The 72,089-nt window shown below is 45.3% G+C and overlaps 1 protein-coding gene across 6 annotated transcripts; it reads right to left on the bottom strand.

Annotated features, from left to right (window-relative positions):
* Positions 1–11,194: 11,194 nt before the first annotated feature.
* On the bottom strand, positions 11,195–18,827 carry LOC109734315 (uncharacterized). Of its 6 annotated transcripts, none has more exons than XM_020293527.4 (9): positions 18,266–18,827; positions 17,551–17,923; positions 16,789–16,866; positions 16,487–16,552; positions 16,204–16,269; positions 15,627–15,680; positions 12,127–12,177; positions 11,981–12,046; positions 11,195–11,681 (listed from the first exon to the last, which is right to left on the bottom strand). In XM_020293527.4, the coding sequence occupies exons 1-9, from the start codon at positions 18,556–18,558 to the stop codon at positions 11,538–11,540; spliced, it is 1,191 nt and encodes a 396-aa protein (XP_020149116.1). In that variant the 5' UTR covers positions 18,559–18,827; the 3' UTR covers positions 11,195–11,537. The 6 variants fall into 6 exon arrangements, with proteins under 6 accessions (XP_020149116.1, XP_020149117.1, XP_020149114.1 ...); XM_020293528.4 differs by having other exon boundaries at positions 17,551–17,920; positions 18,266–18,817; XM_020293525.4 differs by having other exon boundaries at positions 15,621–15,680; positions 18,266–18,800.
* Between the last annotated feature and the right edge of the window lie 53,262 nt (positions 18,828–72,089).

Genomic DNA, 72,089 nt, shown 5'->3' on the forward strand with positions numbered 1-72,089 from the left:
GGGCAAGGGCAAAAGGGATACTTCATGAAACAGCAAGTCATTTGCTGCTCTAGTGAAGAATCCCAAGGTTGAACCCAAACCCGAGACTAAGTGCTTCTGTAATGAGGGGAACGGACACTGAAGCAGTACTAACCCTAGATACTTGGTAGATGAGAAGGCAGGCAAGGTCGACAGAAGTATATTGGATATACATTATATGAATGTGTACTTTACTAGTACTCCTAGCAGCACCAAGGTATTAGATACCGGTTCGGTTGCTAAGTGTTAGTAACTCGAAATAAAAGCTGCGGAATAAACGAAGACTAGCTAAAGGTGAGATGACGATATGTGTTGGAAGTGTTTCCAAGGTTGATGTGATCAAGCATCGCATGCTCCCTCTACCATCGAGATTTGCTGTTTGCGTTGAGCATGATTGGATTATGTTTATCGCAATATGGTTATTCATTTAAAGAGAATAATGGTTACTCTGTTTATTTGAATAATACCTTCAATGGTCTTGCACCTAAAATGAATCTCGATCGTAGTGATACACATGTTCGTGCCAAAAGATATAAAATAGTAATGATAGTTCCACATACTTGTGGCACTGCCATTTGAGTCATATTGGTATAGAACGCATGAAGAAGCTCCATGTAGATGGATCTTTGGACTCAGTCGTTTTTGAAAAGATTGAGACATGCGAACCATGTCTATTGGTATATATGCATGAAGAAACTCCATCCAGATGGATCGTTTGGACTCACTTGTTTTTGAATCACTTGAGACATGCAAATCATACCACATGGGCAAGATGACTGTAAGGCCTCGTTTTCAGTAAGATGGAACAAGAGAGCAACTTATTGGAAGTAATACATTTTGATGTATGCAGTCCAATGAGTGCTGAGGCATGCAGTGGATATCGTTATGTTCTTACTTCACAGATGGTTTGAGTAGATGCTGAGTGTATTTACTTGATGAAACACAAGTCTGAATTATTGAAAGGTTCAAGTAATTTCAGAGTGAAGTTGAAGATCGTCGTGACAAGAGGATAAAATGTCTATGATATGATCATAGAGATGAGTATCTGAGTTACGAGTTTGGCACACAATTAAGACATTGTGGAAAGTGTTTCACAATTAATACCGCCTGGAACACCATAGTGTGATGGTGTGTCCGAACATCATAACTGCACCCTATTGGATATGGTGCATACCATGATGTCTCTTATCGAATTACCACTATCGTTTATGGGTTAGGCATTAGAGACAACCGCATTCACTTTAAAAGGGGCACCACGCAATTCCGTTGAGACGACACCGTTTAGAGAAACCTAAGTTGTCGTTTCTTAAAAGTTTGGGGTTGCGATGCTTATGTGAAAAAGTTTCAGGCTGATAAGCTCGAACCTAAAGCGGATAAATGCATCTTCATAGAAAACCCAAGACAGTTGGGTATACCTCCTATTTCAGATCTGGAAGCAAAAGTAATTGCTTCTAGAGACAGGTCCTTTCTCGAGGAAAAGTTTCTCTCGAAAGAATTGAGTGGGAGGATGGTGGAGACTTGATAAGGTTATTGAACCGTCACTTCGACTAGTGTATAGCAGGGCACAAGAAGTTGTTTCCTGTGGCGCCTACACCAATTGAAGTGGAAGCTTATGATAGTGATCATGAAACTTCGGATCAAGTCACTACCAAACCTCGTAGGACGATGAGGATGCGTATTACTTCAGAGTAATGCGTAATCCTGTCTTGGAAGTCAAGTTGTTGGACAACGATGAACCTACGAGCTATGGAGAAGCGATGGTGGGCCCATATTCCGACAAATCGTTAGAAGCCATGAAATCCGAGATAAATAGATCTTTGAGAAGAAGACGGACATGGACGGTAATGTTACCGTCTATGAAGCTCGACTTGTGGCAAAGAGTATTTTCACAAGTTCAAGGAGTTGACTACGATGAGATTTTCTCATCCGTAGCGATGCTTAAGTCCGTCGGAATCATGTTAGCATTAGCTGTATTTATGAAATCTGGCAGATGGATGTCAAAACAAGTTTCCTTACCAGTTTTCGTAAGGAAAGGTTGTATGTGATACAATCAGAAAGGTTTTGTCCATCCTAAGGATGCTAAAAGGTATGCTAGCTCCAGCGATCCTTCCATGGATTAGAGCAAGCATCTCGGAGTTAGAATATACGCTTTGATGGAGTGATCAAAGTTTTTGGGTTTATACAAAGTTTGTTAGAAACTTGTATTTACAATAAAGTGAGTGGGAGCGCTACAACATTTCTGATAAGTATATGTGAATGACATATTGTTGATCCGAAATGATGTAAAATTTCTGGAAACCATAAAGGGTTGTTTGAAAGGAGTTTTTCAAAGGAAGACCTGGATAAAGCTGCTTACATATTGGACATCAAGATCTATAGAGATAGATCAAGACGCCTGATGATACTTTCAAAGAACGCACACCTTGACATGATTTTGAAAGAGTTCAAAATAGATCAGCAAAGAAGGAGTTCTTGGCTGTGTTACAAGGTGTGAGTATTGAGTAAGACTCAAGACCTGACCACAGCAGAAGAGAGAGAAAGGACGAAGGTCGTCCCCTATGCTTTAGACATAGGCTCTATAGTATGCTATGCTGTGTACCGCACATGAAGTGTGCCTTGCCATGAGTTGGTCAAGGGGTACAATAGTGATCCGGGAATGGATCACATGACAGTGGTCGAACTTATCCTTAGTATCTAGTGGACTAAGGAATTTTCTCGGTTATGGAGGTGAAAAGGAGTTCGTCGTAAAGGGTTACGTCGATGCGAACTTTGACACTAATCCGGATGACTCTGAGTAGTAGACCGGATTCGTATAGTAGAGCAGTTATTTGAAATGGCTCCAAGTAGCGCGTGGTAGCATCCACAATATGACATAGATATTCGTAAAGCACACACGGATCTGAAAGGTTCAGACCCGTTGACTAATAACCTCTCTCACAAGCATAACATGATCAAACCAGAACTCATTGAGTGTTAATCACATAGTGATGTGAACTGGATTGTTGACTCTAGTAAACTCTTGGGTGTTGGTCACATGGTGATGTGACCTGTGAGTGTTAATCACATGGTGATGTGAACTAGATTATTGACTCTAGTGCAAGTGGGAGACTGTTGGAAATATGCCCTAGAGGCAATAATAAATAGGTTATTATTATATTTCCTTGTTCATGATAATCGTTTATTATCCATGCTAGAATTGTATTGATAGGAAACTCAGATACATGTGTGGATACATAGACAACACCATGTCCCTAGTAAGCCTCTAGTTGACTAGCTCGTTGATCAATAGATGGTTACGGTTTCCTGACCATGGACATTGGATGTCGTTGATAACGGGATCACATCATTAGGAGAATGATGTGATGGACAAGACCCAATCCTAAGCCTAGCACAAGATCGTGTAGTTCGTTTGCTCAGAGCTTTTCTAATGTCAAGTATCATTTCCTTAGACCATGAGATTGTGCAACTCCCGGATACCGTAGGAATGCTTTGGGTGCACCAAACGTCACAACGTAACTGGGTGGCTATAAAGGTGCACTACAGGTATCTCCGAAAGTGTCTGTTGGGTTGGCACGAATCGAGACTGGGATTTGTCACTCCGTGTAAACGGAGAGGTATCTCTGGGCCCACTCGGTAGGACATCATCATAATGTGCACAGTGTGACCAAGGAGTTGATCACGGGATGATGTGAGTTACGGAACGAGTAAAGAGACTTGCCGGTAACGAGATTGAACAAGGTATCGGGATACCGACGATCGAATCTCGGGCAAGTAACATACCGATAGACAAAGGGAATTGTATACGAGATTGATTGAATCCTCGACATCGTGGTTCATCCGATGAGATCATCGAGGAGCATGTGGGAGCCAACATGGGTGTCCAGATCCCGCTGTTGGTTATTGACCGGAGAGTTGTCTCGGTCATGTCTGCCTGTCTCCCGAACCCGTAGGGTCTACACGCTTAAGGTTCGGTGACACTAGGGTTATAGAGATATTAGTATGCGGTAACCCAAAAGTTGTTCGGAGTCCCGGATGAGATCCTGGACGTCACGGGGAGTTCCGGAATGGTCCGGAGGTAAAGATTTATATATGGGAAGTCTTATTTTGGTCGCCGGAAAAGTTTCGCACTTTATCGGTATTGTACCGGGAGTGCCGAAAGGGGTCCGGGGGTCCACCAAGGGGGTCCACCAGCCCCGGGGGGGCCACATGGGCTGTAGGGGGTGCGCCTTGGCCTATATGGGCCAAGGGCACCAGCCCCAAGAGGCCCATGCGCCAAGAGATAAGAAAAACGGAGAGTCCTAAAGGGGGAAGGCACCTCCGAGGTGCCTTGGGGAGGAAGGACTCCTCCCTGGCCGCACCCTTCCTTGGAGGAAGGGCCAAGGCTGCGCCCCCCTCTCCCTTGGCCCTATATATAGTGGGGGGAGGGAGGGCAGCAATATCTAAGCCCTGGCGCCTCCCTCTCCCTCCCGTGACACACCTCCCTCCTCCCGCAGCGCTTGGCGAAGCCCTGTTGGAATCCCGCTACTTCCACCACCACGCCGTCGTGCTGCTGGATCTCCATCAACCTCTCCTCCCCCCTTGCTGGATCAAGAAGGAGGAGACGTCGCTGCTCCGTACGTGTGTTGAACGCGGAGGTGCCGTCCGTTCGGCACTAGGATCATCGGTGATTTGGATCACGACGAGTACGACTCCATCAACCCCGTTCTCTTGAACGCTTCCGCTCGCGATCTACAAGGGTATGTAGATGCACTCCCCTTCCCCTCGTTGCTAGATTACTCCATAGATTGATCTTGGTGATGCGTAGAAAATTTTGAATTTCTGCTACGTTCCCCAACATAGGCCTCCATCTCGCTCTCCGTCGCCATGTTCGACCAGCCCGACACAGGTGGTGTCCCGGCTGGTCGGTGACGATAGCCGATCGACGGTGATCACTGCTTCGGCCGTTGCGGTTAACGATACTGCGGTGGAGCAGTCTGGGAGGTTCATACCTCCCACTTCTTCAGACTCCTTCGGGCATATGACAGGCGGTCACAGCCCGGATGGAGTCGCTGTGGAGGACGTGATCGCTTTTGGAGGTATTCCGGATCCTATGTCCGGTGATAGACGATTCAGTCACCGGATCCAGGGCCAACATGACGCGGATGACATATAGATGGGGTGTGCTATGAGGGCCGCCAAGCTTCGTGACATCGAAGCTCATACAGGTATGTCGGTTAATACAAGTTGTTCCATTCTGCACTTTTCTGAACATGAAATTATTGATAAAGCCAGCAACTTAGGGATTTCTCTTGGTAGTAATGGCAAATAAACCGCCAAATCCATTAATGATCTGTTAGATTTAGAAACGGATAGAGCTCTGGATTTAATCCGAAATATAGCGGCGGTAAAACCCATGCATGACAATGATATTAATGATCTAGGAGTAACAGCGCTTCAGAGTCTTTGTGAGGATTTAGTTCCCACGGAGGGCTTAGAAGGCGAGGATGAGGATGTGATTGCCAAGGGGTATATGGCCCCTTTGCAACCAAAGGCCATTGTTTCTACTGACACCGACCCTCTTCACACAGAGGAGATGAAGGAGAAACCAAAAAGAACATGGAAGAGGAAGGTTTATCCCACATCGGCGGTGCGTAGGAGCGCCAGAGTTAAACAAAAGAAAAAAATTCCATGATGAAATATGAAAGGAATATTCTGGCATAGCAGAGGTCTAGCGGACTTGGCTAAAAGAAGATTCCTTAGTGATACATCGATAGAGCAAAAATTTGATTTCATGGCTTTATTAGAGACTGGTAGGGATAATTTTACTCCCTAGTTTCTCAACACCATTTCAGGGGGGTTGACTTTGATTGGCACTGTCTTCCTCCAAGGGGGCGATCTGGAGGGATCCTACTTGGGGTGAAATGCGACACTTTAGAAGTGCTAAATGTGGTTTTCGATGAATTTGCTGTCAAATTTCGAGTGAGATCGAAAATTGATGGCTTCAGGTGGGCTTTGGTGGCTGTATATGGTGCAGCGCAGCCAGAACTTAATCCTGACTTCCTTGCAAATTTAGTGAGAATTTGTGGGGATGAAAGGCTGCCCATTATGGTTGGAGGAGATTTCAACATCATTAGAAGACAAGATGAGAAAAATAATGACAATTTCGATGAAGGTGGCCATTCATGTTCAATATGATCATTGAGAGTCTCGACTTGAGGGAGATTGAACTCTCTGGTAGAAAATTCACGTGGGCTAATTTCTTACCAATTACTACGTATGAGAAACTGGACAGGGTCCTTACTAGTGTTGGGTCGGAATAGAAATTTCCACTGGTAACAGTTCTTGCTCTACAGAGGGCCATTCCGGACCATATCCCTTTGCTGGTTGATTCCGGGGAATCGACCCATGTGGGCAACAGAAATACATTCTCTTTCGAACTAGGATGGTTCGAGAGGGAGGGCTTCCTAAATCTTATTGCCATAGAGTGGGCCAGGGAGTCTGGTGGGACTTTTCATGTGGAAATATGGCAAAACAAAATTAGACATTTGCGCCAATTCTTGAGGGGATGGGCCAAAAATCAAAGTGGTATTTACAAAGTTGAAAAGGAGAGGCTAACACAAATTATTAATGAACATGATGTGAAAGCGGAATCCACCCTTCTTAATATGTCGGAGCGATATATTAAGAATGAGGCCGAGAAGAAGTTACAAGCCCTTATGAGAAAGGAGGAAATGAAATGGGCGCTTAGAGCAAAGGTGTCTAAGATCGTCCAAGGAGATGATAATACACAATTTTTTCATATGATAGCTAATGGGAAACATAGAAAGAAGAAGATAATACAGCTCGAACAACATGAGGGTACAACTGTAGGACACAAGGACCTAAAATTGTACATCTCTGAATATTATAAGAAGCTTTTTGGAGCATTGGAAGAAAGTTTCATAGCTCTAGATGAGAGTTCGATCGGGGACATACCTCAGATTAACTTAGAAGAGAATGAGTTGTTGTCTGCTCCGTTCACTGAGAAAGAGGTGTTTGATGCAATAACACAAATGAAGCATAGTAAAGCCCCTGGACCGGAAGGGTTCCCGGCAGAATTTTATCAGAAATGCTGGCAAGGGAGATCTTATGCCTATGTTCCATGATTTGTTCGATGGCCACTTAAACCTCCTTCACCTCAGTTTTGGAACAATCATGTTGTTGCCAAAGAGGGTTGAGGCTATTCGCATTGAGAAATTCAGACCGATCTATCTTCTCATGTAAGCTTTAAGATTTTTACAAAGGTTGGCATGATCAGGTTGACACAGTTAGCCCATTCGGTTGTGCAACCAACACAAACTGCTTTCATGCCAGGACGACACATCCTTGAAGGGGTTGTGGTCTTACATGAAACCCTGCATGAAATCCATACAAAGAAATTAGATGGTGTTATCTTCAAAGTGGATTTTGAAGAAGCGTATGATAAGGTCAAATGGCCCTTTTTGCAGCAAGCCTTATGTATGAAGGGGTTCAATGAGTCTTGGAGATCTCAGGTGGATTCATTCATACAGAAAGGTAGTGTCAGAATAAAAGTCAATGAAGATACAGGACATTTTTTCCAGACACGGAAGGGGTTACGACAGGGACATTCCATGTCTTCGGTGCTATTTAACATTGTAGCGGATATGTTGGCAATACTAATTGGCCGGGCCAAAGAGAGTGGCCAAGTAGGAGGACTCGTCCCACACCTAGTAGAGGGGGGAATCTCCGTCTTACAATACGTGGATGACACAATTATATTCATGGAACATGATCTTGCAAAAGCTAGGAATATGAAGCTTGTATTGTGTCTTTTTGAGCAACTGTTTGGGGTCAAAATCAACTTCAATAAAAGTGAATTGTTTTGTATTGGGAGAGCCAAAGAGGAACAAGATGACTATAGAAATTTGTTCGGTTGTGAAATGGGATCCTTACCTTTTAGTTATCTAGGGATCCCAATTCATCATCACTAGTAGAAAACGGAGCTTTATTACCGGTTCGTCAGGGCCTTTAGTGCCGGTTCTGCAACCGGCACTAAAGGGTGGCGGAGACTAAAGGCCCCCCCTTTAGTACCGGTTCGGCACGAACCGCCACTAAAGGCCCACCACGTGGCGTGAGCTCGCGCCGTGGTATGGGGGACCTTTAGTACCGGTTGGTAACACCAACCGGTACTAAAGGTTTTTTTTATTTTTATTTTTGAAAATTTTGGGAAAAAAGGGAAAAAATGGATTTTTTTTATTTTCAATTATCTGAATTATTTGATGATTTAGTCTCTAATCACCCCTCTTAACTGCTCAAGTGTGGATCACCCATTCCAAATCGTCTAACTTCCCGGCAGGTCACCCATCCTCTCACTACCCCAGCCTGAGCATGCTTAACTTCAGAGTTCTATTCCCCCTACTTTCCAAGTCTGCACTTGTTGTTTTCCTGACAAATGTAAGCCGTCAATCCTATTAACCCTCAGGAGTTTAGCTTGAGCATTAGGTCACACGTTTCACCGTTTGAGTTTGAAACTATTATTATGAAAACCATTAATTATTTAGTATGACTAATATTTCTTGAATAAGTAGTTTGACCATAGTTTGACCATAGTTTGACCAGATTTGACCAAAATTCAAAAAACTGAAATAATTATTTAGTAACACTAATATTCTTGAATAATTATTTACTAACACTAATATTTCTTGAATAAGTAGTTTGACCATAGTTTGACCAAAATTCAAAAAAACTGAAATTTGAGCATATCTTTTTTTTCTTTTAGAATTTGAGGATTCTAAAAATTTGCAAACAGGCCTATGGCCGTCAAAATCGGATGCGGATTTTCATGCTGAACATTTTGATATATTATACGTTTTTTTTCGATATCGTATGCAAAAGATATAGTCATTTTACTTTTTCATCACACTTTTTTGCAAAACATGTCCAAATTTATGTTTTTAAATTTTCTTAACTTGTAGATGTAGTAACATAACTACAACTCGAAGGATTTTAATTTTTGAAGTTTTTATCATTTCTTTTGTTTTTTCAAAATTGAAATGGCGATACACGGGAGGGGGGGTAGAGTTTGAAAATTGTCCTATAGTCCCGGTTTGTGTCTCCAACCGGGACTATAGGTCAGACCCCTTTAGTCTCGGTTCGCGGCATGAACTGGTACTAAAGGTTAGCCCTTTAGTACCGGTTCGTGCCACGAACCGGGACTAAAGGGGCTCGTGGGGCCCCGGCCTGACGCCAGCCTGCCACCACCCCTTTAGTACCGGTTCGTGGCACGAACCGGTACTAAAGGTTCAACACGAACTGGCACTAATGCATAGCCGTTCGAACCGGGACTAATGGTACCATTAGTACCGGGCCAAAATCGAACAGGGACTAATGTGTCTCACATAAGGTCCTTTTTCTACTAGTGCATAAACGTTTAACGAACAAGGAATGGAAATGTATAGAAGATCGATTTGAAAAGAACCTGAGCTGCTGGAAGGGCAAGCTCATGTCATATGAAGGTCGGTTGGTTTTGATAAATTCGGTTTGACGAGCCTGCCAATGTTCCTTCTATCCTTCTTTGAGGTACCGGTAGGGGTACGGAAAAGAGTTGACTTTTATAGATCCCGATTCTTTTGGCAAAGTGATGAGGCCAAGAAGAAGTACAGGTTGGTTAGATGGGATATTATTTGCAGACCAAAAGACCAGGGTGGGTTAGGGATCCAAAATTTAGAGGTCAAAATAGACGTCTGCTTAGCAAGTGGCTATACAGAATATCGAGACCGAGAGTATGTGTATACAAATCTTGCGGAATAAATACTTACACTCTAAGACTTTGGCCCAAGTCACCATTAGGCCAACGGACTCACCCTTCTGGAAAGGATTAATGAGGACGAAATCAACTTCCTTCCAACGAGTGAAATTCCTAGTTGGTAATGGTAATACTACTAGATTTTGGGAGGATACATGGCTTGGGGAGACGCCTTTGGCTTTGCAATATCCATCCTTATATAATATTGTGGAACGTAAGGAGGATTATGTTGACACAGTATTAAACTCGATACTGCTTAATATCCAATTTAGGAGATCCCTAGTAGGGAAACATTGGAATGCTTGGTTGCACCTGGTTCGTTGGTTGATGGAAGTTCACCTATCTGATCAGGCGGATACAATTCGCTGGAAGTTAACCACAAATGGTATCTTCTCAGTGAAATCCATGTATTCAGACCTAATTGATTCCGGGCCATTGTCGAGGTCGTTGCAAATTTGGAAGATTAAAGTTCCACTTCGTATTAAATATTTATGTGGGTTTTCCATAAAGAGGTTATTCTAACCAAAGATAACTGGCAAAAAGGAATTGGGTTGGTAACTCTAGGTGCTGTTTTTGTGATCAAAATGAAACGATTAAACACCTCTTTCTCGAATGTCCTCTTGCACAATTATTATGGCGATCAATTCATATAGCCTTTAACGTTCAACCTCCAAGGAGCATACACACGTTATTTGGGACGTGGCTTAATGGAGTGGACGTACATTTAGCTAAACATATTCGGATAGGAGTATGTGCATTATTTTGGGCTATATGGAACACTAGAAATGATATGATTTTTAATGGGGCACAATTCACCAATTTTTTGTAGGTTATCTACAGAGCTACAGCTTGGATCCGTATGTGGTCCTTACTCACTCATGCGCACTTCAGGGAGCCTTTGGTTATTGGGTGCAACCGTTGGGAGACGGTACCAAGGGCTATCTTTAGCCGATTTGGGTGGCGAGCTAATAATAGACTAGATGTATAGGCATCGTAGCTTATTATTCTATCGCATCGCCGGTTGTGGCGCTTTTCAGATATATTTGCTTTCGGCTACCGCTCAGTTATGAGCTTCTTTGGACCTTATGACCTTGTTACATTTTTATTTAATAATATGGTTGCATGCATCAATTGATGCATAGGCCGGGGTATTCCTCCTTTTCGAAAAAAGGCTAAGGCCAGCGCCAAGGGTACATGTTAATTTCTGGATAATTCTGTAGCTGTGTTGGCGCTGTCTTGTGCTCATGTGACGTCTCCTTTGCCCAGCTTGTGTACGTAGGACATTGCACTTTTGTATCTCATTCTTCCTTCTATCAATGCAATGATATGCCTAGGCGTATTTGTGAAAAAAAATCAGCTAGTAAGTGCATGGCGCAGACGGACAGAAAAAAATTTAAAGTTCACTATATAACTTGCTAGATTTACATATACAACAAAGCCATAAATTTTGCAAGGACTGAAGGAGGACGACCAGCTAGAGAAGAAATAGACCGGCCATGCACAACTTCCATCATGAAAAGCCTCTTCGCAGAAACAATGCAGATACAGAAGGCTTAATCGCTTTCACCCCCATGATATGATTACACTACACTCGCATAGCATAGCATCAAGAGCAATCAGCCTTAGTAGAGTGACTGCTCATGATGGTATGTACGTACGTACGCGCGCAGTTACGTACTCCTGCACCACCCCCCATGCACAACACATATACTTGCTGCAAGACCAGTCGTCTCTTCTACCGGAGGATCATCCCGCCAAGCGGCGCCGGGGCCCAGTAGTCAGCAGCGTTGTCCCCGCCAAAGTGGGCCGTACACGAGACTGGGACGAGGCACAAGCCCCGGCTCCTCAGGTCCTTGCTCGCCTCTTCATTCACAGCACCCTGTATATACACATGGTATTGCATGCCGCAGTTAAGGTAGCAAACGTTAACTGATGCAGCAAGACTGTACGTTGCACAATGTAAATAAAAGAGAAAATTTTGTTTGTTTCGCCAACACGTACGTACTTAATTGCAACTCAAAAAAACACGTACGCACTTGATGCTACACGCCACAGAAATAAACTAACATCGAGTGCTAGCTAGGAATGATCTTATTTTTTTTGCCAAAATGCATATGTAGATATACATGATTGAAAATGACTTTGAAGGTAAGCAAAGTGTGTTCATGATATACATACCTGCTGCTCTGGTTGGCCTAGAGCCTGCTGCTGTACTCCTCCAGTGTTGTTATTATGGTTTAGCAACTGCCCAAAATTGAAAAGTAGCTTAGGCAGAGCTGTAAAGGCAGAGAGATTCTCATGTGGATGTAAAGATCTCTACTTACCTGTCCGGGGTACTCCGGGAAGAGGCCAGGGTTGCTTTCTCCAGTTGGTCCCTGTTAATGAAAAGAAGAAAGTACTTTGTCACATGTCAACGTTGCACGTACAAGCGTGCGAAAAGGGCAGGGAGGAATAATTCCTCAGACTAGGTAAATATGATTGAACCCATGATCAGTTGCACCCACCGGCCCAATGTGTCGCAGATCATGGCCACGATTAACTAAACAATAACTGTCATATAATTTTTTATGTGTCTCCACAAGTGTAAGTACTTTGTGTCGACTTTCAGTGTTGCCTCATTTGTTCAGTCATGTAACTATGTGGTAACCCCCTGCTGTCCGCGCTATGTTAAAAGTTCCCCTTAGTTATTTTACTGAGTAATATGTACATCTTAATTTCTGAGTGCATACGTACTGTCCCAGTGAACTCATAACTTCATCCTATGGGGTAAATTAAAATTGTATTTCAGAAGAAAAAAAACTCAGCAAAGAAATTTGTTTTTCATGAATTATCAATACGAGTGTATATGATAATTATATGGAACAAACATTCTCAACTTTTATAACAAAAATTAGCAATGATGGCTATTGTGCTTGTTGAAAGAAAGATATATCGGGCCACAAGTGTACTTTCCTCCCATTGTTATAATTTTTTCTTTCATGCTTACATATTAAGAAAATAATTCAAACGAGGAGACTCCTGGTGGACATGTTAACGGTGGGTGGCGACCCGATAAAAATGAACAACCTTCATTGTTTTATGCTTCTCTTATACCAGATGCCACTGCTCGTCGCTTGTTAATTTAATGGGAATAAACATGATTATAAAAAGGCCCCAAAGTGATATGTCGATACATGTTTTCAACCGAAAGTTAATTACTATACACGTGGCAGCATTAATTTGGCATGTAAACTATAACATATGTCCTTCAATTATTGTTTAATGAGTAGCCGCACATGACATGTTTGAGAAAACAAATATACATGTTTCTTTCTGAATATATTATCATCCAGCTTAATCCACATATTTTATATCATGAGTATTTCAATTATATATCTGACTAAAGAAATAGAAGCAAATTTATGTTTATGACATCAACTTCAAATTACAACACCAAAAAGTATCACCAAGCGAACAATCATTTGATTGTATATGTATATTATATTTTAAATGTTTAATTAGTTCATCTCTTTTACCAGCCTTTCAAGAATGATGATCAAATAATTCTCTCTTTGTTCCATAATGTAGTGTACATTGCTTTCTCAAAAGTCAAGTACCAAACCCTTTGACCCAGTTGATTTAAAAAAAATATATATCTACTATACCAAGTATATAGGAAAATAGTTATGTACTCCCGCTCGTCATATACCACATAAATGAATTGGTTATACCTCTTTAGCTTTTTAACATACTTCACTAACAATTACTAAATATCCCAAAATGAGTTTCATGAAAAATTAAATTTGACTTATTTTATTTTGTTTACAAGTAAACTGCATTTTATACGTAAAAACTTTATACTGCATTAACGAGAAGGTTCAACTATTTATTTCGTGAAACATATACTAAGCTATACTAGAATAATGAATATGATATATTTAGAATGATACAAATGTATAATATATATGTTTGTTTAAGAGGTATACTTCAGAATGTAAAATGCTTATTCTACACCCCCTCGTAACACTATATATAAAAAATCTAATAAAGTAGTGTACGAAATGTAGTAATTACGAAAAAAAATTACTATCAAGTCGCCAATTAGTACATCATATAAATTACAATATTTTGTATACTACTACCTTTGTACTAATGACCTAAAACGTCTTATAAAAGTTCACAAAGAGTATGTTATAATATTTCGTGCACTTTTTACTAGGGATGTAGAACAAGCTCTTCTACACTCACGCTTACGTTTTATACTTCTTTATGTTTTATAATACGTTTCATTAACGATCAACAGATACCCCCAAAATGAGTTTCATGAAAAATAACATCTGAGACTACATATTTAATTTATTTGCAGGAAAACTATAAATTTTTGTACAAAAAAGATATACCACATAAACTACGGACGCGGACTTTATGTTTTCGTGCAACTCGCATTTAGTTATATTCACAAATTAAATAAGATATATTGAAGTAATTAATAATTAATATGCTTGTTTAAGGGGTATATTTGAATGTGGGAGTAAATACTCCCATGACTACACACACACACACACACACACACACACACACACACACACGGTGGGCCCTATTCTAAGCATGAGTGCAAAATAGTTATTCTACACCTCTAGTAACATTATATAAAAATGTAGTAAAATAATAATATGTGATAATTAATTCCGAAATAGGGTTTTTATTAGATAGCAGCTAATTTAGTACATTGTTTAAAAAATTAATATATTTTGTACCCTGTTTTAGAACAAGTTTTATTCTTTTATTTTAGGTATAATAAGTTATTGTATACATATACATATATATTAATTTATTTGGTATTCTACATATTATGAATGTAGTGGTATTTATTTTGTATAATACACCATATGACACAGTAATTTATCACAAGTTTGCTGGTATTTATTGGTTATTCTAGACGTAGATAAATTTTTCTATAACCTCGGCCACGACAAACATGAGCATCCAAATATATGAATTTATGAAGTTTCCTATATTATTAACTATGTATAGATATATTTAGTTTTATATATTGAAAACAAAATTAAGAAGGTGATGTGTGCTTGAAGCTCATTACACCATTAATGTATGAAAGAACCTTATACGAGTATGCTAAATTATTAAGATAAAGTTATGTAATTAAGGCTCCTTCCATAATAAGGTTATTCAAAAGCTTTCACCTTTCGTTACATGCGGTACCAAATTCTGATATTAATTGGACAAAAAGACATGTATCTACCATAACTGGGAGTAAAGCCTAAGGAGTCTTGAATCAGGGTGCCGCAACTATGCAATGCATGCAATTATATTTCCAAACGATAACTGTTATATATAGAGTTGTATACGCAAGCATAGGTATTTCTTTTTTCCATGGTAACTTGGTAAGCATAGGTAGTTTGGCTAGTACAATTGCAATAAACAGGTCACAAGGTTTACTATGACATCATTTTTACGGCACTCACCCTAAGTAATTTATAATTCATAAACATGTATCTTTTGCACACGCGAAAACATGCTTGAGAAACTGAATATTCTTTAATGAAAGTTGAAATTCCATTCATTTTGCTTAAAACCCTGGGGAGTGGCTCAACCCTGAAGTCTTTCGTCCATAATAGCCTATTTGGATCCTTCGTTTGAGTTTGATCTGTTTTTCATTTCGTACGTCTAAAATATATCACAAACATACATTTACATGCGTGTAATTTATTAATTGCAGTCCTGTATTGTTTCAAAGAACTTGATTCCCTTACTTTGCACCTACAAAGAGCTTAAAGTTGCTTTCCACAAAGGTTATCAAAAGGGTTGGTATCCTACTCACACTTACATTTTGAATGGATGCCCCGTTACTGCCGTGGCCCATGTATGGGTAGCTTAGAGCCTGCCAGAAGAACAATCACTGGTCATGCACGAGAGAGAGAGAGAGAGAGAGAGTGCATAAAATCCTAGTCGCCTGAAACACAAGACGCTACAAGACGCAGCACATCCATCCATCCATCGATATCTCTGTTGCTGCTGCTGGTGTGTGCTCGCGGTCCCATGCATGCACACAGCGCCCAACTTTAACAGCGTGCTCTTGCACCCAGTCCCACACCCATACCCTACCCCCCAGCCATATTCTCTTTTTGTTTCCTGCGCGCCCTCAGTGTGCTTCTACCGTCGCCTGCGTGTGGACGCATGCAGTGGTGGGCTCAACTATCCAGCCACAGCAGGCGTTGGAAAATGTTACTTGCGCTTTTTAGAGATACTGCTCATGCTATAACTGACATGTGGGCCATAGCCCATATGTCCTCTATTCACCCGTACTCTTCTGATCAAGGTACCATAAGAGAGAGAGAGAGAGAGAGAGAGAGAGAGAGAGAGAGAGAGAGAGAGAGAGAGAGAGAGAGAGAGAGAGATTAGACCTCAATTTGACCCAGGAGGAATCTGACATAGCCAATGGTCTCTTGCAGTACAGACGCCGTGTCAGTCTGTAAAAGGGAGCACGTGTGTCAGAGATAAACTTTGGTTCGACACAACCCCTCAAGTGAACTGAAACAGGCAAAACAAAGAAAACTATAGACAAATGTAACAGCACACATGAGCTAGCTTGTAGTACATCTACTGCGGGTACACATTTAGATCTAGTTCTCCACTACTGTTGCAACGCAAGAATCGTCAAATAATTAATCACGTCCCGGTTATCACCTTGCCAAATGGGGAAACTATTTGGTGAAGTGCAGTTATTCTGTCCCCTAGCCTCTCCTTCCTCACCTGGAAAATGGTCACAATGAATAAACAAATGCTTGTAAACTGGATGGTAGTGGAAATAAATGTCAATTGTGAGAGTCATTTTCGTGTGGTCTTGCCGCACGAACTTCTATATAGTCAAGTGCCCTTTATGCGCGCGCGCGCGTGTGCGAGAGAGAGAGAGAGAGAGAGAGAGAGAGAGAGAGAGAGTAATGGGCTAGAGTTATGCATGGAAAGCAGGGATTTGACGAGGAAGAAACCTTTAGAGTAGATTGTGCTGAGGACGAGGCCTGAACCCTAGCCTTCTTGAGAGCTGAACCTGTCGCGGTGCTGTTGCACTAGAGAAAGACAAACAAACCAAAGCGTGAATAATCATGACCCCATTTTTATCTTATCCCAGCAAGAACCCTCCTCTCCATTGGTAAAGTGAACGCCCAACGATTCTACCCGGCCCTCTACAGTGAGTACAGCTGAACACTTATACTATAGCACAATATAAAAGAATTCAGGGTGAGGAAATGAGCAAAACATCCAGTAGCTAGCTTTGCCAATGATTTTGCAATGTCCTACACTCTTACCAAGAGATCCTGAAACATCAAGCTATGGAGACATCAATTAACTAGTTCACCAAAGAGGGTTTCCAAAGGAATATCAGAACATGTGGAGTATCTTTTCAGAAAAGAACAATATCTAGGGGATGACTGAGTGCACCATTGTCAAGAGATTGCATCGACAGCCATAAAAACCTGAACCTAGAGGATTATTACTAATAACATGATCATACATATAGAGCTTTCCACTTTAGAAAACAACATCAGCTTTTTCATGAAGGAGATGAAACGCACTTGCAAGAACCAACTCAATACTCATAGAGGAACAAACCAAGGTATACATGAAATAAGCCGCGAAGCATGCTAAACTAAATAAAGCCAGCCATAGAAAACTGAAGAGAGCAAAAAGCCCTACTACCTTCCCGGTGACCTATATTACTGAGCAAATTAACTAGTACTATCGTTATTCACCTCGGATGAGTTGTCGGAGTGGTGGTGGCTCCTCAGCTCCGGTGGGGGCGGCGCCATGCTGTTTGAGAAGTCGAGCATGCTGCTGCCCAGGCTTGTGGTGACGCATGACCTAGGAGAGGAGGCCAGGAGCATCTGGCTCAGCTGGGACTTGGGCTGGATCACATGTCCGTCACCAGCAACATGGCTCCCATAGAAGTTGTAAGAAGAAGCGCCTCCGGCGACAGACTGAGGCATGGAGCCGTCCTCCTTGGTTCCAACCATGCATGCACTTGCAGCAGCCTGATGATCCCCCCAATTCTCTAGTCCCTTTGACAGGAGAGCCGTGGTGGTGCTGTATCCCTCTCCCTCTTGACCTCCAACCAATCCCCCACTGCTGTATATGATGCAGTTTGCACAAGGAACACACAGATATACACAAATACATCAGTCCATGGAGATAAAAACAACTGCAAGTTAGTGAAATGAACATGCAACAGTTGATTAATTAGCATATAGGAGCTGATTGTGATCTACTAAAGGACGAAGTGGATTAATCACTTTATTCCTTCCCCTAGAGCTACACATACTCACGTACGTAATTAAATTTTACAAGCATATTTTCTTCTTATCTGAATCACTAGCATGGAGAGAGAGAGAGAGAGAGACAGAGAGAGAGAGAGAGAGAGAGAGAGAGAGAGAGAGAGAGAGAGAGAGAGAGAGAGAGAGAGGTGTTTACAGTATCATCTGGCTCCATGACTCTGGCATGTGGCTCTCCTGGGTGCCGGTGCTGCCGTCATGCAAGCTTAGAAGAGAGGTGCCGCCGTTGATGTGACCCAGGCCTGATGAGCTGTGAGGAAACTGCTGGGAGAAAAGCATGGAGGGAGAAGACAAGGAGGGCAGCTTGGGAGACGCCTCTTGTTCCTCGTGGCATGGCTTCAAGCTACTGATGATACTACTGGTACCGCCATCCCCAGTGCCGCTCCAGATCATCTGTTGCACCAGGGAGCTCTGGAATTCTCCTCGATTCATCACTCGCCTCTGGTGAGAGAAAGAGGAGATAGAGCGGGGGAGATGCGTTCCCGGCTTCCCGCTGAAAGGAATGCTCTCGCCTCTCCGGCCCTTTCACCCGGTGTGCGGAAATCTCAGCTCAATCTTCAAGGGGCCAGTGGCTTATTTCTTTGAGCAATGGGGTATATGATGTTCTTGGGAGGGAGGGGGAGGGTGTGGGGGAGAGAAGAAGAGAAGAAAAAGCATAGGGCCTGTTTGGAGGGGAATCTGGGCTTTGTTTCGTTTTCCCCTTCCTTTTGCTTCACTCCTTTATCTACGAACGAACTTTCCGTTGCTTTCCTCGCCCCTTTCCCTCTCCTCTTTCATTCTTTCGTTACACAACCGAGAAAAATATATCCTTTATTTCCTTCTCCCTGCCGCTTTTGCTTTCGGAAAGGAGCGGTTTAAAGAGGAGACAGACGGTGCCTGTTAATCAATCTCTCTTAGCTTGTGCTATTACTACTACACGAGTACCTTTCAAACAACCAAATAAGTAGCGAGCTGATAATTAGTACTGTACTGGCGACGAAGACAACCAGCGCTGATGAGTTACATCTGTATAGATAGATGGATGATGATCATGTGTAGGTGCGTTGCCTGCAGAACACGCACATACACAGCAGCGGGGGCAGTACACGCGCGCATGCAGGCACGCACGCCGCACCTAAAGTGAGAGCATGCATGCAGAGGGGAGAAAGGATATCCTTCGTTGCTTAATATATTCGTCCTTTGGTGAGGAGAACAGCGAAATCACACGGTTTGCTTGCTTGGATTGTCAAGGGAAGGAAATACGAGTGCGCTACAAACAGTAGAATGCTTTAGTAGCCCTCACTAGGAATGTAGGTAGCTCATGTATTACGTGTCGGCCAAAGGAAAAACAAAAATAAACCGCCAAATATTTGATGTTCTGCTTCCTCGATTAGCCCATAACAAGTGATTAGGGGAAAGCAAGTCTTGTTTATTTTAACGGGAAGTGTGCTCCCTCAAAAGCTCAAAACTTATTAGAGGAATCGAGTATTTAAATTTCCAACCAACCACCAATCATCAAATCCAGCCTTTTTAGTCTTCAAAGTTTTCTTAATGCATGTTTATGCTTTGTAAACTTGATACCTGCAAAAGAATAAACTCATCCTACATTTGTAATTTTTTTTTCAAGAATATGCCAAAGGCGTACCATATTTTTATAGAAGAGAGCAAGACAATTTACAAGATTGAACAAGCTGCGAACAGGGCTCGATCAGACACCTACACCGACACCTGAAAATGCACTAAAGCTACTCTCTGGCTAACTGATTTAGACCTCCTGCTCCGGCAGCCCTCCAATCCTTGGTTTCGTCTATGATTTGTGCCTTCAGTTGCACGGGTTGCAATTGCTGATCGGCCCTTCCAAGGAGCCTCGCGTTCCGCTACTTCCAAATTGCCCAAGTCATCACTGTGGAAAATTGTAGGATGGATGAATATTGTGTTGTTTGATCTAACCCTCGCGGGGATTATATAGAGTACATGGTGGGGTAGAGACTTGGAGTACCAGACAAGTTACATGTGGTTTAAACTAATTCTATTTCTATCTCCTTATCTCTAACTTAAACCCAATTATATTTATAACATTTCCCCTCAGTCGTAGCGGGAGTGAAGCGGACGATTGCGACTGATTTTGAAGTCCAGCGCTTTTGTCGTCCTCTCCGTTGCACCATCATCAACTGCGTTTCTTTCTTTCTAATGTTTGATGGGTCGGCACCTAGGGCGGTGACTGCGTCCACTTCTGGTGCCTTCCTTGTCTCTCCTCTATTCCCTCCCGCAGTCACAGCGGGAGTGGCGTGGACGCTAGTGATGACGCGGACGCTGTTGACTGGAGTTGTTGCCGATGTGTTGTTGTAGACCAAGCCATTAATGTCGATGTTGGGGTAGCCGATCATGTTGATGTAGCTGTGGTCGATGTACTCGTGGTCGATGGTGTAGTTGTCGTAGATGATGAAGCCGCACAAAGCTGGAGGCGCAAAAAAAAGCGCTATGACGGAGCTGCATATGTGGACGATGCACCTTGCGGATGTCAGTGTTAGAGTTGTATTTTCTATATATACGTATACATGTTGTATACATGTTGTATTTCCTTGTTGTACAAGTTGATCAATCAATATAAAGATATGCCAGCCGGTTGGGGCTAACCACGGCAAATAATTCCTTTTAACTTGGTATACAGAGCGGGTTGATCCGACCTAGGGTTTCTCTCGCTCACGCGCTTCCGCCGCCGCCTGCGCGCCGCCGCCGCAGCTCTCCGACGCGATTGGCTCCACCACCACGTTGCAGCTTTCCATCTCCTCTTCGAGCACCTCGTCCCAGTCCTCCACACCATCCGTCCCCGCCCGCGCTATCGTCTCCGCCCCTACCGGCCAGCACCTCAACACCATCACAGTGCGTCTAGATCGCACCAATTTTCTTCTCTGGAAGATGCAGGTCGTCCCCAACATCGTCGGCCAGGGCTGGTACGGCTTCCTCGACGGCTCCTACGGAGCGCCTCCGGCCACGATCACTGAAGGAGATGGTGCCAAGGCCTTGACCAAGCCCAACCTGGAGTACGCCTTGTGGTTCTACACAGATCAACCACTACTAGGAAAAGGGCTATAGATGATATGGCGACTAATGGCGCACCAGGCATGTGGTGCGCCATTACTATATACTAATGGCGCACCATGTGTTGGTGCGCCATTAGTGTGAAAATACTAATGGCGCACCACATCCACGGTGCGCCATTAGTAGCAATTTTTTTTATTTTTTCAAAACTACTAATGGCGCACCGTGGGATGGTGCGCCATTAGTAGTTGAACTAGTAATGGCGCACCATCCCACGATGCGCCATTAGTAATTATGTTTCAAATTTTTTTTTCAAATTTTTTTATTTTTATTTTTTAAACTACTAATGGCGCACCGTGGGACGGTGCACCATTACTAGTTCAACTACTAATGGCGCACCACTCCCACGGTGCGCCATTACTAGTTGAACTACTAATGGCGCACCACTCACAGGTGCGCCATTAATAATTTTGTTACAAATTTTATTTCAATTTTTTTTATTTTTTTTGAAAAACTACTAATGGCGCACGGTTGGGGTGGTGCTCCATTACTAGTTGAACTACTAATGGCGCACCGCCCCCACGGTGCGCCATTAGTAACTTGGCCCATTCCACCGAATGCACCGCCCTGGACCGCCTTTTCAGTTTTTTTTTTTAAAAAAGAAAATGATGGAAATGTCAAAAAAAATAAAATAAAATAAGTTTCCCATGTGATATGTGGTCTAGTTGTTGGGAAAATTAACAAATATGAATTTCGACTTTATTTGCAAAATCTCTCTGGAATTTCTTAAAATGGGCATAACTTTTGCATACGAACTCGAATGAAAAAGTTTTTTATATGAAAAATCTAACAGAAAAAAATCCTCAAAATCCTCAAAAACCTAACAGAAAAAAAGATACGGGGCTTTCAAGATCTAGAGGCAAAAAATTCAAAAAATTTCAAACTTACTAGTGGCGCACCGTTTGCTAGGTGCGCCACTAGTAACAGAACAAAATATTGGTTTTGAATTTTTTTTTTGGATTTTTTTTTCAAGAAATGATTCGTAATATGACAGGGAAGTTTGAAATATTTTTCAAAATTTCATCATACTCATGAATATGAACAAAGTCCTAGACATCAACAAGGTTTAATAGGATTGATATGATAGATATATCAACAAGTGGCTGTTAAGTGAGGTGGTGCTGGGGTTGGATAGAACCGTGAAGTTAAGCATGCTTGGGCTGGAGTAGTGTGAGGATGGGTGACCTTCCGGGAAGTTTGACCACTTAATGCGATTTGACTGAGACTAAGCCATAGTGACCCGAGATTAAGAAAAAATTAAAAAAAATTGAACATTTTTTTGAAAAAAATATTTCTGACAAAAAAATAAAATAAAAAATTTGAATTTTTTTAAAAAAAAATATTTCTGAAAAAATATTTGAAAAAAATTTGTTACTAATGGCGCACTTCTATGTGGTGCGCCATTACTAAGTCCGATAGTAATGGCGCACCAGCGGTGCGCCATTAGTAAAAATTACTAGTGGCGTGATGCTAGTGGCGCACCAGTAGTGCGCCATTAGTAGGCAAAACTGGTGCGCCACTAGTAGGCCTTTTTCTAGTAGTGAACGTGTTCTCAGCATCCTCGTCGGCTCCATGACAGAGCAGATCCTCGGCCATGTCATCGGCCGCACCACCGCGTCCTCTGTGTGGGCGTGCCTCAAGTCCATGTTCTCGGCGCAGAACAGGACCGGGGTGCGCCAGATGCGGCGTCAACTCTCGACGCTGAAGAAGGACGACCTCACCGCCGCCGCCTACTTTCACAAGATGAAGGGTTTCGCGGACGCCATGGCTCAGGTGGGGTCGCCTCTCTCTGATGCTGAGGTGATCGACTACATCGTCGTCGGTCTCGGGCCTCAGTACGAGTCCCTCCAGCACTCTCTCATAGTGTTGGCAGCCGCTAGTGCTGACAATCTCAGCCTGTCGGACTTCTACTCCATGCTCCTCTCCTGCGAATCTCTCAAGGAGCAGAACGCCTTAGCCCCGAGTTCTCCACCTCCACTAATGCCATGGCGCGACAAGGCGACGGTCGGGGAGGGGGGCGCACCTTCGCCGACACCACCAACGACAGCCGCTCCGGGGGTAGTCCTACTGGCTCACAAGGAAGCGGCCAGTACAAGGGCGGCCGGCAGGCCTCCCGCGGTAACAACCGCTCCAACCAAGGGGGCGGTGGTGGTGGCAACGGCGGAGGAGGACAGGGCAACGGCGGTGGTAGGCGCAACAACCGGCGCGAGCGCCCCCGCTGTCAAGTTTGCCGGTACTGGGGGCATGAGGCTCTCTAGTGCAAACAGCACTACAACCACGCGTTCCAGTACGACGAAAATCGTGCTGGCAATTCTGCCTCTTACCAACCTGCCCCCAGTCAACCTTGGCTCTTCGACACCAGCGCCACGGATCATCTCACCAACGTCATGAGCCGGATGAACATCCAGGAGCGCTACAACGGCGCGGATCAAGTGCAAGTCCCCAACGGTGCAGGTTTGTCTATTACACATGTTGGCCACTCTCGTTTACCTGGTTCATCCGCCTCGATTGAACTCAAAAATATTCTTCTTGTCCCCGACCTTAGCACTAATTTGCTCTCCGTCTATCGTCTTGTTTCTGACAATAAGATCTTTGTTGAATTTCATAAATTCTTTTTCTATGTCAAGGAAAAGCTCACGAAGAAAATCCTACTTCGCGGTAGGAGTCGTGGCGGCCTCTACCCTCTTCCGTTCAGTCGCGCTGTCAGTTCTGGACGTCATGCGTCTTCCGGCGTTAGGCTAACTACCGAGCAGTGGCATCGGCGTCTTGGCCATCCTTCGAATAAAATAGTTCATACCATTGTTAGTTCAAATAAATTGTTGTGCTCTCCAAACATTGAGTCTTCTGTGTGTGATGCTTGTCAGCGTGCTAAGAGTCACCAGTTACCATATAATTATTCTACTCGTATTTCTACATCACCACTTGAGCTTATTCATACCGATGTTTGGGGGCCTGCTTTGCCATCTTCCGGGGGTTTTAAGTACTATGTCAGCTTCATTGATGACTATAGTCGTTACTGCTGGATATACTTGATCAAGCATAAATCTGATGTTGAGAGCATTTTTTTACACTTTTCAAAACCATGTTGAGCGTCTCTTGAATGCTAAGGTTCGTTCTGTTCAGTCAGACTGGGGGGGGTGAGTATCACCGTCTCCATGCTTATTTTCAGCGCACCGACATTGCTCATCGTGTCTCTTGTCCACATACCTCCCAACAAAATGGTATATCTGAACGCAAGCACCGTCATCTTGTTGAGACGGGTCTAGCTCTCCTAGCGCACTCCTCACTACCTCTTCGGTTTTGGGATGAGGCGTTTATTACTACTTGCTATCTCATCAATAGGATGCCTACGCCTGTTATCAACAATGTCACACCCGTGTTTCGCCTCCTCAACATGCTTCCTGAGTATTCTTTTCTCCGCACTTTTGGTTGTGCGTGTTGGCCTAGTTTGCATAAGTACAACTCACGTAAACTCGAGTTTTGCTCTAAGATGTGTGTGTTTCTTGGTTATAGTCCCATGCATAAAGGCTACAAGCGCCTTGATCGCTCCACTGGTCGTATTTACATCTCCCGTGACGCCGTGTTCGATGAGACGGTATTTCCCTATGCCACTCCCGGTGCCACTGTTGATGTCTCCCAACTCCTTCCCGTGTCGTTTCCGTCCGATGAGCCAGTTACTCAGAGTACCGACACGCGTAATTATGACATTACCTTGTTACCGGCTAATGCACTTGGTGTTGTTGTTAGTCCTCCTGTGCAGGTCCCCGCGACGTCCACCTCGCCGCTCCACGTCCCTGCTTCATCAACGCCACCGCCTCTGCATGCCTCGGATGGCACGCCAGGGCCCTGCTTGCATGCAGGCACGCATGCCGCTACTGGCACGGCACCGCCTCTGCATGCCTCGGCCGGCACGCCCGGGCCCCGCTCGCATGCACGCACGCCCCGCTCGCCCGGGTCGGCCTCTCGTGCCGCTTCTGGTGCCGACCCCGCCCAGGCCGACACATCCGCCCCGGTCGTCGACCACGGCTCGCGGTCTCGCTCTCTGTCGCCAGCGCGGGCTTGCTCGCCGGCTCCTGATGGGGCTTCTTCGCCTGGCCCGTCTCCGCCTGCGTCTCCGGCCCGTGACAGGGCCACTTCATCGCCCTCGTCGACGTCCTCTACACCACCAGCGTCGCCACCTCCAGCGCCTCCCGTTGCTGAACCAGCACGGGTCATCGTCACGCGATGGCACAATGATATATCCCGTCCCAAGGTGTATCGGGATGGCACGGTTCGATATGATCCCTATCATCGCCGGGCGTTTATGGTCGAGCCTGCATCTCATCGTACTGCTCTCTCTGAGCCAGCTTGGCGTGCTGCTGTGGAGGCTGAGTTCGAGGCACTTTAGGCTAACAAAACGTGGATATTGGTACCCCGTCCACCTGGCACTAACATTATTGGCAGCAAATGGATCTTCAAAACGAAGTTCCGTCCCGATGGTTCTGTTGATAAATACAAGGTGAGGCTTGTGGCTCGAGGTTTCACACAGCAGTACGGTATTGATTATCATGATACTTTCAGTCCTGTGGTTAAACCAGTCACTGTTCGCCTGGTGCTTTCTCTTGCTGTCTCTCATGGTTGGTGTCTTCGTCAAATTAATGTGAGTAATGCCTTCCTTCATGGTTTTCTGTCTGAGGAAGTGTATATGCAATAGCCCCTGGTTTTGAGGATTCACGGTACCCTCGGTATGTTTGCAAACTGCAGCGTGCTCTCTATGGTCTCAAGCAGTCACCTCGTGCCTGGTATGCCCGCTTGAGTGACAAGCTTCATCAACTCGGTTTTGTTGCTGGCAAGGCCGGTACCTCTTTGTTCATCTTTGATCATCATGGGGTTATTATATATATGCTTGTCTATGTTGACGACATCGTCTTGGTTGGATCCTCTTCGTCTGCTGTTGAGAAGCAGGTTACCACTCTTTCTGGTTCGTTTCCTGTCAAGGACCTTGGGCGCCTGCAGTATTTCCTTGGTATTGAGGCCACTTATAATTCTGAGGGTCTGGTTTTGTCGCAGCACAAATACGCTCTTGATCTCTTGCATCGGGCCAACATGGAGCAATGTCGGTCTGTTACTACTCCCATGTCTACTTCCAACAAAATGTCTCCAGATCAAGGACAACCGCTGAGCTCCGAGGATACCTTCAAGTACAGGAGTCTTGTTGGAGGTCGTCAGTACCTAACTTTGACACGTCCTGACTTGTCCTTTGCTGTTAACAAGGTGTGCCAATACTTGTCGCAGCCTACTACCGCTCACTATGAAGCAGTGAAGCGAATTCTTCGATATATCCGAGGCACTCTGTCTACTGGCTTGCGTTTCCGGCGCTCCGCTTCTATGAGCCTGAGTATCTTCACTGATGCAGATTGGGCAGGCTGTCCTGATGATCGTCGGTCTACGGGCGGTTTTGCTATTTTTCTTGGATCCAACCTCGTCTCTTGGAGTTCTCGCAAGCAACCCAGAGTTTCTCATTCTAGTACTGAGGCAGAATACAAGGCTTTGGCAAATGGCACCGCTGAGGCTATATGGATACAGTCGTGGTTGAAGAAGCTTGGTGTGTTTCTTTCTCACCCTCCGGTTTTGTGGTGTGACAATGTTGGCGCCACTTATCTATCTGCCAATCCAGTTTTTCATGCCCGCACGAAGCATATCGAGGTTGATTTTCACTTTGTGCGTGAGCGGGTTGCATTGGGTGCTCTTGATGTTCGGTTCATCTCCACTGGCGATCAATTGGCTGACGTTTTCACGAAGCCTACTCCTCAGCTCACACTTCATCGTTTTAGTTCCAATCTCAACCTTGTTCACGACGGTTTAGATTGAGGGGGGTGTTAGGGTTGTATTTTCTATATATACGTATACGTGTTGTATACCTGTTGTATTTCTTTGTTGTACAAGTTGATCAATCAATATAAAGATATGCCAGCCGGTTGGGGCTAACCACGGCAAATAATTCCTTTTAACTGTCAGAGGGTGCAGTCGGCGATGAGTCCGCCGGTTTTCCCAAGACTGGAGGAAGCCCATCGAGCACACATCAGTTTTGCCAGAACCGTGTGGCTGTGTAGGGTCGTCACTGTAGTGACGCCGTGTCAATGCAGTCGTGGATGACGCGGTCGATGCCGTCATCGTGACATGGTCAATGCCGTCGTCGAGGTCGCGTCTCGCAGAAAAGTCTGTCAGAGGACGCTAGGTGTCCATCTTGTGGACAAGGCAGCGGCCGTGTGTTGACGAAGATGTTGGTGATGAAGTGTCGGCGATGGCGTTGCAGCGGTGTGTCAACGATGATGGGTCGCTCGAAGGCGTCCCTCTGCGGCGACCAAGTGTCGATGCCGTGTTGCGCCGGAGAAGTCGGTGAAGAATTGCATCGTCTGGATGATGCATATTGCAGTGCTTCCCTTAGATATAATCGACGAAGTTTGTTTCTTTTCTTTGGCGATGTAGTCATACAACTTGTCATACAACATGATGTAGACGGCAGGCCGTCGCCCAGAAGACCGATGGAGTTGGCTTGGTGCAGATTTGCAGATTGCGTGGGTGGGCGTGCCTCGAAGTAGAAGACCTGCGGGCTCTCCCGGTGTCCCGTGCTGCGAGTCGGCTCGGTGAAGATGTTGACGACGTGCGGTGCTGCCAGTTGTGTGTCGCCGGATCGAAGCTGTCCGGAGTTGCGCCCGTGATGAGGTTGTCGATGCAGATCGATGTCGTGCAGGTTGCCGACTCGCCATAGACTCCTAGTCGATGATGTTGGCCCTCCCGGCCTGCGTGTGTGGCATCCGCTCTTGAAGCCGGCCGCATGGAGCAGCGCCTGGTCTCGCGTAGCCGCGTACGCATACGCTTGATTGGATCCAAGTCCATGACTACCTGCACGCGCCAGGCGGATGATGACACTACAAAAAAATACACTTCCGTGATGATACGTGTTTGTCACAGTAGGTTACGTTTTCTGTCATGCATGTACATCCATGACAAATTTATGACAGAATCAAGATAGTCATACCTGTGCTATCGTAGAAGTGTTCCATGACATTACCAAAATTATCATCACGGAAGTGTCCACTTCCATGACGATAAATCGCGCGTCACAGAAGTGCTTTCGTCAAGGGTGACCGACACGTGGTATCCACCGTAACGGAACGCCGTTAAGCTATCGGGTCCGGTTTTGGATCCGATAACCCGTTAACAGCCCCGACCAATGGGGATTTTCCACGTGTAAAATCATCATTGGCTGGAGGAAACACGTGTCGGCTCACCGTTGGGACAGATGTCATCCACTCATTGGACCCAAAGAGCCTATGATACGTCGACACGTGGCACGGCCCAACAAAGGCCCATTCCTGTGAAAAGGCCGGCCCGTTTGACTTGGTCAAAAGGTGGCGGGCTGGCCCACGGCAAGCCTGTTAATGGCCTGTTTGCATATAGCCCATTTACAGCCTGCTATCCTAGGGCCCGTTTACGGTCTATCCGAGTTAGGCCAGTAGCGTCATCTGGGCCGTCCAATATAATTCCAGCCCGTTTTAACTTCCGGCCCATGTATGGCCCATGACGTCTTTCGGCCCATATGAGGCCCTTAGTAACCCTCGGCCCCTTAACGGCCCGTGGTAAAACTGGCCCGTAATGAACAGTGTATCACTTTATACCCATTAACGGCCCATTATTCCGTTGGGCCGTTTCCAGCCCATGTTATCTTTCGGCCTTCTCAGGGCCCATTTATTCTTGGGCTCATTTCCAGCATTCGGTTACTTACGGCCCGTTACTGTCATTTTCTGCTTGTGGGCCAAATTCAGCCCGTGGTTATAGTCGGCCCATTTGTGGACAGTTAATACGTTGGGCTGTTTTCATGTTGAAAAAAACCCGTTGGGCTGTTTTCATAGATTTATCAAATACGGCCTATTAACGGCCCGTTATTGTCCACGAATAGTACGACCCATGATTGGCGAAATGATGATACGCCCCGTAGAAGGCCCATGGATCCTACGGCCCGTAAAAGGCCCATGGATCGTACGACCCATAGAAGGCCCATGGATCCTACGGCCCGTATAGAAGGACAATGGATCCTACGGCCCATAGAAGGCCCATGGATCATACGGCCCGCAGGAGGCCCATGGTTACAACAGTCCGTGTGTTGCCATGATTATTTTGGCCTAGTTTCCAAAAATAAGTTATTGTGGCCACTAGAAAAACACAGAAAAAGAACTGTAGTGACTACAAGCAAACAACTAAACAAGACAATAAGGAAATAAATAAGCAAGCAATTAACACTAGCCTATTACCGCTATTACACATATTACATCCACTGGGCATCAAAGTTCGCCACCAGTGCAAATATAGGGAACAAAGCAGCATATTACATACACTGGCCGTCAAAATTGGCCACCAGTGCAAATAAACGCGGCAGCAAAACAAGAGCATAACTAAAACAACTTCAGAAGAGCTCAAGAAACGTGGTATCCACCATGCTGGCAATAAGCTTAGCAAGCTTATTAGCTTTGTCCTGTTTGGCGCTAAAGTCCTCCACCGCTTGCCGTTGCACCAGAAAGTATGCATTTGAATGCTCCAGGGACTTCCGCAGTCCTTCCACTTCTTGTCGCACCACAGCTAATCGATGTCTTTCAGCTTGTAGTTGAGACTCAAGAAACCGAACTTATTCAGACAGTGAGTTTGAATAGCTGTGCAAGCGGTAGTGGCCAGTAACTCAAACACTAAACCAAGACAGGACTTTGGGGTTATCTCACTGTCTTCGAGATAGTCTTCCTTAGCTGTTTTATCAGCTTTGTTGTTGACAAACAAGGATGTGTCACTATCCTGAACCTTATCTGCATTACTTCCTTTACCATTGCTTAATAAGGCACTCTTCCGCAATATTCTGTCAGCATTCTAAAAGAAGAAACAAGCAGACACATAACAGGTTTAGCATGTACTAGTATATGAAACTCATTTCGGTGAACCAGTTCATTAGTAAGGTGGACAGGATTAAACTACCAAGTCTTCTATTGCCAAGTACTAGTACATAATAAAAGCATCAAACAAACATATATCTATGTCCTATGGTCACTGCATTGTCTTGCCAAATCAAAATAGAGACACGGTTCAAATCATATCAGTTCAAGACAAAGCAGCAGTGAAAGAATACAAAGTGTGGGAAACTACACGGCACAACAAGATTTCAGATGGGTACCACGGGTCTACATGTACAACAACACTATTGGCTCTGTTGTGATGCTAGTAATGTGCATGATATGAGAAGTCAACTGTATAGACAATTGAAATTGAAATCAACAGAGCTATTGATAAGAGCAAGCCTGTTAAAGAAACATGCGTGAACATACCTCCTATGCCATTGGAGTTTTGATTGGATCCTTCAATTTTAAAATAAGTTTGTATGAGTAAATACACTGATACAAGAGCAAAGCAGTATGCATGATAGCAATCATAGTTAAAAAAGGCGCACCTAAGCGAGCGCTTAAGCGCGCCTAGGCTCTAGGCGTTGGCGAATTGCATTGCGCATAACTACGCTTAATCTGTGCATAACTGCGCATAAGAATGCGCTTTGGTAAGTAAAGCGCAAGGCGGTGGCAAAACGCACAATTAATGCCTAGTGCTTTTTTGAACTATGATAGCAATGGAATCTTAAATTAGAACAGTTGTTCTTCAGGTTTAGGCACTTGTTCTACATGAACAGAGTACAGTAAGACGCAAGAATATAGTACTTCAAAATAGAAAATGAGCTCATAGACCTTACCACATTCTTGGTTCAGGACCAGTACAGAACAAGGCGTTCCTAGTCATCGTCCAGTAAATGTGTCTCAGGAGAACGTAAGGGAATTTGATGAGTTTCTTTGCCGGTGAAGTACGTTTTCTTCAGGTAATTCCGATACTGCCACCAAGCATTCTTGAAGATAGCAGAGGTATTAGCACAGGTTACCTCATCCTGAGTTTCCAAATTGGTCCTTCTCTATAGAGAAAAATGGGAAAATTTGCTGTATTATAACCATCATGGAGGTAGGATGTATGGGACAAAGCAAAGTAATTCCCATGAATAACATTACTTACACATAACTCCTGGACAAAACCTGCAACTGGCATTTTCCATCATCTTCAGTATAATATTTCCAAGATGGGAAGATACGCACATACGATTTAACAACATCAAATGCGATAGATGCTAAACTACGACTAGATGGTTGTGCTTCCTCCACAGGAATAGGCGTACTAACTGGTGGAGTTGGGGTTCGCCGTGGTAGTACTAGCCCTTTGGGCACTGGAGCTGTCTTACTAACTGGTCTTGTTTGGGAGCTCTGTGGTGGAGATGGTGTTGTGTCAACAGGAACTGGGTTACTATCTGCTGGGGTTGGGGTTAGGTGGGTGAAGCTGGTTCTCTGTCCATCGCAGTAGGGGTACAATCTGCGAGTGTTTGGGTTATGTGTGGTAGGGCTGGTTCTCGTGCATGTACAACCGGTGTGCTATCTCCACCAAGAGGTAGCACTGTTTTATTTGAAGACCGTGTTTTTAGTCCGCTAGATGCTGGCATCACCCGCTCCAATTCAAATGGCTGATAAACAGGAAACATAGTTGAATGTACAGACATTGTATGAGAGACAGATGCAATAGATAGTGTGGAAAAAAGAGGGCATGAAATAGTTGACATGTATATTGTTTAACTAAAACGGATAGCATGACATAATTTCACATATATGATGTCTATCTAAATTGGATAGCATAGCATAACATAATTCAAAGTTATGATGAATAACTAAACAGGATCGCAAGACATAATTCACCTAGATGTTATCTAAGTAATCAGGATCGCATCATTTAATTCACATATGTGATTTATATGCTAAACAGAGGGCATTAGATATGATGTCTGAACTAAGAACATGGTGTTGAATATTGTGTATATGATGTATAAACTATGCAATGCAAGACACCATATGCATGATATGAGCAGTATAACCGTGCCAAGTTAGAGCATACACCTCGGTGGGGGAATAGGACTGGTCATCTGTCTCTGAATCCATCTCTAAGTAGCTATCGGGACCCAACAACAGATCTGCTTCGACAGGTAGCACTGTCTACTCTAAAGGCCTTGTTTTCACTCTAGATTTTTCAATCTCCCACCCAAATGGCTGATTCACAGGAAGAGTAGTTTAACGTACAAACATTGTCGACAAATGGAAATGTAATGAAGAAAAGGATGGGCAAGATATCATTCAAATATATGATGCCTGGTTAAACAGGATGACATTGCACATTTCACGTATATTATGGCTGGGTAAAACACATGAGACTGCTTAATTCCCATATATGATATAGAAACTAAACAGATGGCATTACATAACATGTCTAAACTAAGCAAATGACATATATGATGTCAAAAGTAGGCACTGCAAGACAACATATGCATGATGACTAACATCATCAGGCCAAGGTAGAGCAAACACCTTCGGGGGTAAATAGGAGTGGTCAGCGGTGTCTAAATCTACCTTAGAACAGATATCTTCCTCTGGATTACAATCTGGAGAGGGGTGGGGAGGGTTTGCCATTGAACCCGCCATGGAGCGATGTCCGCATTACATTGTATTGCCGCGCAAAACTCTTCTCTTTTTCTCTACATGTTCAGCATGACTGTGTACAATATCTGACATGCATATGAAAAAAATATGGTGAGATTATGTAAGGAGAGCATGCAGAAATTTAGAGTGATGGTAACAACCAGTGGATGGATCCAAAAATAATGATAGCAGGCTGATGATTGCTTTAATTTAATAAAAGACAGATGATGATTGCTTTACTATTTGTTTCCCACCCAAGATGAACAACATAGGCATACCCTAGGTGAACCAGATATTAGACAGAGATACTATTCATTGCTTCCTCGATATGTGCCCCACAACTAATTTAGAACTCAAGTTTGAACATTAATTTGGACCTGACTTGGAGTCCAGGAGGTGAACAGGATGATAAAGTAGCAGGTAATTTTAAGCAGTGCATAACATAAGCAGAAACAAAAGAGTGCGACCTCTCTTGTGGACCTGTGTACTCCTCAGGTTCATCTGCTGAGTCGATGATGGTGATGCCATTGCGGTGGGTGCCGGCGGAAGGGAAAGAGATCTGAGGCGGCGAAAGACGGTCAGGAGTCATGATGTCTGGTTTGGTGGATGTTTCTGTCAATGGAGCAGCTCAGTTGAGGTGGACGACGTCGCGGCAGGAGCAGGACAAACCACACAAAGTTCCCTTCGGCACCTACCTATAACTGAAGTAATTCTGTAAGGGCTCATTTGGCTTGCATGATTCTAAAAACGCAGGGATAGGAAAAACACCGGAATAGGATAGGAATGCACATGGTAAGCAGAGCATTTGTAAACACGGGATTTCTATCAACTTGAGTGTTTCGTTTACAGGAATTGGAAGAGCAGAGGAATGCAAAGAAACATGGCCAAAATAAAGTGAAATCATATGAAAGCGTGTACAGTTAGAATGTTATTCTGCCACTAATGTACTTGGTCTTGTTTTCATGCATAGGATTTTGAAAAGTAGGTCCAGATGGATGTTTTGCTTCATTCCTTTCAACAAAATGCATGAATAATTGAATAGTAGAGTGCCATTGGAAAATTCCCTATTGCTATGTTTTTCCGTTGAACCAAAATAGCCCTAATGGATCGACATGAATGTATAGTAATAAGTGATGCAGTGTACAACCTCTTTGCCGTAGCCGTGTCGACCTCAGCATCATTGGGTTGGTCGCTGAAGCAGTTGAGGCAGAGGTGGCTGTCGGAGGTGTGGAGGAAGATATGAGGAATCTGTAGACGGCGTCCAGGGCATTGTTCTGTTGTGATGGATCGTTCTGTCGTTGGAGCAGCCCCGGTGAGCCGTAAGACGCCAAGGCTGAAGTAGCACAAGACAGACATCGTCAATCTCAAGTCGGATTCTAATAGCATCTCCAATAGATGATGTAAAATAGATGTAAAATTTACATCACCAAAAACCACCTGACTATGACAGATGAGGTAAAAACTATTGACTCTGAACTTAACTGTCGAAACTAAAATTTACTGTGGAATCTGAATGTTACTGTCGAAACTGAACGCAATGGTAGCAGAGAGGCACTTGACATGTAGTTTAGGGAGGGCCTGCAGTTCATCTTCAACCTGCACCCCCCTGAGCCGCCAGCCACCACCGGCTCAACCGCCGGCCCCAGCACCGCCTCTCCGCCCCGAAGCAACTCCCCACCACCGGTCCGCTGTCGCCCCGGCCAGCCCTATAGCCCCCCCGCCCCACCCTGAACCCTAAGATAGATAGTGGGGTACCTCTCTGGCGAGCCCCTGTCCCCGCTGCGGGTGGTTCTTCCTTAACTCCGGCGATCCCCCCACCCCCTGAAAATCGACTGACCCAAAAGTTGATTCAGTCGACTGAAGTGTAGCTAAATCGGAGCAGAGCAGCAGCACGAGCGAGGGGGAGAGCAGCAGCAACGTGAGCAAGCGAGCGAGATCCGGAGTAGCAGCAGCTGGGCGAGCGAGCGATCGAGCGAGAGCCGGAGCAGCAGCAGCAGATCCGGTTGGTATGGACGCTGCCACCAAAGGGGCCTTGCACTGAGGGAGAGCCGCCATGGAGATGTCGCCCGCGGCGCCGGCTTCAAGATAGCCGCTCCATGGGGGTGCGGGATGGAGCACCGTCGGCGCCGGGAGGTCGAGCCAAGGAGAACATGCGATGCGATGAGTGTACAACCGCTTTGGTGGCGCCGAGTAGGCCCCGGCTTCGTCCGAGGAGTCGGTGAGGATGTTGCGGTTCCGGTGGAGCAGGTTAAGGCGACGCTGTGGGGATGGAGCAGCCGCGATAGATGAGGCGATCGTCGGAGCAGCTCCTTGGAGGTGGAGGACGGGGCGGCTGAACCGGCGGGACGACGAGATGGACGACGGATCCTCATCCGGGGAGGTGGACGAGGGACATCGAGCTGTTGCGGTGGATGACGTCGTCGGGGAAGAGGCTCCGGCTGGGTAACAGTGAGGTGGCAGACGGAGGAGGGTGGGGTTTCGCGGCTGGAGCGGAGAGGTTATGGCGGCCTGGGATTTCGAATGGCAAAAAGGAGGCGATGGGAGGGGGTGAACCATGACTTAGGGATGCGCTTGTCCAAAATGTAGGGTGTGTTACAAAAGTACCCCCCACCGATTTGAACTAGCGGCCCTTTCGGCTCAGGGTTAGAAGGGGGATTTCGCGTGTCGGTATTTGGCAGCTGGAGGGAGTTTTCGCGCGCGTTGTAATTTCGGGATAGCAAGGCGCGAGTTGTGAAGGCACCAGTTTTGGGAGCACGATATCTGAATTTTCGGGATATAACAAGGCACGGGTTGAATTTTAGGGACAAGCCTAACCTGTAATATTGTACTTGTACATACCAAATCAATTCACACTTCCCTCAACCAAAAAGAAAACAAAAAAATAAAACTATTCACACCACACAAAGAGAGAGTCTTGCCCCGTTTACTATAAAAATGCTATTCAAAGCTACTGCCTCCTTCCATCTATATAGGGCCTAATGCGTTTTTCGATGCTAACTTTGACCAAATATTAGAGCAATAATATATGACATGCAACTTACACAAAGCACACCGTTAAATTCGTCTGTGAAAGGTTCTTTCAATGATATAATTTTCACATTGTGCATGTCATGTACTATTAATCTTGTCAATAGTCAAAGGCGGTCTTAAAAAACGCATTACGCCCTATATAGATGGAAGGAGGGAGTATGAATCCATGTTATGTCCAATTAAATTTTTTCGCTTGCTGTATAATGCATGTAACCTACTCATACCAACATTTTAGTACATTCCAAATGTCTATACTACCACTACAATTCGAACTGAATTTGAATTAGTTTCTCTATTTCAATAAGAATCTACAATCATGATTGTTGCCAACTTCAACCATCATTCGTGTATTACCTTAATAACACACCACATGATTACTATAGAGATAGATATGAACTATGTGAACTACATGAACTCGAATTCTATTTTTTGAATACACTTGATGTTGATTCCAAATAATAGTACATTTGATGTACTAACTATATATTCATAATCTAAACCATGTTCCATACGTGTACACCGTGTTTATCACACATAGTGTAGTGCCCCGCCCCCTACATTATGACAAGTATTTAGACCTGAGCTGCAAAAGCCACACATTAGCCCAAATTATGATCAATGTTCTATATATTATACGTAGTACTAGCAAGATGCCCATGCATTCCACAGAACATCAACATGATCAAGGGGAGGCCTAATTTGCAAATATGGAGAGGGGTGTGGGTATCTTTTTTCAAAATTGCCATAGTTTCCTTCCTATCCGTCAGATATAAATCGGATGGCCTATATTGCAGGATGGCAGGCACACCATCATCAACAACTCCGTTTTTTATAAGAGTAGAGATAAAATATATTATATGTAGTATACCATGTTCATAAGCACACCATGTGTATCACCGTTATATATATTCACACATGCGTCGGTTTAGAACACTATGATAAATTCTTCAAATATCCGAATTCGCTTTTTATAATGAAGTATGATCTCTATTCGTCTTTTACACCCACACAATCCTCTTATCTTTGTAGCTAGCTAGCGCTAACTTTCTCTCATGCATGCACACGCCCGCATCCCTCTCACCCTCCCTCAGCATTCTCTAGCTCCATCGCGCAAATTCGTCTTTTCACTTTAGGTCGTTCACCCACGGTGTGTGTAGGCCCCCCAGCTCCTTCTTTACGGCACACATCGATCAATATGCCTCTCTAGCCAGGTGTGCCTAGCACAAACACAATCTTCCCCTCTTCTCTTATCACCGTCCATGCCTCACTCCCACCACTCTTTTCATCGATCTCGTACTCGCACACTCCTTCCCCCTTGATATAGTACGAGTCTCGCACCACCTCCTAGATGCATCCCTCTCTCTATCCTTCTCCCCATGCCTCATTTGCTTCTAACACACACATGCATGTATACCGATCGATCTCCCAACATATACCTAGGTCGACTTTAACTATTCTCCCCATCGATCGACGTACCTCACAAGTTATGTCTCTCCTTTCTCTGACAAAGGACGATTGATCTTCCTATGTAGTTATGTCTGCTTACCACAGCCATATCGCCCCTCATCATTCGTGCATGCCTCCTGACCCGTCTCTCACACGCACGTGCATAGAAAGGCAGCCATCCCCTCTCTTATTGATATTGCAGGCGTGCCCTCCGGTTGTCTAGAAAGCCTATCCCACCATTTGTTAGAAGCAACTCCACTACCACCCCCTCCAACACTCTAGCTCTGTCTCTCCCCCAACCTTATTCCTCTCCTACACATATGCATGGATGCCGATCGATCTCCCTTAATACATGAGGTAGATCGATCTCCATTAATACATGAGGTAGGCCTCTCTCCTCCTCCACACATATACCAGCCATTGTACCTCTATAGTTAATTAGGCCTCCCTCCCCCCCACCACACACCGATAGTCGAGTGCTATAGGTAGGTATCCATGCCATAGAGACAAACTGCACCTGTCCCCTCTCTCGTTCTAGTAGGCCAGCCACTCTATATCTTTGACGTGGGCACACACAAATTCGATGGCACTCTTTATCGACCGCGCGCGCACACACACACATCATCCCTCTCTTCGATTCTATGGACACCTCAAGTCGATGATACCTCCACTCTCTTCTCATGGATCGCCCCCTCTATATATATGATATATCCAGGACTCTATTTCACACACATTGCATATGTTACATTTTTTGATTGACCGCCAGCCCCCAAAAAAAACTCTCACGAACCCACACACTATATCTCTCTACATTTGTATCTCTCTCACACAACCCCACGTAGGTGGTGTACATATACAAGAAGAGAACAGGTGCACCGTGCACATACTCACGCTTCGTGCCCAGCCACACCCGCGCGGGTACACGGTGGAGCTCATTTCTGTACGAAATGGCAGCCCACGTGCTAATTTGAACGCGTGTAGCGGTTGTTTACCTACGGAGGTCGTGTACTATGCGTGCACGAAACAAAGTTTGACTTGATGCGTTGGCGCGTTATTTTTAAATAAAGTTATATCGCTCAATGGCACGTACACAGAATATAAAACAATTTTTATGGAGAAAAAGGTAGTCCGCTCAGCTGTATACAATGGAGCCTGCCTGCCTGGTTTGTCTCTCTTCACAGTATCTCACACAAGGCTGCGATGGCCTCCCTCTCTCTCACTGTTGGTCACTGATCCGGCCACATCCCGTCCGCCGGCAGAATGGGAGAATGTGCATCGTTTCTCCATTCGACGGCGCCGAGGTAGCGCGTCCCGATCTGCGGTACACGCCGTTCTCTCTGACCAAGCTCCGGCGCAGTAGGGCCTACGCCACCTGCTCGCTGCCACAGTATGGGCAGATTCCGCCCGCCGCCGCTCACCTAGTTACATCCCGACGACCTCCAGGTATCCCCTCCAGCCTTGCTCCACTGCCCGTCTTCCCACGTCGCTGCATGTGGATCTTCCATAGTTCTTTGCCCAAAACGTAGCTCGTCCGGCGTACTTTCCATATTGCAATCTCGTCCTCACACCGTTTTAGACAAACACAACCGTGTTGTTATCTTCCCTTAGGACAAGGAATATGCTTCTTTTTTGTTGTCGCAACTGTCAACAACAATATTTGTCTTTTTACAAATTTTGAATGGGCATATTTTAGAGTGTAGATTCACTCATTTTGCTTCGTATGTGTACTCCCTCCGTTCCTAAATATTTGTCTTTCTAGAGATTTCAACAGGTGACTACATACGGAGCAAAATGAGTGAATCTACACTCTAAAATATGTCTATATACATCAGTATGTAGTAGTCCATTTGAATCTCTAAAAAGACAAATATTTGAGTAGTCACTCGTTGAAATCGCTAGAAAGACAAATACTCCGGAGTATATTTAAGAACGAGGGGGTAGTGCACAGCCGCATGGGAGACTCAGACCGGTCGTTGCGCCGCATTAATAGTGAGTAATGAGCAGTCAAATCATAAGCCCCAGCTTTCCCACTGTAAGTTGCTCGGAAGAAGCAACCATCAATACGCTCTTCTTTGAATCCGCTCATACTACTCCATCCGTCACTGTTTATAGAGCGCACTTCAGAAAAAGAAAAAATCTCTAGGACCAAGGCGACTAGTGATCGGCCTGAAAAATAGCATTGGTAGTTATAGCACGGCGTCTATTACTAGAGGAAATAATGCGTACACACATGCATGCAGTGCTTCCACCCCCTGCTACACACATGCATACACTTACTCCACTTCGTAGTACTACATCGAGAGAAAATTGTGGACTTGATTGTGGTTACCACGCCCTAATTAATTGAGCATTAAACCAAACACGTCTAAAGTCTCTCTGGTGGTGGAAATGCATTGAGAGAAATGCATCATAATGAAGCGTGCCCTATAAACTGTGATGGAGGGAGGAGTAGTGTGAAGGTGCAAAACCAAGTACGCGTATGGCCAGTCGGTCAACGCACCTTCCTCTTGGCATATCACTGACATGTGGGACCGGAGTGTGAGCAGACCGATCTCAATTGACGGCAAAATGGCCAACCCGCCGTTCCTTGAGAGAGACGAGTAGCGAGAACACACAGACGGGCTCGCACGGAGGCCAAGATATATTCGAGCATGGTTGATCAATATCATCATTACATGTTGGGCTGCCATTTTCCACTCTTCTCCGGAATAAATGTGTACTTTATTAGAGATTAAAAAAAAAGAGTACAGAGGCTCCACCATGCGGTTGTAGTAGTAGTACTACTCGTACTACTAAACCTTGCGCTTGGCTCTTCGCCTCTTCGTGAACTCGAACAATGATGGTACTCCACATGTTCGGTACTACAGTGTATGCCTCTGGCAATCTAACACCGAATGAACTGATGCATGTCCATCGCCTGGGCGAGGGTACGTTGCATTAGTAAAAAGGCGTAAGCGAGCTTCACCTTGTCCTGCAAGCTTCTCCTCATTCTGCGAGTTGATGGGACACACCAACAAGTAGTGCTAGTCCATACTCCCTCCTTTCCGGTTAATATGGCTTAATCTTTTTTGCGGGTAAATGAGAGAGCTTTTATTCATATATATGCATTCTTAGGACGACCAGCCAAGACACTGGTCACTAGGAAGCGAGGTACCCCGCAAAAAAAGAAGTAGGAAGCGAGGTGTTTCATCAAGCCAGCTCTCGGCCACATTCAAAGTGCAGCAAGCACGGTTCGCACAAAGATGCGCCGCAAGGTTTGCTGACCTGTTTACATGCTGAATAACAAAAAAAGAGGAAATATTACCGAGCGCTCCTATTTGTAACAGGATATGAGCCAGAATTAAGCGAGAATTGTGGCGAGTGTTCCATGCAATCAACTTCCATTATCACATGCAAGAACCCTCGAAGAGAACCAAATGTGTGGAAGATTGCTTTATCACATTTTGAAAATATAATAAGAGTGCAGACGCTCCTCCATCCGGTTCCTAGTACTAGTATAGTACATACCTCTATAGACTATAGTAGTAGTACTAGTAATTGTATACTTTGCGCTTGGCTGTTCGCCTCTTCGGGAAGTGCAACAATAATATTACTAGTATAGTGTATGCTTCTGGCAATCTGACACCGAATTAACTGTTGCACGTCCACCGCCTGAGCGAAGGAGAGCTTGCATTAGTCAAAAGTTTCTCCTTGTCCTGCGAACCACCGCACGCAAGCATCTCCCGTCCTGCAAGCTTCTTCTTGTTCAGAAAGTTGACGGGACACAGCAAAGTAATGCTAGTCCATACTGCCTCCTCTCCGGTTAATATGGCTTAATTTCAAACGAGATAAATACACTGTCTGTCACTGTATATTTGTAAAAATACGGTCAGTGGACTTCATAATACACTCATTGCGCTCAATATATACATTTTCCGGTGTTTATACGGTCACTAGCTCACCCTGGCTGAGTATGTGTGTGCATGCACGTGTAGGTTGAGCACTTGAGCGTGACCGTGTGTGTTCTGTCGTGTGCTCGGACATGCATGCATTAGGGCGTCGCGCGCGTTTTTGCGTCCATGTGTACGTGTGACTGTTGCATACACGTAGGGGGAGTACATGTAGGGGCCACTAAAGGAGCAGTCAAATCACACAGTAAGTTAGTAGGAAGAAGCAACCATCATTTCACTCTTTAATGACACGTATGCAATATAAAATGGTTGATATGGAGAGAAAAAGAAAACCACTATATATACACTAGCAGGAGCCTAAGCTACAAGCCTGCTTGCTTGGGTTGCTCTCTTCACAAGCATAGAACGATGGTGGCCACACCGCTGGTCACATATCCGGCCTGTTCCTGCAGCTGGGGGAAGGAAACAATGTTCTGCGTAGACGCGGTCGACATCGGCGAGGGAGAAAATCCACAGTCGGCGCGTCCCAATTGGGGGTCACCGCGGATGGGCTGATGCCGCGTCCCAACCGCCCTTCTAGCTATAGCCCGACGTCCGTTTCGAAAATATTAGTGCATGTCAACAAAAATTATACTAGTATCGTTGTTCCGTTTCGAAAAAAGCATATAAGCTGTTACTTCTTACCCAAAGGATCTTTATATCCAACAGACACAAAATATCCATTCGACTGTTCGAAATTACTTTCACTACTGATCTGATGTCAGGTTATTGCTGCATCACCACAAGACCTCACCATATCTTAAGCTAAAGTAGACCGAGCTAACCCCTATATTAGCATATTACTAAGATAAACAGAACGCACTGTAGAATAATTTAGGACGTGAGCTTGTCAATCTGAATGTGGAGGGACACCAGCTTAGCCCCGGCCAGCAGCTTGGGCGGAACTGTGAAGAAGGTCAGCTCCTGCACGGCGACATCGCCGGGATCCCTGCTGCTTATCACCTCCATTTCCACCTTGACGGCGTCGGTCCTGCCTTTGGGCTCCCCCGGCGGGCCGTTCGCCCACAGCTTGGCCACATAGTGCGGCAGTGGGGACGCCCCCGCTCTGATGCAGACGACCGACTTGGCGATAGGCGCGACGATGTCGAGCAAGCCGCCGACCAAGAAAAACGCGCGGCCGTCCTCCTCCGCGAACAGCAAGAGCCATGGCTCCAACAGTGGCACTTGCAGCTGGAGCGCCTTGCCGTACTGGATCCTGTGCACGAGCATGGGATGCACGGTGTCGATGTGGTGGGAGACCACTGGCGGCGGGCCTTCGTAGCCGCAAACGGGCACGGGGCATTTGCCGGGCGCGAGCGGACACACGCTCTGGTGATCCGCGAGCTTGTGGTAAGTGACGTAGAGCCCACAGCCTTCGTGCGGGCACTCCACCCTCACCGAGGAGAGGACGGCGTCCACCGCCGTGTTCCGCACGTCGAAGCCACTGCCGCACTCGCACTTCTGGCACTGACGCTGGTTCCCGGGGCGCTCGGCGCGGCAGTCCGCGCAAGCCAGGTGCCCTCCCTTGCACTGCACAAATCAGTCGAACAACACATCAATCAAGAAACCTACACCTTGCTCGATCAGCCGAACGGACGAGGTGTATTCGAACCTCATACACTGGAGGCTTCAAGGGGCGGAGGCACAAGGGGCAGTGGAACAAGGTGAGGTCCATCGAGACCATAGAGAGCTCCATTGTCGGGTCCTGTTCCATCTGCATGATCTCGCCCTCCTCGTGCACAACCATCTCTCGCTTTATTAGGGCCGGGGCATTACAAAGCTTTACCGTCACATATTCATACTACTTCAAGGTGCATTAAATCAACACATGAAAGTATCAAAAGGAGAGTCACGCATGCATGCATGCATTGTAATTAATGCATCGGTAAACGCAAATTATTGAAATATATCGAGTGCAGTGCTTTGATGTGTCGCGTCAACTCGTACAAGACCGAGAAGTTTGATTACTACAACGCCCTCTCGCCTTAACCGCACCTGCCTTTGGCTGCATGACAAGTGGGCCACCAACCTGTTGGGCCCACCTGTCATGGACGCAAAGGCATGAGCAGTAAGTCAATGAAGCTGCGTCCCTCCCTCGCCCATGAGCGTGGTGGCTGGCAGGACTAGGAGAAGCTTTCGTTCGCTACACGCTCTCCCTCCCGTACGCGGTCGACATGCAGCAGTTCAATCGGTGTCAGATGGCCAGAAGCATGCATACTGTAGTACTCCTCCACTACAGTAGTACTCCATCATTGTTCGACTTATCGAAGAGGCGAAGATCCAAGTGCAGCCCGGACGCTCATGTGGCAGTTTTATGTGTAGAGTAGTCTAGGATAGCGTGTACCGTGCATGTAAGCTTAAAATTGTTGGGGTCGGCTCCATGCTCTATTTTTTTATTAAAATAATCTTCTGGCCCTACCTGTCATCCGAGTGATTCTAGTTTGCACGGTCATCTAACATGATGTATATTTTAATTTGTGGTGGGGTAAATGTTAGAGGTTGCAGCAAATGGAGTATTGTACACTGCGGGTCTTTCAGCCAAGTTTAGAGGCAACCATGTGGGGCCAGTGCTATGATGTGTCGCGTCAGCTCGTACAACGAGGAGAAGCTTGATTTTACTACTACATGCCTTCTCCCTCGCCCATGCGTGCGGTGGCTTGCAGACGAGGACATGCTTTTGCTTATAGTACTACAACAAGCTATCCATCCCGCTCGGGGTGGACGGACATGCAGAAGTGGATTCGATAATGTAGAAGCAGTAGTAGTAACATCATTGTTCGTCTTCTCGAAGAGGCGAAGAGCCAAGTGCAACCCGAACGTGGCAGTTGCGAACCTTGGAGCACGCATATATCCAGGCTCTTGCATGAGACAAAATTGCTATGTGAGCCCACTATTGTAGTACTCCCTCCATCCGGAAATACTTGTCATCAAAATGAATAAAAGGGGATGTATCTAGATGTATATTAGTTCTAGATACATCTTTTTTATCCATTTTGATGACAAGTATTTTTAGACAGAGGGAGTACTTGCTAGTATAGCCCTGTAAACCAGAAAGGAGTATTTGCCTTTCTAGAGATTTCAACAAGTGACTAGACTACACCGAGACGGAGTACATATGGAGCAAAATGAGTGAATCTACACCGTAAATAAATATGTAGTTCTCTCGTTTTCCTCTCGGCCTTGGTCGCGGTGCACAATATTGAGTATACTAGTAGTATCATCTTGAAATTTACAAAGTCACCATCGGCACCTCGTCATCGACGGGAACGTCTCCTGACACGCGATAGACGCGAGCGGCAGTCGCCTCCATAGGTGCTTGAATGCCAAGGAGGGAGAGGGTAGCAGTTCCCGAGATGTTGAACGGTCAATGATGCATCCTCAAATTACTCTACATGCAGAGGGAATTAATTGGAGAAGCAGAATAGAGCCAGCACAATGTGAATGCAACAGAGTTTGGATTCTCATATAAAGGCGCCCCACCGCTCCAATCCATCTACTCCTTAGTATCTGCGCAACACTGCTCACTCAAATCCAAGACCAAGTGACCAGATGCCAGAAGCACCTACGGAGGCGATGGTCGCGAGCGGCAGTCGGCTGTGCCAAATCATCCAAGGCACCGGCCTGCAGCCCCGCACCGCGCAGCGTTTCTAGACAGTGCTGGCGACCGCCGGTGTCGTAGCCCTCGCCGATGCCGGCTTCGCCTCTCGCATGGACGACATGATGGTCAACTCCATCCGCAAGTTCGCCACCGTCAAGAAGCGTGTAGCGAAAGCTCCTACTAGTCCTGCCAGCCACCACGCTCATGCGCGAGGGAGGGATGCAGCTTCATTGACTTACTGCTCCTGCCTTTGCGTCTATGATAGGTGGGCCCAACAGGTGGTTGGCCCACCTGTCATGCAGCCAAAGGCAGGTGCAGTTAAGGCACCGGAGCTCAGTCTGCGAGGGAGAGGGCGTTGTAGTAATCAAACTTCTCGGTCTTGTACGAGTTGACGTGACACATCAAAGCACTGCACTCGATATAAGTCTTTTTACACATTTCAAATGGACTACTACATACGGATGTATGTAGACATATTTTGCTTCGTATGTAGTCACTTGTTGCAATCTCTAAAAAGACTTATATTTGGAAATGGGGGGAGTACAACGCATGCATGCATGCCGTGACGTCCCTTTTGATACTTGCATGTTTTGATTAGATGCACCTTGCCAAATTTTGACTATAAATATAACTAACCAAATTTTCATGCATGTCACAAAAAATTACGAGGCTGTTTGGATCGTGACTATGTTTGTCTTATGTTGCCACATTATTTTTCCCACACTTCCACACTTGCCTAACTTGAGTTGCTCAAATTGTCAGACACACTTCGGCTTGCCTAAGGGAACCTTGCCACACCTTTTGTGTTTATGACATGTGGGGTTCAGTGCTAATAAAAAAATCTTGTCTTAGGTGTGGCTAATAAAAAAGACTTATATTTAGGAACGGAGGGAGTAGAAAATATAAATAATAATGCATGTTGGGGCAACCCACATTTCCGATAATTTTAGCCATGGGCTTGTTCACAATTTTTACGAGGGGGTGGTTGTTCATTTAATGGAAGGACTTGTACCAGACTTGAACGATACAAAGTGCGACCTGGCACATCGTAACAGCACTTGGAACAAGCGGGTAGCTATCTCAAAAAACAAACAACAACAAAAAATACGGCGACCTGGCACATAGTACACAATTTTTAACGATTGTTTTGATGGAGTGAAAAAGAAAAACTACCCCACTACGTATATATAGGCTGGAGCCTCCGCGCTTGCTTGCTAGGGTTGCTCTATACACACACTCTCATCCTCTCCAGATCTAAACAAGATAGGGGTGGTAACACTATCTTTCTCCCTTCAAAAAACACTTTCTGTCTATCCTCACTGCTGGTTACAAATCCAGACGTATCCCCCTCCGTCGGTGAAGGGGAGGAGGGGCAGCGTTTAGGCCGTCGTCGACAGCGAGGGAGGAGACCCACTGTCGGCCGCACCGTTATCTCTGGCTGAGAGCCGGCGCGGGAGGTCCTCCGATTCCTTCGTCGTTGCCCTAGTGTGGGCGGATCCGGCCTACCGCCGCCCACCTATCCACATCCCGAAGACCTTCAGGTATATCTTCCTTCGAAACCGCCTTAGCTCTACTTCCCGAGCTCGCTACGTCGCTGCATGTGCATCATTTTCTACCTCTCAGCCCCTCTCGATCGGATGGTCCAACGTCACCTATTTTTTTTCTTCTATTGTTAGAGGTAAAGCTATTTCATGGAGTCGAATCTTGTACTTGGTTCAAACAAGAAATAAAGTGGGGGTGGGGGAATTTAGTATGTAGTACATCAGACCTGGTACAAACAGGAAGGAAAGGGGGTGAAAGTAGTACAGACTGGTCATCCAACCGGTCTCTTGGTCGAAAAGGGAAATATAGGGGTAACGCTGTACACAGTGGTATGAGCAGGACTAGATTTGCTATCCACACATAGGAGTAGGTGGCTAGAGTGAACAAAAATGGGACCAACCCAGATATGTTTCTTGGATGTTTGTTTCTCGGGGCAACAAACTATGAATCACCACTTTATGCCCCTGTTTAGGTACATGGTGCTGGACTGCTGGTGCACCCACTGTCCCATGCCCTTATACCAAATATTTAGCTGTTCTTAATCAAATGCCCCTGGTAAAAATGAAGCCATGCCACTGTTATAAGCCATGACAAGTTTAGCCAAATGTTTTTGCCTGTAATTGTTTGAGACTCTGACTGTTTCCTCTGTAGCTTTTTGTGCAAACAGGGATATCCATTTCACCTGGTTGCAGTTGTGACCTTTTGGTGCACTGCACAAAACTCTTCTTAAAAGAAGTGACTTTTGTGTTGTTTAATTGGAATGTCAGAAAGGAACAGTTGGTTCATTTCGGTGGAACTGCACAAAGGGAGATCTGTGTTCCAATCCTCATCATCCATATTGGCACCATAACCTTCCTTTAGGTAAGAATGATATTTAATGCATGTGTTCATCTCTATTTTGCGACTGCCATGAGAAAATAATGCTATTTTCTACTAGTACACTTGTACTCCCTCACTGACAAAACCAATTCTGAAATAGAAGGCCAATCATGTACTTGGTTTCACCAACTAGTGAGGAGAATGAGAAACAGAGCATGAAGAGGAAGAAGAAGAGTAAACAGTGCCAAGGCGATCTTGCTAAAGCCAGAGGCCTCAGTCGACGCCATTCAAGGGCTCTGGCAACGACTACCTTACATGTGAGACGATCCTCCAGGGAGTCCTTCCACTTCTGCTGTCTCACTTAATTAATTAAGAGTACTTAAGTACCACTAATTTATTGCTGCCTAATTTTCCTGTCGGAGTTAAACAAATCCTTAGTAGCACCCTATGCTGAATCATGTACGTGTGTTTGTTTGTCTATGGAGGTGAATCATGTGGTGGAGCAGGGAGGGTATGCTAACTTTACCCATTAAGATAATGAGGGTGCTTCTATTTGTTAGTGTATGTTTCATCAACTAGTCCCACTATTACCGTAATCTCACTCTCTCAATATATGTGCCAACAGGGATGCTCGATTTTGGTGGAACTGCACAAAAACTTTGGGTGCTTCATTGCCTCGACAGCTTCCTCCCTTTCCTGTTAGTCGCTAATCTCGGCTTGCATTCTTCTTTTGCTGTCAGTCGCTTGGCTTATCACGGCTTCCAGTCAAAGGAAATAGTAATTGATATGCTACCTCACACAGGTTGGTACTGGTCTTTATCCTTATTATTGTGCTTGTCATATGTATTGATAATTTGGTATTGTGCTACTGTTTGCCGATTTCATAAAGGAGTAACTTGGAGCCTGAACTCACAGGCAAATCATTACATCGGGTGATTTCAGTAGAACTGCACAAAAAGATCAGATGGACAGGTACTTATGCTGCTGCTATGTACTCCAAAGTTCACTCAGACAAGCATCGATGTTGACAATAAGAAGTGCCTATATTCATTCAAGTATCAACCTGCGTCAACCAATTGTCAAACTCCAAGTATTAGGAGAGCGAACGCCAAAAATATTGCTTGGCGCATAGCCCAGAAAAATGCAGTCCAGTCTTTGGTCTCAACTTGTGCCTTTTGGTTATCGGCACATATGGTAGCGAACTGTATGGCATGGAGTCTAAAGATTCCAGACAAGTTGGTTGACGCGTATATTCATCTAGCACTTAATTAGTCTGCACGCCAGGGATTCTCCATTTCAATTGAGCTGCACAAAAAATTTGGGTGGTTCATTTTCTCAACCGCCTCCTTTCTCCTCTGCAATGTAGAATTTTGGCGAGCTACAGGACCAAGATGAGCTAGTAAACTAGTTGGATGAAAGTAGTGGCCAAGTTGCTCAAACCTCCCTCGGCATGAGGCCACTATTTGAGGGTAAACCTACAAGCAAAGTTCAGATTGTCTGTGTTGCCTCTTATCTACTCGAAAGTTTACTCGTGCAAGCATTAATTTTAGCAAGAAGTACCTCCGACTGAACACCATTTACCAGTCTGCAATGTAGAATTTTGGCGAGCTACAGGACCAAGATGAGCCAGTAAACTAGTTGGATGAAAGTAGTGGCCAAGTTGCTCAAACCTCCCTCGGCACGAGGCCACTATTTGAGGATAAACCTACAAGCAAAGTTCAGATTGTCTGTGCTGCCTCTTATGTACTTGAAAGTTTACTCGTACAAGCATTAATTTTAGCAAGAAGTACCTCCGACTGAACACCATTTACCAGTCTGTATCCTAGGTAATTAAAGTTCGTCCATGGATCATATTGGCTGTGATCTCAATCATTTTATATGCATAAACATACTGAACATGTGTATATCTGAATCTTCTTGTGAATTATCTATGAATATTGTTGTGTAATCTATCAATCATTTGGATCCATAGACATGCTGAACTTGTGTATATATGAATCTTTCGAGTTGTTGATAGTGAATGTTTGCTATGAATATGACCGTGTCCTGTGAACCTGAGTTTGATACGAATGTTTACCTTTTATGTTGTGCTTGTGTGTGAACTTGTTAGTATGCCTACTGTGGGGTATGTGATGGTGGGTGTCAATGGCACACCTTCTTCCCGAGAAGAATTGCACCTACTTTGTTAGGGTAGCAACGGCGCATCAGCTCTTTTTAATCTTTTTGCTCTGTCTTGCCCCCTCCCCCGCTCAACTCCTGCCGTAATGTTTTCGGCCTCAAAACAAACATAGTACTGCATTGTTTTTGGGGCTTGATGAAAAATAGAGTGCTGGTTTCTATAGGTTGGCCCACCCAGCAAATGGGCTGCTGGTCCACCACGGACTGGGAGGCTAAAAATACAAGATTTATGGTGCAGAGGCAAGTAAAAAAACGCCATCGAGAGCCATCCACTGAAGAAAAAAAGTGCTCCTGATGTGCTTCTTCAGTCGTGCTGCCGGCCCCCTCTTTAATCCAGTTCGCTCGGGGATCTGGTATCATTTTTTCCAGAGGGCGAACAAGTATCAGCTAGGCCTAGGTTTTGTATTTTAACATGCGTAGCCCAAGACATACGGTGACAGTGGTTTCAACTTATTTTTTGAGGTCCATACCGGCCTATGGGATTTTTCTTAAAGATCGGCAGCCCAATATTTTAACCACATTATATATATTTATATTATTACTATTATCGTATATTTTATAGAGAGTTATATATACATTATAAAAACATCCCACGTGTTATTAACTTATAAAAGTAAATGTTTAACAGAAGTTGGCAAGGAAAATCCTGGTTGTTTTTGACTCACAGGCTAGGAAAATCCTGGTGATTGTGTACAAAAGCTTGCGAAGATTTTGAGGACCAATGTAATAATAACGCGCTCATTTTTATTTTGAGCAATAACTCGCTAATTTGTTAATTATGTATATAAAAATGTGCCTCTCCGGTTTATTTTTTATATTAATTGCTCCTTCTAACATAACATTATATATATAACGAGCCCAGCTAATTCGTGTATTTGAAGGAAGTGCAAATGGGCTGGGATTTCTTACATAATATAAATGGGCTGCATTGACGCGAAATTATTTGTTCACCCAGCCCAGCAAATGGACTGTAGATTCTAGAAAACATGGGTTAAATATATGCCACATTTTTGCAGGCTGACATGTGGGCCAATAGGTTGAAGCCTACACAGGGCGTTGTCAACTTGGTCGGCATGCACCTTCAATCTCTCATCTGCTTCTTCCAGCATCGCCGGGACCGCCTGGTCCGGCCTCTGGCGGCTAGCGGCTCTCCTTAGCACGCATCGCTGCGAAGCGCTACCCAACCGCCGGCCAGGCTATCCCTCCACCCCTCCACACCTCCTATTATTCTCCACCGACTGCAGTCCCATGCCAACTCCAATGCCGCGTCTTCCCATCTCTGAGTCGTTCCCGTCCGGGGCCTCGCCGTCGTCCACCGCCTCGCTGCGCTCGGTGCGGCGTGGTCAACAAACGAGAGTCATCGGAAGAGGACTGTACGTGGAGAGCCTGACGCCTGGGACCCACGAGGTCCATGGTCGCACACAAGGAAAGTTCCTCCTTATTGAGCTGAAAAAAAATCTTTCCTCCACCTGACAGCCGGGACCCACCGGCTGTATCTTCGCACAGAAGGAAGTGCCTCCTTGTTATGCGAAAAAATTATTCCTCCCGTTGACAGCTGGGACCCGTCAGATTTGGTGGCTGACTTGTGGGCCTACTAAGCGGACGTGTACGCAGGGCTTTGTCAACTTAATCAACCAATGATTCTAGCAGCTGAACCGCTGGATGTTAATCCAACAGCCGTGCTCCTTCTTCAACCTCTGTTCTTGCTCCTGTCTCCCGTGGGTGGCACCGCGGCTGTGCTACCGCGCACCCGAACCAGTCAAGTTTCCCACTCCTCTCCATCTGCGAATCCACTGCCCCGTCATCCGCATCTCCGGGTCGTTCCAATCTGGGGCCTCGCCGTCGTCCACCGACCTTTGGTGTGCTCGGCACGGTGTGGTCAACGTGGTCAACAACTAAGAGTCATCGGAAGATGACCGTACATGAGAGGCTGACAGTGGGGATGCACCACGCCCATGGACGCATGCATGCAACGGAACGCGGCGTGGTCAACGTGGTCAAGGAACGACTTCCATCGGAAGTGTACTGTACGTGGAGAGGCTGACAGCTGGGGCCATGGCCGCAGCAAGGAAGTGCCTCCTTATTACGCGGAAAGTAATGATTCCTCCACCTAACAGTAGGGACCCACCGGATGGGCCACCGTATTTTGCAAAAAAACGTTTCCCCCTGACAGCTGGGGCCCACTGGACGGGTCACCGTATTTCATGAAAAAACGTTTCCCCTGACAGCTGGGGCCCACCGGACGGGTCACCGGAAGTTGCATGGCAATATATCTCGGAATGGCTATGGAAATGCCATAATAGGTAGGTATGGTGGCTGTTTTGAGGAAGATATAAGGAGGTTTATGTGTGATAGAGCATATCGTATCACGGGGTTGGGATGCACCGGTGAAGTTTGCACCAACTCTCGAGGTGAGAAAGGGCAATGCACGGTACCGAAGAGGCTAGCAATGATGGAAGGGTGAGTGTGCGTATAATCCATGGACTCAACATTAGTCATAAAGAACTCACATACTTATTGCAAAAATCTATTAGTCATCGAAAAAAAGTACTATGCGCAAGCTCCTAGGGGGATAGATTGGTAGGAAAAGACCATCGCTCGTCCCCGACCGCCACTCATAAGGAAGACAATCAATAAATAAATCATGCTCCAACTTCGTTACATAACGGTTCACCATACGTGCATGCTACGGGAATCACAAACCTCAATCATGTTTTTCTACGATCCACAACTACCCACTAGCATGACTCTAATATCACCATCTTTATATCGCAAAACTATGGCAAGGAATCAAACATATCATATTCAGTGATCTACAAGTTTTATGTAGGATTTTATGACTAACCATGTGAATGACCAGTTCCTGTCATCTCTCTAAATAGATATAAGTGAAGCAAGAGAGTTTAATTCTTTCTACAAAAGATATGCCCATGCTCTAACAAATATAAATGAAGCAAAAGAGCATTCTACAAATGACGGTTGTCTAAGTAAAGAGAAACAGGCAATCCAAACTTCAAATGATATAAGTGAAGCACATGAAGCATTCTATAAAGCCATACTCAAAAGATATAAGTGAAGTGCATTGAGCATTCTATAAATCAACCAAGGACTATCTCAAACCAGCATGGTGCATAAAAGAAAAAAAAATGAAAATTAAAGCAAAAGACGCTCCAAGATTTGCACATATCGCATGAACGAAACGAATCCAAAAACATACCGATACTTGTTGAAGAAAGAGGGGATGCCTTCCGGGGCATCCCCAAGCTTAGATGCTTGAGTCTCCTTGAATATTTACTTGGGGTGCCTCGGGCATCCCCAAGCTTGAGCTCTTGCCTCTCTTCCTTCTTCTCACATCGAGACCTTCTCGATCATCGAACACTTCATCCACACAAAACTTCAACAGAAAACTCGGTAAGATCCGTTAGTATAATAAAGAAAATCACTACTCTAAGTACTGTTGGAAACCAATTCATATTTTGTTTTTACATTGTGTCTACTGTAATATAACTTTTCTATGTCTTAATCCACTGATATAAATCGATAGTTTCATCAAAACAAGCAAACTATGCATCAAAAACAGAATCTGTCTAAAACAGAACAGTCTGTAATAATCTGAACATTCACCATACTTCTAATACTTGAAAAATTCTTCCAAAATTAGGAAAAATAAAAAATTTCTATAGAAAGGCAGTGCAAAAAGTTTCAGAACCGTTTGACGTTCCAGTAAAAAAATAAAAATCGCGCACTACAGCCAAAGTTTCTGTCCTGCGCCGTACAAACCAACAAGCATTGTAAACATCCTAAAGGCAAACCTTGGCACATTATTTTTATTTTTAAACTTTATAAAAGCACACAACAGAAATAAATGACTCTCTAAAACTTCCGGGTTGTCTCCCTGGCAGCGCTTTCTTTAAAGCCATTAAGCTAGGCATATAGTGCTCAAGTAGTGAATCCACCCGGATCCCAAGGTATATCAAAGCCATTTTTAATTAACAATGATTTGTGATTTAGTAGTGAGCACAAAGTAACATATATCAAGCAATGACGAAGTCTAACTCTCTTCCTATGCATCGGCATGTCATAAAAGAACAACTCATGCACACATAGTAAAGGCCAATGCATAGTATAAACAGTTTCTTGCAATTTTATCATATTGGAAACATAGAGAGGTGGAGATATAGTTCCTCTCTCATAATAATTGCAAGTAGGAGCAGCAAGCACATGCATATTATATCTATCAAAATCATCATGTGCAACGGTAAAAGGCAACCCATCAATATAATCCTTAATAAGGGCAAACTTCTCCGATATAGTGTAATCGGGAGAATTCAAAAAGATAATAGGACTATCATGCGTGGGTGCAATAGCAACAATTTCATGTTTAACATAAGGAACTATAGCAAGTTCATCTCCATAAGCATAATTCATATTGGCATCTTGGCCACAAGCATAGCAAGCATCATCAAAAAGGGATATTTCAAGAGAATCAACGGGATCATAACAATCATCATAGCAATCATCCTTCGGTAAGCACGAAGGGAATTTAAACAATGTATGAGTTGGAGGGTTACTCTCATTAGAAGGTGGGCACGGGTAGCTAATCCGCTCTTCCTCCTTTTATTCTTCGCTCTCCTCATCATCTTTTTCATCCAATGAGCTCATAGTTTCATCAACTTCTTCTTCCATAGACTCCTGCAAAATATTAGTCTCTTCTTGGACAGCGGAGTAGTCCTCAATATATGGTTCAACATAGGCATTAGAAGCATAATTATCATAGCAATATTTAAGTATGGCAAAATTTTCAGATTTGTAAAGAGTAGCACCATACTTTTCAATCAAAGAAGCAATTTCATAAGGACCCTTAAAAGTAAAAAATTCTTCAATTTGTTGAACATCATAGTAACTATAAACACCTTTAGCATATGAAGATACGATTCCATTATCACTAAACTCACATTGATAGGGAAGGTGTTTCTTAGGGTTTTCAGAACAACAAGTAAAATCATATATTTCACATAAATTCCAAGCATAGCATTGCAAACGATGAATTTGACCCAATAGAATTTTATAACTAAAAATATAAAACAACTAAGAACAGAAAATAAAAATTACTTAGTGATAAAGCAAACAAGCACACACGAGAATATTCACCCCACGCTATGACTCCCCGGCAACGGCGCCAGAAAAAGGTCTTGATAACCCACAAGTATAGGGGATCAATTGTAGCCTCTTTCGATAAGTAAGAGTGTCGAACCCAATGAGGAGCTAAAGGTAGAACAAATATTCCCTCAAGTTCTATCGACCACCGATACAACTCTTCGCACGCTTGACGTTCGCTTTACCTAGAACAAGTATAAAACTAGAAGTACTTTGTAGGTGTTTTTGGATAGGTTTGCAAGATAATAAAGAGCGCGAGAATAAAAACTAGGGGCTGTTTAGATAAAAACACAATAAAGTAAATATAGCGAGTGTGGAAAATTAGTGGTAGGAGTTGCGAAATTGTCCCTAAGCAATTGACTACTTTACTAGACCGATAGCAAGTTTTATGTGGGAGAGGCCACTGCTAGCATGTCATCCCTTACTTGGAATTCTATGCACTTATGATTGGAACTATTAGCAAGCATCCACAACTACCAAAATTCATTAAGGTAAAACCCAACCATAGCATTAAGATATATTTGTCCTCCTTCAATCCCGTATGCATCAATTTCTATGCTAGGTTGAAGCTTCTGTCACTCTTGCCCTCCAATACATAGTCCTATCATCAAACAACTAACCCTATGGTGTGATCCACACGCGCGCTCAAATGATGGGCACCAAAGGACAGCAACATAACCACAAGCAAATTAAATCAATCATAGAAATTCATCAACCACCAATAGGACAACGAAAATCTACTCAGACATCATAGGATGGCAACACATCATTGGATAATAATATGAAGCATAAAGCACCATGTTCAAGTAGAGGGTAGAGTGGGTTGCGGGAGAGTGGACCGCTGTAGATAGAGGGGGGAAGGTGATGGAGATGTTGGTGAAGATGGCGGAGGTGTTGGTGAAGATTGCGGTGATGATGATGGCCCCCGGCGGCATTCCGGCGCCACCGGAAGCAAGGGGGAGAGAGCCCCCTCCTTCTTCTTCTTCCTTGACCTTCTCCCTTGATGGGAGAAGGGTTTCCCCTCTGGTCCATGGTCTCCATGGAGTGGGAGGGGCGAGAGCCCCTCCGAGATTGGATCTGTCTCTCTGTCTCTCTCTGTTTCTGTGTTCTCCTCTCTGCCCTTTCACCGTTTCATGTATATATGGAGATCCGTAACTCTGATTGGACTGAAATCTTTGCCGTGATTTTTTTCTTCCAAAAATTAGCTTTCTTGCGGCCGAAGAAGGGCATCAACCGCCTTACGGGTGGCCCACGAGGGTTAGGGGCGCGCTCCCTGCCTCGTGGCCACCTCGGGCACCGTTTCACGTTGATCTTTCTCCCAGATTTTCCAAATATTCCAAAAATAAGCTCCGTCGGTTTTTATCCTGTTTGGATTCCGTTTGATATAGATATTCTGCGAAACCAAAAACTTGCAACAGAAAGGAACTGGCACTGGGCACTGGATCAATATGTTAGTCCCAAAAATAATATATAAAGTTGCCAAAAGTATATGAAAGTTGTGTAATATTGGCATGGAACAATCAAAAATTATAGATACGACGGAGACGTACCAGCGTGCTCCTGCCTCCCGTGGCCGGCTGTGATGCCGCGGAGGCCTCACCGCCCCTACTACTCCCACCGCTAGCCAGGCCATCCCTCTACTCACCCACATCCCCTGTTATTCTGCGGCGACGGCAGCCTCACACCGCAGCCGAACCAGTGAACCCTCGTACTCCTCTCCGCACGGGCTTCCACTGCCGCGTCTTCCCCGGCTCCGCGTCGTCACCTTCCTAGGCCTCGCCGTCGTCCACCGCCCTGGTGCTCTTGGTGCGGCATGGTCAACATGGTCAAGGAACGACTTCCATCGGAAGAGTACTGTACGTGGAGAGGCTGACAGCTGGGTCCACGGCGGCCGCAAGGAAGTGCCTCCTTATTACGCGCAAAATAATTATTCCTCCACCTGACAGCAGGGACCCATCGGACGGGCCACCATATTTTGCGAAAAAAACATTTCCCCCTGACTGCTGAGACCCACCAGCTACATCTTCGCATTCAAGGAAGGCCTGACAGCTGGGACCCACCTGGTGGAAGCGTACGTAGCATTGTCATTCTGGTCGCGAACGTGTACGTACATACTGGTCGATGTAGAGGCGCGCACGTAGCATGTATACGTACGTACAGCGGCCAGGGTGCAAGAAAGTAAATACGGCCACATACGTACATACGGGCGGGGTCTCGAACGCCTACTCGCGCGTGCGTACGTCCGGGGCTCGTGTACATGGCTGGGTTGGAACAGAGAAACATCGTCGTCGTTGTGTTCATGGGGAGCCAACCGGCTGGGTCGGAATGGAATGCGTCGTCGTTTTCATTGGGAGGGCTTGGACGCAACAGCCGATGGAAACGAGGCCTGGCGTACCGTAGAACGGAGGAAACGGCCTTGTGTTCGACCGGCCACGGCCGAAACGGGATCCTGTTCATCCGGATGGGTCTGGCGTATCGCAAAACGGAGGAAACGGACCTCCTACGGTCAAAACGGGGGTCATGTTGATCGGGAGGGGTGTGGCGTACCGCAAAACGGAAGAAACCGACTTGTGTTGGAGCGCTACAGTCGAAACGGGGGTCCTGTTCATCGGGAGGGGTGCGGCGTACCACAAAACGGGACTCCACGGGATACTGTTCATCTCCACCGTCGACCCCCTCCAGCCTCCACGGGCTACTGTTTATCCACCGTCGACCTCCTCCAGCCTCCACCTGCGACTATTCATCCATGGGCTCCTGTTCATCCAGCCTCCACCGTGCGCTACTCCACCGGCTACTGTTCAACCAGCCCTCTCCACGGGCTCCTGTTCAACCACCCCTCGACGGTTCATCAAGCCCTCCAACATCTACTGTTCATCTAGCCCTCCACGGGGTGGTCCTGTTCATCCAGCCCTCCACGGTGTCCTGCTCATCCAGCCCCAACTGGCTCGATCGATCGGGGTCCAGTTCATCCAGAGGCAACACCACGGGGTCCTGTTCATCCACCCCCACCGGGAACTGTTCATCCAAACCCCCCCAGCAACGCTCACTGTTCATCTAGAGTAGCATCGATCGGCTTCAGTTAGCAGCAGTAGCGAAGGAATCGCTCGATCAGGTTCAGTTAACAGCCATCGATCGATCGCTCAGGTTCAGTAACGCGAAGCCTGCAGTGCAATCGCTCGGGTTCAGTTAGAGCCCAACGCATCGCTCGGGTTCAGTTAGAGGCCAACGCCTCGCACCCACGCGCGTGCGTGTACGAGAGAAACGCGCATCGCTTGGCCCCGACTACCCACCATAACCGGGAACACCCCGATATTTCCCTCGCCCTCGCTTCTACCATGGTTTTTTCCGTCTTGGACGGCCCAGGACGAAAAGCCCATTTTCTGTCATGATTTTTTATCATAGAAGTAGGACCCCACCACATCTATGATGATACCGGGTTTTTTCACAATTATCATCTTAGAAGTGTCATAAGTATAACAGAAAAACATTTCGTTCGGCCCAAAATGTCACGAATGTGTCTTTTTTTTGTAGTGTGATGGAGAGTGGCTGACCGCGCTACCTGTTGTGCGTCGCTGGATTGAAGTAGCTCTAGGCGTGCTCGAACCATTGGCCTCGGGTAGATCGATGTCGACAAACGCTTGGCCATAGATGCCATGCATCTGTCGATGCTGTGTCAGAGTTGCTTTCCGCCGTCGGGAGATCCGCGCACTCGTACGCGATGGAGGTCGCCGCGGGAGCTACGTCCTCCCGTGATCGGGCGTGCATTTCCTTTCCCAGCTACTCGCCAGGGTCGTCGTGGTCCTTCTCCTCTCTTGAGGGAGAGGCCGCAGTAGATCCGTGACTGCGTCCCCGTGCTTGTCACCGATTGAGGTTGTCGAATTATTTGGTGGCTAAAAAAATTCTAGTAGATGGAATTTTTAGATTGATCTAATCTAAACTAGAGAACTGATATACTATTTGATTGACGGGTGCCGCGCCCCCGGTGAGAGGAGATGAATCTCCCCGAGGGCGGCACGCTGCGGAAGTGGTGGAAAACCTAGGATCGGCGTCATGAGACAAACCGCTCTAATACCATGTGGAAAATTGTAGGATGGATGAATATTGTGTTGTTTGATCTAACCCTCGTGGGGATTATATAGAGTACATGGTGGGGTAGAGACTTGGAGTACAAGACAAGTTACATATGGTTTAAACTAATTCTATTTCTATCTCCTTATCTCTAACTTAAACCCAATTATATTTCTAACAGTCACCATGAGCTGGGAGTCGAATTCTTTCCTCTCGCTCGTGTGAAGGGCGCTTATGCTCGCTCCCACCATTGTACAGGGGTGCAGTCCGAGGGCGGGGCAGCGATGGCCAGCCTGATGTGACTTAGGATTAGGTCCCACACCTCTCTAGCGTACGGGCATTGGATTAAGATGTGGTCGACTTTGTCCTCTTATTGGAGAAAAGTGAAGCAGGGGTAGGTCTTGTCCTATAATCCATGTTGAGTCCGTCGGTTCGAGGTCCACACTCTGCAAGGCCAACCAAAGGAAAATCTTGCACTTCAACGGTGCCCATGCCTTCCATATGAGAGAAGCCGACTGTGAGGAAGTAAGGCCCATGCACAGTCTCTTGTAGGTGGAGTTCGCTGAATAAGCACCCAGCTTGTTGGGCGGCCATGTGAAAATATCGGGCCGCCCCTCCTCCCTTGTTACGATGGATATGGCTTGCTGAAGTAGGTGCAGTTGCATATGTGTCGTGAAATTTAGCCCCTCCAGGATGCCCCTCTCCCACCTTTGCTCCACATCGTCTGGTACCGTACGCATATTCTAGATGCGCGTGGGTACAAGGGCAACGATGGTCAAGGCTTTGTCAGCCACCGCACGCCCATTGATCCAGCGGTTGCGCCAGAACAGAGTCTTCTTCACGTCGCCGACCGAGATGGAGACGAGACTATCGAATACTTCGATGGACTCGCTATCAGAAACAAACTTCAGGCCCTGCCACGGCCGTTCGTTGTCCGTTCGTCTGAGCCACTCCCAACGCACCAGGAGGGCGAAAGCTTGCAACTTGAAATTTTTCACCCCCAATCCTCCATAGCAATAAGGGCGGCAGATGGTATTCCAAGCTACTAGGCACTGTCCCCCATTTATGTTGTCTTTCCTAACCCAAAAGAAGGATTGGAGCCAGGAATTTATGTCATGAAACACCCACTGTGGCGCGTCTAGGATCAGCAATTGATGAATGTGTCTAGCTGCGATGACTGATTTTACTAGGATGAGCCTCCCTGGCCTCTGGATGAGTCCACGCTGCCAAGCTGGGATCATGTGCCTAACCTTATCGAGTAATGGCTGCTAATCCGGTTTGGCGAGCTGCGAGATGGCAAGCTGGATGGCGAGGTATTTACAGGGGAATGATCCCATTGTGCATTGCAGGATCCCAGCGACCTGGTTACTGTCCACCTCCGATCCGCGAATGATAATCGCTGCAGATTTCCTGTAGTTGACCCTAAGGCCCGAGGCTTCTCCAAAGATGTCGAGGCATCTCTCACAAAGTTCAGATCCATGTTTGTGGGCTTGACGAAGATGGCCATGTCATATGCGTAGATTGAGAGGCGCTGCGCTACCGAAACGCCGGAGAAAGAACTCACCACACCCTCGTGCTCGGCCTTGGTGAAAATTGCCGACAGAGTCTCCATGGCCACCACGAACAGAAGGCGAGAGACTGGATCCCCTTGTCATAACCCTTGCGCATGTGCGAAGCTGCGGCCCCGAACTCCATTGAGAATCACTTTAGTCGTGGTCGATTGTAGTAAGATTGCAATCCATCTGATCCAGGTGCTGCCAACCCTTTTTGCCTCAAAACATCGAAGAGGCACGATCGGGGGAGGGAATCGAAGGAGCGTGTGATGTCGAGCTTAGGAACACACCTTTCTCTTTCCTTCCATAGATTTTTCGCGCCACGTGCCTAACCAGAAGATAGTTGTCGTGTATATTCCTCCCCACCATGAAGGTAGACTGGTTGGCCGAGACAATTTCTTTCATACGCGGGCGCCCTCTATTCGCTAGGATCTTGGCGAATAGCTTCGAGAAGCTGTGTGGCAAGCTGATTGGCCGGAAATCCCCGATCTCCTCGGTGGCCGACTTCTTGGGGATGAGCACGAGCAATGCTTTATTAAGCTTCCCAAACCCTCTTCTGTCTCCCACATACAGCTTATGCAGCGCGGCCATAATGTTGGACTTGATCACCGGCAAAGCCTTTTGGTAGAATGCTCCTATGAACCCATCGAGACCCAGCGCTTTGTACGAAGGCATCTCTGTAATGACATTCCATACCTCCTCCTCGGGAAATAGGCAGTCCAGCTCGCCCCAACAATCCCTCGTAAACCTCGGTGAAGATCTCATGTATGCGCTCTTGGTCAGTAACAATCACCTCTTGATGCTTGACGCTGGGTATGAAGTTCTTAGTCCTCCTCCCATTAGCTACAACCTGAAATAGCTTGGAGTTGGCATCTCTGACCTGTAACCAGCGGATCCACGAATGCTGGCGCTGTATTGTTCTTTCGAGAGATGCCAAGCCAAGCAGGTTCATCTTCAGCGTACGACGTAGGCACAGTTCCTCGAACATCAGCTGCCTCCTTTCTCGCACCTGATCCAGTCTAAGTATGATCCAGTGTGCCACGGCCGAGAGCAATTTGACGTTTCCTACCTTCCATTGTCCCCAAGCTCAAAGTCCATGCCTCCCGAACAGCGAGATCGAATCCATCCATCTTCACCCAGAAGTTCTTGAACCTAAACCGACGATTGAAGCATCCCACGATGTTTGTAGACAGGGGGAGTGGGGCGTGATCCGAAACCTCGGATGAGAGAGCTTGCAAGAGACAGTCAGGGTATGTCAGCTCCCAGCCCACAGAAACTAGCACGCGGTTGATCTTTGTCATGGTGGGGTTGTCCCATTCGTTGGACCGAGTGAAGCTACGCCTGTGCATGTACATGTCCTTCAGCTCATTGTCGTCCACGAAGCTCCTAAACCTATTCATGATGCTCCTGATCAGATTGTCATTGTTCTTCTCGCTGGCCCATAGAATCATGTTGAAGTCGCCCAACACCATCCACTGTCCAGGGCACATAGCACGTCATGCCCTTAGTTCATTAAGGAACCTGACCTTCTCGCCGTCTCCCTGCGTCCCGTATACTCCGGTGATCCACCAAGAATTGCCCTCCCTAGTGCGCACATGCCGGTGATACTGTGTGTCCAATACCATACTGTCCACGTCCAACACCATGGAGTCCCATGCCAACAAAATGCCACCTTGGCTCTCAGACGCCGTCAAGTAACCGAATCCATCGAAAGATGGTCCGACACATTGCATTACATCATATAGATCGATTACATGAAGTTTGGTCTCTTGAAAACACACCATGTTAACGTTCACTGCCTCCACAAATTCCCTAACCGCCTTTCTTTTTGCAGGGTTATTGAGCCCTCGCATGTTCCAGCAAAGCAACTCCGAGTTGTGATCCATGAACACGATGGACTCCCATACCACTCCACCCAAGCTCAAAGTATCAACGGGTGAGCACTATCGTGGTATCATACCTCTCCAATTGTAACAAATTATGAAAATTTATTAATAGCATTACTATAATCTGGAAGATTTCCTAGTGATAGGTTTTTTGTTTAACCAAGAACTGTAGAACAATTATTCTACGATAACACAGAGCCTTCTCTTCCTCCATAAGAAAAGACCTTAGCCTTTCCTTCTTCTCCCGTCGGCGCCGCCGATAGTCCGCCCCATCCCCTAAGGCCTTTGGGCCATGGAGGTGCGGAGGATCTCGGCTCTCCGCTGACAGGAGGGACCCTGTTCTTGTTCTTGTTGTTTGAGAAACGAAAAACAAGTAGGAGACACATGATTTTAACTTGGAAAATCCCTTCAAGATGAAAGATAAAAAACACGGGCGTCAGCTAGCAAATCTTCACTATATCGAGGGAGGTTACAAATGCTGGGGATTTACAACTGATTAACTTATCCCGTGCAGCGGCTTACAAAGGATATATATAACACAGGTGACCTAGGTCAATTCTGATGCATACCGTGGGGGGCTTCCCCTTGCACCCCCAAGTGTCCCTGTCGAGGGCGGCCCATAGGGCTAACTTCACTCTGCTTCAGCCCAAGCATACCGACGACGGGCCTCGCTCCGCTTGCTCATCAAAAGTTAGCCATTATCTTTATTTTTTATTTTGGATCATAACATAACACTTGTTAGATTTAGAGTCTTGGTTGGGGCTATGTGATGGCAGTGATGTCCCTTGGTAGGAATAGTGTCTCCCACGCCTTATCCCCGTCGCGATGGTGCGTCATGTCATTGGAGAGAGTGTTTGTGGAGGTGGTCTCCATCGAATCTTGTGGGATTCTATCGGTCCTAGTCTTTGGTGGATCTGTTTGGATCTGGTTAAAGTTCGTCTTCAAATGGGTGTTTACATGTTTGCTCCTTCTGATCCACGACTATCTTCATCGGTGATGGTTGTTGCTCCGGTGCATTGGCCCTATGGGGCCTTAGCACAACGAATCCCCGATTGTGAACTAAAACAAGGTCTACCCGGTTCCGGTGAGGGAGGGGCAATGACGGCGGTGCACCTTCGGCTCGCTGTTGTGCTTGTAGTCATCGCTAGGTGTTCCACGAACCTGGTTGTAATTTTTGTTACCACTAGTATTCTTTGTACTGCCAAGATTGAAGATGAATACATTGAAAGTTTTCTGAAAATAATAATTCTATAGTATATTTTCATTAATTCAAAAATATATGTACATGCATACAAGGCAAAAGTAATTTTTTGACCAATTCCAGTTCTAGTAACACTGGTGCGCGTCGGTGCTATACAAACGGTTTCTAACCCCTTTCCGCGACGGCATTTGCACCCGTCGCCAAGTGAGTGTGGGCGATAGGGGGGTCCTTCTCACTCGACCCAGAAACCGTCGGGGATAGGGACCCTACAGTACTCCTACTCGTTTCTGCTCGCATTTCCATCGCAGTCGGTGTTCTGTGGTGCTACGTTTACAATGAGCGGCCCATCACAAACGGTTCACTATTATAGAACGTGTATGATGCGCGTCCCATCACAAACGGGTCACTATTAAGAAGATTAGCTAATCGTCGTACGTGTGTCGGACAAGATTACAAAATGTCGGACCGTCGTAACATCGTCATACACGACAACTATCGCACACGCTTTTTTGTGCTACAATGTTTATGATGCATACTTCATCAGAAACAGTTCATGGTTGCGAATCGTGTACGGTAAGGCAACTAACACAAACGTTTAGTTTGCCCGCACCGTTTGTGATATTGTCTAACATGGCACATGCTTTGCAAACGGCAACTGTGTGCATGCTTGCACATGTTTCCTCTTTGTGAACCGTGTCGGATTATGGTGTATATCGCAAACGTTTGTGTTTTACCAACCGTGTGTGCCGTAACTACCTGGAGAGCACAATTTCACCGTAATTTAATTGCCGCTATTTCAAATTGTACCAGATTTGAATTTGAATTTGAATGTAGTCTACAACTTTATTCATATCCATCAGGTTCAAACAACCAATGCGTTATTCAATTCATAGGTACATATGTTCAAGAATTACATAAGAACCAAATAAAGAATGATGAACCACAGTTGTATACTTGTACTATTAAAGACGGTAAAGAAAGAGGCAAAATATATTCTGGTTGCTGAACAAGGTGAAGTGGAATGCCCATATTGTGCCCTCCTCCATGCAGAAGGCACGCACGACCCCTTATGCTGGACGACCGCCCATCCTTCATGGTCTTCATGAAAATATCTAGATAATCACCGTGTTCTGGTAGAAATACTTTAACCTTTGCATGCCCACCAATCATGTAGTTTGAGAGGTAATCTTGAGTAAAATGCTTTGACAACCACTGCGAAGGAAAAAGATTCAGACATTGTCATCTAACACAACTCATTATGGGCAGTAAAAAGAAGGCTGCAGAGTTCTTACTTACCATCCTGTAGTTCACTGTTGTCTTGGATAAAGTGTAAACAAATAGTTTAATTGCCATCTTTGGACCCATTTTACTAACAATCTTTATCAGCTTCCTCACTTGATGCTGGTTCATCGATATCTCATTGCCCCATACGCAGAAAGGGTCGAAGCGCGGATCTTTACCAATGACATATGTACCTAAAAGCACCAAGTTAATATTAGAAGCTAAACAACAATTGCACAATGATGTAGTACAACACTCTTTTATAATATGTCTATATACATCCGTATGTGGTAGTACATTTGGAATCCCGAAAAAGACAAATATTTAGGAATGGAGGGAGTATCTTATAACATCCAATATACTCACATATTAGATGAATTAACATCTTATATTATGGGCCAGAAGGAGTTTAGTGCATTCTTACAAATTATCGGCTGATTAACTGCTGCTGTATCCATGGGTTACAGTTAGTTTGAGCTAGTTCAGGCTCAAATAGCCCTAAAGTATATCTAAATATGAGGGCTAGTTTGAGCGAGTTGCATCTATAACCCACCCAAAACAACTATCCAACCCAAGAAGTGCTAATTGGAGCTAGTTCTCCTAGTGCATTTATTGTCAATCTAACCCTGCCATCCAAACAACTCTTTGGATGGAGTTAGTTCAGGGTTAGTCATGAGCTAGAAACTAACTCTAACCTCTAGCTAAGTTGAGTATCCAAACAAGGCTGTGTTGTTGTTGTTGTTGTTGTTGTTGCTGCTGCTCTTCTACGTATATCTAGACATCATTATAACATTAATGTACCACTCTTCCTTGTTGCTATGTAGCCTAGGATTTCATATTTAGAAATTAAGTATAGTGCATGTTGCTATGTAGCCTTAGATATATTACATATGGCCCTAGTTAACCTAACGATAAATGGGTTGCAAATATATTCAGTTAAAAGTCCGATTCACCGATTAGTCCCTTATCAGCCACCGGCCTATATGGTACCAGCTACTGATATCCTGAACAGTGAGCAGATATAAGCCATGGGATGAAACTACGCTCAATGGAAAACAACATTCGTCCCCAAAATTGTCCTGTGTAGGTACATCGAGAAGCATGTTAAGCACAACAGGCTAAACATCAACCAAAATTATCCATGGCAGACAAAATAATCTCCAAAAGATAGCTTCAGTGTGCAGGTTTAAGTACGCTAGTAAAGCAAAACAAGTGGAAAGGTGTGCTAACTGCAACATGCCTAACATTTAACAACAAGCAAACATAGTCATTCAAACTGGTATTGTGCCGGACTAAGTACACTGGTTATTGTTAAATAAAATGGAAAGGCATGTTAACTACAAGATGCAGCAACCAAATGTAGTCATTCATAATGGTATTGCTGAAACTGGTACTGATGAAATTGAACTGCACAGTTCATACTTGCACATATAGAACATCACGTTCTGAATAACTGGAATAAACAAGGCATACTACGAACAACAAAAGATAGCATTTGAAACTGGACATATGCTAACTACAAACAACCGAACAATCAAAAAACTTTAAAAGAGGCGTATGCTAGCTATAACAGGCTTAACAGCAAGAAAATATACGCATTCCTATCGGTATGTTTAAAACTGGATTGATGAAATGTACTGCACAGTAAATAATTGCACATATAGAGCATCACATTGTGAACAACTGAAATAAACAAGGCACACTGCAAACAAACAGATATAGCAATTAAAACTGGACATATTCTCACTACACTACAAAAGGGACTCGACAAAACAAATCATGGGTTTCCCCTGTGAAGAGGCATGGCAAAACAAATCATGGGCTTCCTCACTTGTCACAGATGGGCTCGTTCCCGTGGGAAGAGCACGGACCCTGGATGCGCTCCATGTTGTCGCAGATGGGCTCCTGTAACATTCCAAATTTTCAATTTGGTATGTTATACATATATCATCATTGCATATCATATTTTATTGCATTTTGAAAAATCCTCGATAAATCCTAAGCAACTCAAGGACCCTCGGAGAGAGTTGGGGATTTTCTCGAATTTTCATATTTGATTTTCATCAAATAATAAAACGAGGATTTTGGTTTTAATTATTTTTCTCTCCGGAAAATATTTCATTAAAAATAAATGAGAGGAGAAAATATGACTTCTCCAAAACAATTGAAATATTGGAGGAAAAGTGTTAAAATCATTTATTGGAATTTATTCGGATTTTATTTGCAATTTTAATTGCATTAAAAAAATATTGCACGTTTTCAAAATTTATTTTGTGTCAAAAAAATGTTCACCCTGTTCTAAATATTCTAACTAGACGGCGAAAATTTGTTTTATCTTTTTTGGATTTTTATTTATTTTTCTATGAATTTTTCCGCAGAACGTATTTAAAAAAAAATTCGCCGCGCCCGACCGGGCCAAAGCCCCGCCGAGCCGCCGGCCCATCCCGCCGTCGTCCTCTCCGCGTACGCCGCGCCACTGCTCGCCGAGTCCGGCTCGAGCACGGGACCCCGCCGCCTTGCCCCTCCTCCAAGCCACCGCCCCCCCTATATATAGCCGCCGCCGCCCCCCCCCCCCCTTCACCCCGTCGCCGCCCCGAACCCGCCCGAGCCGCCGCCGCCAGAAGCCCGTGCCGCCGCCGCCTAGAGCCGCCGCCCCACTCGCCGTTCGCCGCCGCCGGAGCCGCCCCTCGCCGCCCCGAGCACCCCGAGCCCCGCCGCACCCCGCCGCCCTCGCCGGAGCTAGCCGGAGCCCCGCCCCCGACGAGGTATACCTCATTGTCGGTTGCCGTTTTTCTTTAAAAAAACCGTTCGTTTAAAAAAAAACCTAGATCGGTTTTTTTTTCGGTTTTGTTATTTTGTGAGCGTTCACCGACTCGTTCGTTTTAACGAACGCGTTCGTCGGATTTTCTCTGTTAACGAACGTCCGTTCTTTAACCGTTCGTTCGTTTTTCTTTTTCGTCGGATTTTTCTGCGATTATCTCAGATCTCGATTTCTGATCGAATCTTCGTTTCTGTTTAACTTTTCGCTCGTTTATCGGAATCAGGCGATTCAAGCGCCTAGAGTTTCGTCTCGAAATTCTCTTTCCGTTTAACCTACTCAACCATGTTTTTGCTACTGTAAAATTTGACCTAGATCCAGATTAGTAAACGAAGCTTGTTTCTTTCGCCATTTGACTTTCGTTGCTTCGTTCGAGTTGATTCTTTTTGCAAACCGGAGTTCTTAAGTTGAAATTTCTGGTTGGATATTTCATTCGAGTTTTAGCTGTGCATTAGTTGAGTACTGATTGTTTGCTTGTTTGTTTGCGATAGAGTACTCGGAGTGTGCCGCTTGTTACTTCGAATCGCTAGGTTTCGCGGATCATCAGCAAGGCAAGTAACACTTTGATCATACCTTCCATACCCAGTTTTATTGCATTAGATCTATTCCTCAAACATTGCATGACTAGGATCTAATTAAATTGTGGGTATTGGGAAGTAGTTGAGGTAGTACCTATTACCTGTTCTTTTATCAAACCCTTGGGAGTTACTTCTACGTTGCTATTATATTGCCATGCTATGCTCGTAGACGTGGATTGGGTTTTGAGAGATATTCATGACAGATGTGAGATTGTTAATAATGGTTTACCTAAGGTGGCAACTAAAACTCACATCTGGGTGGATTGAGGCACCTGGAGAATCCAGTGTTGTCTGTTTGTATAAGGACCGCCACCCAGGCTCAAAGGGATCATAAGATTATTCATGCTAGAAACTTCCGTGTGCAGCCACAAGCTATGATGGGCTCTAGCATAGTTGAGTAGGTTACATGATCTCTTGAAGAGGTGGGCTAGCAGATGTACGGGAAAGTAGGTGTACCGGTCCACCCGGAGTAGAGAGTGATTGTTCCTGAAAGACTGTGTCTCGGTCATCCGTTTCTCAAACATCATGCAGTGCGAGAATCAAGCGGAGGCGATTGAGTCTTGTGGGGAAAAGTGCGCAAACCTCTGCAGAGTGTACAAACTAATCATGGTTAGCCATGTCTCCAGTTATGGACAATTTGAGTATCTAGTACCTGGATTATCATTTGAATCTCATCACCATGTTACTTTTAATTAATTTTGTTGGGTTAATGATGACTTTTAATTGGGATTGAGATGCTGTCAACCATCTCAATGTTTCACAACCACCATGATAGTTAAATAAAATTTATTTCTTTGAAGTAGGGAAAAATTGGCTTTTCGCAAAAACTTAACCGTAGAGCTTTCGACCAACCATATATGCATGTAGTATAGCATTGTTATTGTTCATTATTCTCTATGTGTTACATTGCCAGCATATTCTATGTGGTGGCCCGTTTTCGGGCTGCAACGTTTCATGTTGCAGACTTTTCAGACGACGAGTAAGGTGCCTTAGGTCGTGGTCTTATACTCAGTGATGCCGCTGGGGGTGATGGACTCACTTATCTTCCAAGTCTTCCGTTGTTATCGTTTTTAGATGGCCTTAAGCCATATTTATCATACTTAATCTCTTTGGAGATATTCGATGTAATAAGTGTGTGATTGCTACTCTGTTATAAATCCTCCATTTGTACTGTGCGTGTCAGCATTACTGATCCAGGGATGACACTGGTGCACAGCAGCACATACCATTTGAGGTCTGGTCGCTACAAAGGTGGTATCAGAGCACACGCTGACTGTAGGACACGACCACTAAGCTTAAGCAAGCCCTAGAACACTTCTCTCTTCTCATTTCTGACCCCTCTCCTTTTTCTACTCTTTTAGGAATGGCGGATGCAAGGAGCAAGTTCATGCAACCAGATGAAGACACGCCTTTTGGTCGACACTTGAAGGAAGTCACTAAGTATTTGAACATAGGAATACCAAGCATCACCGGAACCCACAACGCCACATTACCCGAAGAGGAGAGCTGGAAGATTCAAGTTTACATTCCAGGAAGGACGTTTGTGCCAGTTATTGAACCCATAAGATTGGTTTTCGAAGCACCAACCTGGAGTTTAGGGAAGAGCATGGCCGCTCACATCGCTATGGGACGCATTGGAGAAGTCTACCACCAGGAGCTTAAGGATACAATTTATCAGATTTGTGGACGCCGAGATGCGCAATGGGAGATGATCAGAACCAAGAAGGATGGATCAATCACAGCTTTCATCCAGGAGCAAAACCAACACATTCGTCGCCAGGAGAACCAGATGTGCACGGACAAGGAAGAACTGAAGAGGGCATTGACAAAGATCAAGGAGCTGGAGGAAGAACTTAAGGCTACACGCGAGGATTATATGGAGGAAATCATCGCACTAGTAGGGAAGAATGACGACCTGGAGAAGAAGATTGGAGTATTCATGGGAAATCCAGTCCCAAAAGCAAAGGATGACGAATGCACTTGTCCGGATAACTACATCATCATCGACAACACTGACTCGGAACCAAGTGAAGATGACTTTGTTGACGAAGCTGGAGCAGACATCATGGAATCTTCAACGGATCAGAATTTCTAGTAGACCACCATATCAGTAGTAGTTTTCCCCCATTTAATAGTATAGTTCAAGCACTTTGTAACGCTAGTTAGATCGATTGTTATGCCTTGTTGAATTGATTGAGTGATATTGATTGTATTTGTCTCATGAGCATATGGGTAGTGTTTTTTCTCTAGACCTCATTCTATTCTTAACTCTCATCTTTTCTAACCTATCAGATGCCTCCGAGATGCGACACCGGATTTGTTTTTCCACCAGAGATCACCCAGTTGATTCAGCAGCAGAATGCCCTGATGCAAGTGTTAGTGCAGAACCAAGGCAACAACAACAACAACCCACCGCCACCACCACCTGTTGATCACTTAGCCCGTTTCTTGAGGCTAAACCCGCCGGTGTTTTCCAGTAGCACCGAGCCGATTGTTGCAGATGATTGGCTCCGCAAAGTTGGAAGGGAGTTGACCACTGCAGGATGCACAGATGCGGAAAGAGTGCGTTTCGCCGCGCATCAGCTTGATGGACCTGCAGCATCATGGTGGGAGAATTATACAGCCACGCACCCTATTGACACTGTCACCTCGGACCAGTTTCAGCAAGCTTTCCGTACAGCTCATGTTTCAGCAGGAGCTATGGCTATGAAGAAGCGCGAGTTTCGCAACCTACGCCAAGGAGGACGCACCGTAGGCCAGTATGTGGAGGATTTCAGTAAGTTAGCACGTTATGCACCAGACGACGTTGCTACAGATGCTGCCAAGCAGGAGAAATTTTTGGAAGGACTGAATGATGAACTGAGTATGCAGTTGATGGTTGCAACCTTCAACAACTACCAGGAGCTGGTAGATAGAGCTCTCATGATTGAAGGGAAGCAACAGCAGATTGAAAACCGTAAGAGGAAGTATGGACAGGGGAAGTACAACTCTGGAGCTCAGCAGAAGCCACGATTTGCCCCGAAACCGGGAGGACAGTTTCAGCATACCCATGGAGGAGGTAGTTCGCACAACCATAATGGCTCCAAGAATGGTAATGGGAATGGAGGAAGCAACGGACAGAACCGTACCAACCCATCTACCCCAGCCAAGAGGGACCTAAGTCTTGTTACTTGTTTCAAGTGCCAGAAGACTGGACATTATGCAACTGATTGTCCTGAAGCCCAAAATGGAAATGGCAATGGAAGCTCTGGGAAGAAGCCGAACCCGTTCAACAAAGGACATGTGAACCACGTGAGCGTGGAGGAGGTTGAAGCTCAGCCTGATGCAGTAATAGGTAAGTTTTTGGTTAAGTCATTTACTGCAACCGTTCTTTTCGATACTGGTGCATCGCATTCATACATATCAAGGGGATTTGTGAATAAGTTTAAGGTGTCCACCCAAGTTCTCAAAACCCCTATGTTAGTAACCTCGCCAGGAGCAGAGTATATGGCAAGCCAAGGATGTTTTCAGATACCATTGGCCATTGGTAGGCATGTTTTCCCCTCAGACCTCATAGTTTTGGAGTCGCAAGGTTTGGATGTGATTTTGGGAATGGATTGGCTATCGTTGTATGGAGGAAACATCGATTGTGCCAGCAAGACAATTTTGCTTACCACCCCGGAACGAAAAAGGATCAAGTATGCATCCCGGCATGTGCCGAAGAGGACTCAAGTGAATTCCTTATCAGGAGTTGTACAGGAGGAAGTACCAGTGGTGAAGGATTATCCGGATGTATTTCCAGAAGAGTTGCCAGGCATGCCGCTAGATAGAGACATTGAGTTCTTGATTGAACTTTTGCCAGGCACAGGGCCAATATCTAAGAGACCGTACAGGATGCCCGCAAAAGATTTGGAGGAAATTAAGAAGCAGATTAAGGAGTTACTGGATAAAGGCTATATTCGCCTAAGTTCGTCACCTTGGGGATCACCAGTACTTCTAGTGGAGAAGAAAGATGGATCGCTGAGGATGGTTGTTGATTACCGTGGATTGAATGAAGTGACCATCAAAAACAAGTACCCACTGCCAATGATCAATGATTTGTTTGACCGCCTACAAGGAGCTAAAGTATTTTCCAAGATCGATCGACGATCAGGATACCATCAGTTAAAGATTCGAGAGCAGGATATACCTAAGACGGCTTTTACCACCAGATATGGATTGTATGAGTATACCGTTATGTCAT

This window comes from Aegilops tauschii, chromosome 1 (assembly GCF_002575655.3).
Source record: "Aegilops tauschii subsp. strangulata cultivar AL8/78 chromosome 1, Aet v6.0, whole genome shotgun sequence".
Lineage (NCBI taxonomy): Eukaryota > Viridiplantae > Streptophyta > Magnoliopsida > Poales > Poaceae > Aegilops > Aegilops tauschii.

What these genes read in the sequence shown, in the direction of transcription:
- LOC109734315 (XM_020293525.4), bottom strand. Translation starts at nt 18,558, where the DNA reads ATGAATCGAGGAGAATTCCAGAGCTCCCTGGTGCAACAGATGATCTGG. An exon ending in TCATGGAGCCAGATGATACT is followed by an intron (nt 17,924 to 18,265) that starts GTAAACACCTCT and finishes CATCATATACAG; the next exon opens with CAGTGGGGGATTGGTTGGAG. An exon ending in TCCTCCTGGGTCAAATTGAG is followed by an intron (nt 15,681 to 16,203) that starts GTCTAATCTCTC and finishes TTCTTCTGGCAG; the next exon opens with GCTCTAAGCTACCCATACAT.